Source organism: Neoarius graeffei, chromosome 4 (genome assembly GCF_027579695.1).
Source record: "Neoarius graeffei isolate fNeoGra1 chromosome 4, fNeoGra1.pri, whole genome shotgun sequence".
Classification (NCBI taxonomy): domain Eukaryota; kingdom Metazoa; phylum Chordata; class Actinopteri; order Siluriformes; family Ariidae; genus Neoarius; species Neoarius graeffei.
In genome coordinates, this window is record NC_083572.1 from 3195826 (window position 1) to 3267914 (window position 72089).

Sequence of the window (72089 nt, forward strand, 5' to 3'; positions counted from 1 at the left end):
TCCGGATGTTCGAGCACTGACGTGTTTTCAGCAAGGGGACCCGGGATGGCAGGTTTCACGTTGGAGACATGGAATGTGGGAGATAGTCTGCTGTGAAGGGGGAGTGCTAACCGGTAGGAGACTTCATTGATGCGACATAGGATTTGAAAAGGCCCAATGTAATGTGGCTGGAGTTTTTTGCAAATGTTGGGTTCTCAGAGGTTCTTCATGGCCACCCACACTCTGTTGCCAGGAGAAAAGTTAGGGTTGTCTCCTCGGTGTTTGTCTGCATATTCCTTATATTTGGTATTGACTGTTTCTAGACGTTGGTCAACCTCCTCCTATATGCTTTGGCTGCATGTGAACCAATCCTCCACTGACTGGATGTGGCTAGGAGTGTCATCCCAAGGGAATAAGGGAGGCTGGTAGCCAAGTATGCACTGAAATGGTATTAGCTGTGTAGCAGAATGTCTCAGAGAATTTTGTGCATACTCAGCCCATGGGAGATAACGTGCCCAGTCCCCCTGATTGCACATGCAAAAAATTCTGAGGAAGCAGCTGAATTCTTGGTTAGCCCTTTCAACATGCCCATTGGACTGGGGGTGGTAGCCAGAGGTAACGCTAACTGATACCCCGAGTCTATCCATGAAACTTGTCCAGAAACGAGATATGAATTGGGAGCCCCAATCACTGACAATGTCTTCTGGGATATGGTAGTATCTAAACACATGCTGGAAGAGGATCTCAGCTGTTTGAGATGCACTGGGGATGGCTGGTAGAGGGGATAAGCTTGAGACCTTTCGAGAAAGAGTCTATGATGGCTGTGTTGCCTTCAGACAAGGGAAGGTCGGTGATGAAGTCGATGGCAATATGTGCCCAAAGTCTTTGAGGTGTTGACAGAGGACATAACTTGCCAGCGGGAGGCATTCTGGGAACTTTGGCCTGAGCACATGTGGAACAAGAGGCAATGTACCGGTTAATGTTGTAGGTGCAACACAGTCCCTTTAAGAAACTACAAATCCCATCAACCCACTTCCGCATTGACCTACGTCATGCCTGGGCGGGATCATCTACGTCACTTCCTCCACGACTCCATAAGGGACCCGGAAATCTGCCATACTTCCTCTTTGGCTTCTGTAACCACGCGGGAACAGACATAAAAAGAGGCACTCTCTCATCGGACCGTCCGAAACCACAACTTCTTTCTTGCAAGAAGAAAGATTCAGCGCGGTTTTTGTTTACCTTTGGCCATGGTAGACACTAGAATCGCACAATTTTAAACTCAGATTGAGTTACAACTGGTTTTTTATTCGTATTATAGTAATGTTACGAACTGCCGCCCAAGCAGTTTAATTTAAAAAGTTAGAAGCGACCAGATCCTTCTAATTAAAGCGCTGTGCACATTATTTGATCAGAGACTTTCTTTTCATCACAAACTACGAAGCATTCGGACCAAGAAATCCTCTGCTTTCCACAGAAGCTTCAAGGAGGCCTTCACAATGGTGAAACTCCAAAAGTTTTGGAACATCTCTATAATCTTGCACTGGGAGCAAGATACTGAAGTAAGAGACTGGCATTCAGGCAGAAAAACTAGTCTTAGGAATTAGCTTTATGAAGAAGTGTGAATTTAAACTCAGGAACAGTTTAAATGTGTACACTGTAGACCCTCAGGGTATTGAATTAATGATTGTTCTATTTTTGTCCTCTCAGTTGTTTAATAGATAGGCTGTTGCATGCTTTCCTCTTTTCCTTTCTAACACTTTAATTTCATTATTACACATATTTTGACCTCATCAAGATTTCAGTGTTTTTAGTAGTGTTATAAGCTAGCTTAGGAATTAGCTTTATGAAGAAGTGTGAATTTAAACTCAGGAACGGTTTAAATGTGTACACTGTAGACCCTCAGGGTATTGAATTAATGATTGTTCTATTTTTGTCCTCTCAGTTGTTTAATAGATAGGCTGTTGCATGCTTTCCTCTTTTTCAACACAACACTAGTCTTTGCCTAGGCCACAAGGCCTCCAACACGTGGACTCACACTCACTCACAAACACACCTTAGCTAGCATTCCTTTGTCTTAGCTAGCAACACAAGGCTAATCTTTGTCTCCACATGTGGCCAACACATCTTAGCTAGAAACCAAAGCTAACTCCTTTGTTCTCCTCAAATCCCACGTGGTGACCCCTATACCATGTGGACACACACAAACGTACCTAGCTAGCATCCCATGGTAGCCATTTGCTTAGGCCATAAGGCCTCTCACACACACACACAAACACACACACATGCCATATCATATAATGATTCCAACTGCTATTATTCATTTTTATCTTTGTTATAATAAATTCAATTATTATTGAAACTGTGTGTTTATTTGTTGTGCCTATATACTTGAAGTCGCTCAATCTCAAAAGAATTCCAAGGTGCATATGAGTTATGTAATATGGTAAGTGATCATAATAATTTGGAATATACCATAATTTAGCTGTTTGATAATGTATTATTAAGCACCAAAATTAAAGGTATTATTTAATGAGACTGATTTAATAAATTAATGAGATTAATTAATGAGACTGATTTAATATTTAATGAGACTGATTTAATGAGATTGATCACTTAATTACCAATTGCAGCTACAGTACAATGTCGATCAGCATATTTTCCCACCAATACTTGTATCTAAGCATTAGGTGTGTATGCTGGCTGCCTGGATGACCTGTGGTGGTAGATGAATGAGCCCAAGTAATGAGACGACCTCGAAACGGTTTTGGCACATAGAGCAGGCTGGGTGGTAGATTGTCAGGTAATGTAGATGGTTGGGAATGTCTTATCTCTCTGTCAAGGTCCGATGTGATGAACTGTATGAAGCATTGAGATGGAAGAATGGGGTGACTGATGGACTTTTGGTGTGCTGAACTGAAACTTCAAGAAAGTGCATCTGCCTTAGTGTTCTTGGAATCAGGGTGAAATGAAATGGTGAAGTTAAATCTGGTGAAGAAAAAGGCCCACCTGGCTTGGCAAGGGTTCAGCCTCTTGGCTGACTTGAGATACTCAAGATTCTTGTGATCGGTGAGGATAATGAAGGCATGCATAGCTCCCTCAAGCCAGTGTCTTCATTCTTCTAGGGCCAATTTTATGACCAGCAGTTCTCTGTTGCCAATGTCATAATTTTTCTCAGCAGAGGAGAGCTTCTTGGTAAAGGTGGCTATGGGATGGAGCTTTTGTTTTTCACCGAAGTGTTGGGATAGGACTGCCCCTACTCCCATGTCTGATGCATCCACTTCTACAGTGAAGGTTTGGTAGGGTCTGGATGCTGTAGGACTGGAGCAGTGGTGAAGGACTTTTTGAGATGCTGGAACGCTTCTTCGGCCCAGGGATTCCACTGGAGGCATCTGGGTCCTTTCTTAAGTAGCATGGTTAGGGGGTTAGCGATGGTACCAAAACCCCTAATGAACTGGCGGTAGAAATTGGTGAAACCAAGGAAGTGCTGAAGTTCTCTGATGGAGGTAGGAGTCGGCCAAGAGGTCACTGCGGATACTTTAGAGGAATCCATGCTGACTCCTTCAGCACTAATGATGTACCCCAGGAAGATGTGTTTCTGATGAAACTCACATTTCTAGGCCTTGACGTAGAGGTGATTTTTGAGAAGACATTGTAATACATGTCAGCATGCTCTTGGTGACTGCTCTCATCAGGAGAGTAGATTAAGACATCATCGATATATGAGATGGCATACTTACCCAGAATGTCCCGTAGAACGTCATTGATAAGACACTGGAACACATTGACCGCTGAAGAAAGACCATATGGCATTACCTGGTATTCAAAATGGCTGGTGGTAGTGCTAAAGGCGGTCTTCCACCCATCACCCTCTTTGATCCGGATCAAATTATAAGCACTTCTCACATCAAGTTTTGAGAAGACTTTGGCCAATCTTAACTGCTCTAGGGATGCAGGAACCAGAGGAAGAGGATATTGATACTTAACAGAGACTTGGTTAAGTCCACGATAATCTATACAGGGCCAAAGTCCACCTCCTCTCTTCTCAACAAAGAAGAAGCCTGCAGAAGCTGGAGACTTGGACGGTCAGATGTAACCCTGCTTAAACGCCTCCTGAATGTATTCCTCCATGGCCACTTGCTCCTTCTAGGACAAAGGATATAGGCGTCCATGAGGTGGTGACATGCCCAGCAGTAGATCTATGGTGTAGTCATAAGGTCGATGTGGTGGTAATCAACATGCCTTTCCCTTGCTGAAGACCTCCAGTAAGTCCTTGTAACATTCTGGAACCTTGTCCAGGGAGTCTGGTTGAGGGCTTTCCACAGAGGTGGAGGCGAGGTTGATTCATGGGTGTGAAATGCAATTCTGGAAGCAGGTGGAAGATCATTGGAGGATTTCCTTATTTTGCCAGGATATCAGTGGGTCATGAAGTTGAAGCCAACGGTAGCCAAGGATGAGATTGTGATTGTCAGTGGTGGTGACATAAAGGGAGATGTGCTCTGAATGAAGAGCTCCCACCTGAATGTGAATAGGTGTGGTCCTAGTGGTGACTAGGCCATCTCCTATAGGTCCTCCATCTATGGTCCGGATGTTGAGCACGCTTTGCAAAAGGGTTGTTGGCAAGTTGAACTTCTGCACCACTGATTCTGCTCCTGAATCAATGAAAGCACAGCATGTGTGCGTGGCATCCGTGAGCTTTAATAGTACCAGAACTTTAATGGATTTAGAGTTAAATCTTCTTACCAGGCTTGCTGTGCATGTAGGCTCTTCTACTGGTGCCTTACAGGGATGACGAATGGGACAGTTATTCAGTTGATGTCCTGAGTTTCCACAGTAAAAACATAGTCTCTCCCTTCTTCTCCTCTCACGCTCAGATCGACAGAGCCTGGTATGTGAAACCTCCATGGGAGCACTGTCATCGGAGTTTGTGTTGTGAGGGAAATTTAATGGACGAACATTATTATTCTCTGTGTTTCTGTGTGTTGAGCTTAAGTGGCCTAGTGTACTGAGAAAGATGTTTTTCCAATGTTGTAATTGCCTTTCTGTGACCTCAGTGGTGATAAGCAGGGAGCTTGAGTTCTCCCTGCTTGCATCTGCCTGCACATACCAAAGCATGCCAGGTGCACTCATGAGCAAAGCTTCATAGAAAATCTTGAGCCAATCACGTGAAGACACAAGCAGTAAAGCAAATGCCTTTAGAGTACATAGATAACAGCCACTAAAACACAACTCAGAGCGCATGCATACTCTGACATCACTGGAGGCGATGTTCTGCTTTAATTTTCTTTCTTTCCTATCTTATATTTATTTTATATGATTTACCATAACAAATGACTGAAAAGACAACTGCTAAGCGTTCTGAAGTGTTTATTAGAAATTTCCATTTCAATTTGGCATCCCCTGGGTGGGCAATATGTGTCTGATCCTTGGACAACGGAAGACTCCCAAGGTTACGGTGCGGAGCTGAGAACTCGGACGAGAGACTGGACCGTCAGGGCTCACCGAACGAGTAAGTGATAACTTTGCATTCTTGTGTAAAGAAATTAGTGGAAACAGTATTTAAAGAATGAGACAAGAAATGGACAAGGATTTGTCCGAGTATTTAAAGAATGATATAAGAGACAGACAGAGATTTGTCCTACTCAATGAAGACTAAGAGATGGATAATGAGAAAAGTCCACTAAGAATAAGAAATGGGCAGAGATTGTCCCAGTCAAGGAAGACTGATATAAGAGACGGACAGAAGTTTGTCTGAGCCCAGGAGGACTGCTAAGCTGTGGTACCATCAATATGTTTGCCGAAACAGATAAAACACAATTTTGAGACAATCAACCGCGAGTAGTTTATTGGGATGTGTAAGAGAAAAATCCGCCCAAGTGCCGACTGGGTAATGGCTCACCTACTTGAGCGAGGGAAGTACGGGTGCGTGTCTCAACGGACTCACGTTCAGCGATTCGTAACTGGGAGATAATTGAGTTTTGCTCCCTTTGTTCTGTGTGAACAACTGGCCCGTCGGAGGAATGGGATAGAGAGGCTCGATGACGAACTTGCAAAGACACACCGGTGTGCATGCAAAATATTGATGAATTAACAGAGTACTGTCCTCCTCCAAATTCTGAAACAGAGAAACAGATTTTGTACATGTGCGTGAGTTGTCTTTGAGGTTGTTGTGCTAAATGATACCTACTTTAGTTTAAGGCAAATGTCAGATAAATTGTTTACTAATAAGAACACACCTAAAGGATTATTGTGTCGCATTTTTGGACATAGTCCAACCTGTTCTTCTTGTGATCCTGATAAAGAAACTCAGCCGCTGTTGTCACAGCCTATTAATATAACAGTGTACAATGGGGAACAGAAGCAGCAAGTTAGGGAAAGGAAAGGAAGAAGCAAGTAAGCCTGAGGCTACATCTGATATAATAAGTGGGTGTTCCTATGACAACCCAAACATCCAGCTTATGAAAACCTTGTATGACGAGGATTGTTTGGCACAGTTTGATATATGGATAAAGGACTTAGAATTCCCTGAAAAGGGCAATTTTAGTCCCAGGCAGATAGAACGGTTAGAAGAAAAGTTGAAATGGAAGGAAAAAGAAGAGTCTGCAGATAATGTTAAGTTCTTAGGGGACTGGAGGGTGTTTTCTGCATGGAAAGAAGAAACACTTAAGAGAGAGTACAAAAGAGAGAAATGACAGGCAGGGCTCTCACCCTCTTCTCAGTGTTTGAAATTTCAGATGGACCCTGACCTGGAGTCTGCCCCACCACCCCGACACACACTGCCTCCTCAGCAAGGCGGAGCATCATTCCCACAAGCGCCTCACCCACAGAGAAGGGGAGAAGTCGAGACAAAGAAAAAAACTGAGCCTCTGGAATCTCTCCCAGCCTACCAGCCACCTCCAGCATCAGCACCTCTCGCTTCTCCATCACACACGAGATCCGGTCTTGCATATGGCGATGGAAGAGACACCCTCCTGGACCTGACCACATGAAGTGGGTCCACAAGGCCATAAACTAAAGTCTGAAGTCCTTCATCTTCCAATGGTGGAAGCGGCTGGAGCTGACAGCATGCTTCTAGTCCACAGACCCTGGACAACAGCTGACATGAAGGAAAGCATAGCTTCGCTTCCCAATGTGAGAGAGGTAGGAGGAAAGAGATTTGGTAAAGAGCTGTTGATTTTTTGCAGAGAATTCCGAGCAACCACCCATGAACTTCACCGCCTACTCATGATCAAGATAGGTATAGATTGGAACAAAGTTTCCAAAGAGTGGCCGGAAGCTGACCAGCGAGCGACTACACCAGACTGGAGCGCGGCTGGCAATGGTGAGTATAGAGATACCATCACTGCTCTCTGTGCTGGTCTGGACAGTGCTTTTCCCTTGAACATAGACATGACTAAGATCAATATGTGTAAGCAAGAAGATGGAGAAGGTGTGTCAGCGTTTCTCGCCTGTCTCACCGCCGTGCATGAGAAACACAGTGGGCTGACCAGACCCGTGATCCTGGCTGGAGTGGAAGACACTCCTGAGGTCTGGGAAGTGCACCTACGGAACAGTTTCATGAACGGTATGAATCCAACAGTGGCCAAGTCAGTAAAGCAGCTCTGTCTCCTGTGGGAAACCACCAGCCTCACCAAGGTCAAACAGTACACTGTGCATGCAGAAAAGTTGCTGAAAGAGAAGGAGAAGACAAAGTCGGCACAGAGAGACCAAGACCTACACACCGCCACTCTCACTCTTTTCCAGACTGTTCAGCCTGAACAAAGAGGAAGAAGAAGAGGAGGAAGAAGAAGAGGAAGTGGTCGAGGTAGGGGCCGAGACAGGACGACCTGGAGTGACTCATCCTGGATAAAAGGTGCAACCTGCTACAACTGCAATCAGGAGGGACACATTGCTCGAAATTGTCTCCACAGTAGCAGCCAGAGGCCCTGTGAGGAGTACAGCAAAGCAGACTGATGAGCGGGCTACAGGAACGGGCCCCACACAGAGAACAGGGGAGGTAACACATACACACACCTGATGATACACATACACATAGACAGGAGCATTCACATAATGTTAAATACAACCCCGATTCCAAAAAAGTTGGGACAAAGTACAAATTGTAAATAAAAATGGAATGCAATGATGTGGAAGTTTCAAAATTCCATATTTTATTCAGAATAGAACATAGATGACATATCAAATGTTTAAACTGAGAAAATGTATCATTTAAAGAGAAAAATTAGGTGATTTAAAATTTCATGACAACAACACATCTCAAAAAAGTTGGGACAAGGCCATGTTTCCCACTGTGAGACATCCCCTTTTCTCTTTACAACAGTCTGTAAACGTCTAGGGACTGAGGAGACAAGTTGCTCAAGTTTAGGGATAGGAATGTTAACCCATTCTTGTCTAATGTAGAATTCTAGTTGCTCAACTGTCTTAGGTCTTTTTTGTCATATCTTCCGTTTTATGATGCGCCAAATGTTTTCTATGGGTGAATGATCTGGACTGCAGGCTGGCCAGTTCAGTACCCGGACCCTTCTTCTACACAGCCATGATGCTGTAATTGATGCAGTATGTGGTTTGGCATTGTCATGTTGGAAAATGCAAGGTCTTCACTGAAAGAGACATCGTCTGGATGGGAGCATATGTTGCTCTAGAATCTGGATATACCTTTCAGCATTGATGGTGTCTTTCCAGATGTGTAAGCTGCCCATGCCACACGCACTAATGCAACCCCATACCATCAGAGATGCAGGCTTCTGAACTGAGCGCTGATAACAACTTGGTTCGTCCTTCTCCTCTTTAGTCCGAATGACACGGCGTCCCTGATTTCCATAAAGAACTTCACATTTTGATTCATCTGACCACAGAACAGTTTTCCACTTTGCTACAGTCCATTTTAAATGAGCCTTGGCCCAGAGAAGACGTCTGTGCTTCTGGATCATGTTTAGATACGGCTTCTTCTTTGAACTATAGTTTTAGCTGGCAACGGCGGATGGCATGGTGAATTGTGTTCACAGATAATGTTCTCTGGAAATATTCCTGAGCCCATTTTGTGATTTCCAATACAGAAGCATGCCTGTATGTGATGCAGTGCCGTTTAAGGGCCCGAAGATCACGGGTACCCAGTATGGTTTTCCGGCCTTGACCCGTACGCACAGAGATTCTTCCAGATTCTCTGAATCTTTTGATGATGATATGCACTGTAGATGATGATATGTTCGACCTCTTTGCAATTTTACACTATCGAACTCCTTTCTGATATTGCTCCACTATTTGTCGGTGCAGAATCAGGGGGATTGGTGATCCTCTTCCCATCTTTACTTCTGAGAGCTGCTGCCACTCCAAGATGCTCTTTTTATACCCAGTCATGTTAATGACCTATTGCCAATTGGCTTAATGAGTTGCAATTTGGTCCTCCAGCGGTTCCTTTTTTGTACCTTTAACTTTTCCAGCCTCTTATTGCCCCTGTCCCAACTTTTTTGAGATGTGTTGCTGTCATGAAATTTCAAATGAGCCAATATATGGCATGAAATTTCAAAATGTCTCACTTTTGACATTTGATATATTGTCTATGTTCTATTGTGAATACAATATCAGTTTTTGAGATTTGTAAATTATTGCATTCCGTTTTTATTTACAATTTGTACTTTGTCCCAACTTTTTTGGAATCGGGGTTGTACATTAGTAGCAGCACCTGCATGCAACAGCAAGACTACACAGAAACGCCCGATACACCAGTCCAGATAGATACACCTGAAGTTGCATTAAGTTTGTTAAAATACACAACTACTCCCGTCTCTAAACTCCCTTGTATACCCCTCACTGTGTGTGGGCATGTGTTAACATTTTTAGTAGATTCTGGAGCATTACACTCAGTGATACAACATGGGGTACTTCCAGTAGACCCATCACTCAGCTCAAATTCTATTCAGACAATGGGCATCTCAGGACGACCTGTAACCGAAACTTTCTCAGTCAACCTCCCGTGTAAAAGCGAGGGAGGAATAGTCACGTCCCACTCATTCCTCATCTCACATACATGTCCAGTAAATTTGTTAGCATGTGCAAATTAGGAGTAAATTTCACATCCACTCCAGATGGACTAACTATTGAAGTAAGTGAAATGTGCGGTGTGCAGTATGGGTTTGGAAGCCCCCTGTATGTGTGTCTGGTGGCTCTGCTCAGATCAACTCACACAAACTCCAAAACACCTTGGACAGCTCACACACTTGAACACCTCATCAGTTGACACAGATTATATGAAAGAGGAAGATTAACATTGTACAGCACATGTTCACCAAGGGCAAGATGTAGAGTTTGAAAAGACTTGGTTTGCAGACCCCCATGTACGTGAAAGATTGACCCTCAAAACTACATATTGGTCTAAACATTATTGCGCTGTGCAGGTCCATTTTACTCATTGTCCAAACAACTGCATCAATGTTCATTGCAGTGTTCTCAAACATGTTATACGCGGCCTCATGTCAGAAGATTCTGAGGTCAATTGCTGCCAACATGATTTCTTGACATCGTTAATTCTATACCCCATGTCTCATTAGCAAAGCCACGAGCCACCCATTAGAAAGACGTGGGGAAATGGGTCAAGAAGTGTGTAGTCAATGGCAATGAATGGTCCCAAACAGAGGACCCTAGTGTGTTGTTTTGCCAAAGCTTGGAGTCTACAAACAAAGTCATACTATGTGTGTGTATGTTAAGCGCAGCGTAATATTAGTCACTGATGACCGGGATCCTGGGGACCCCGGCCATAGTGGCCTGTTTGTCTTTGTTTCCACAGCCATAACTCCAGCAGAGGTGCACCCCAAATTGGCGGGAGTTCCAAATTCCGTTTGGGTGAAGGGTAAACATGATGTATGTAGGCCTAATAAAGAATGCTGAACCAGTGGTGATCACCCCCAAATCAGATTTCAGGCCTAGACAGACCCAGTACCCACTCAAACCAGAAGCAATCGCAGGTATAAAACCAGTCTTTGATTCGTTGCTGAAGGCAGATGTAATTGTCCCTTGCCAGGACTCTCCAGTGTGCGCTCCTATTTTCCCAGTTAAGAAGGCAAGAAAACCGTCCCAGCCCGATGAGTGGAGGTTTGTCCAAGATCTGCAAGCAGTCAATGCTGCGGCTTTCCTTCATGCACCTGATGTCCCTAAAGAGCGCTCTGCAGACCACACCCACTCTGGGACTGCCTGACCCCAATAAACCATTTGTTCAAACTGTAGATGAAAAGAAGGGTTTATGACCTGTGTTCTTTTCCAGAAACACAGGGATAGATTCAGACCTGTAGCCTACTTCTCCAGCAGGCTGGATCCAGTGGCGGCTGGACTTCCTGTTTGCTTGTGTGCAGTTGCTGCAGCTGAAAAGGCGGTAACTGCCTCCAGAAATATTGTGGGGTATTCTAACCTCACCCTTTTGGTCCCACATGCTGTCTCCCTGCTTCTGTTGGAGAAAAAGACGTCACATTTGTCAGCACAGAGATGGTTGAAGTATAACACTGTCATACTTGATATGCCTAACATCATTGTGAAACGTTGTACTGTTCTGAATCCTGCCTCTCTTCTCCCTACAGAGGACGATGGAGAACCACATGACTGTGTTGGTCTCACTAACAATTTTTGTTCCCCCAGGGAAGACTTAAAGAGCGACTGTGGCAGCGGGGGTGTGGTCAAGCGCCGGTCTGTGACAGGAGGGCGGAGTCAGGGAAGGTAAGTGGCAGAATCACTACACCTGATGTTAATTAACCTGTGTTTGTGTGTGTCTTCCCAGTGACCGCGCCCTATTTAAAGAGGGAGAGCAGAGAGCAGAGGGGCTCTCCCCCGAACCAGACACCGGTTGTGTGTGTGGCTGTCTGTGTGTTTGATTAAATTGTTCGCTGAAAAGTGTGACGATAAAACCGTTATCAACCTGAGCTCTGTCCTGCCGTCTTCTGTGCTCCGCCCATACAAGAGAACTACCACAGCGACCCTTTAGGAAATCCAGACATGGTCCCCTATGTCTGTTGGAGAAAAAGACATCACATTTGTCAGCACAGAGATGGTTGAAGTATAACACTGTCATACTTGATATGCCTAACATCATTGTGAAATGTTGTACTGTTCTGAATCCTGTCTCTCTTCTCCCTACAGAGCATGATGGAGAACCACATGACTGTGTTGCTCTCACTAACGATTTTTGTTCCCCCAGGGCAGACTTAAAGAGCGACCCTTTAGGAAATCCAGACATGGTCCTCTATGTGGATGGTTCAGCCTCCAGAGACTCAGAGACGGGAAAGAACAAAGTAGGTTTTGCCGTAGTGTCAGATCACGAGGTCCTCAAGGCGTCATTTCTGCCCTCAAACCTGTCGGTGCAGGCCGCAGAGCTCTGTGCCCTTATCGAGGCATGCAAATTGGCTGCAGGGCAATCTGTCAATATTTTTACGGACAGTAGGTATGCATTTGGTGTTGTGCACGATTTTGGCACCATTTGGAAACACAGAAATTTTCTCACTAGCACAGGATCTCCCATTGCACATCATAAACTGGTCTCTGAGTTGTTGAATGCTATTCTACTCCCTAGAGCCATTGCTGTGTGTAAGTGTGCTGCCCATACTAACAATACTGATATTGTGTCTCAAGGGAATGCCAGGGCGGATGCGGCAGCTAAGTGTGCAGCCTCAGCTTCCAGTTCACCCTCTAACCTTGCTTTTCCTCAGGTTTCTACCCCCTGATTACAGCTAGCAGATCTTCAGAGCACTGCCACCCAGGACAAGAGACAAGTCTGGAAACAGGCCGGCTGTATCTTTGCAAACTTGATCTGGGTTTGTCCCTCGGACCGTCCCTGTCTACCAAACGCATGTTCCCTTTCTATGCAAAATTGGCACATGGGCTCACCCATGTGTCAAAAGGGGGGATGGTAGCAGAAGTAACAAAGAGGTGGTTCACAAAGGGGTTTTCAAATTATGCTGCGAAATTTTGCAAGCAATGCTTGATATGCGCACAACATAATGCAGGTCAAGGTATCAAACTAACTCAAGCAGCACACCCAATACCAGACAAACCATTTGGTCTTCTCCAAATGGACTTCATTGAACTGACACCTAGTGAAGGGAAAAGGTATTGCCTGGTAATAGTTGACATGTTTTCAAAATGGGTTGAAGTATTCCCCACAGCTAAACAAGACTCAGCAGCAGTAGTCAAAGCACTCCTGAGAGATATAATTCCTAGGTGGGGTATACCTAGCAAAATCTCAAGTGACAATGGAACACCCTTTGTTAATGCAGCCTTAAAGAATATAGGAGCATTCCTAGGGATAGACCAGAAACAACATTGTGCCTACCATCCTGCCAGTGCGGGAGCAGTAGAGAGGGAAAATGGGTCACTTAAAAATAAACTAAGCAAAGCTTGTGCAGAAACAGGGCTAGGATGGACAAAGGTCCTCGCTGTAGTACTCACACAAATGAGGATGCAAATTAGGCCTAAACATGGGTTAAGCCCATTTGAAATTCTGTTTGGATGAGTACCCAACACGGGGATAGGGCCAGCCCAAGGAACACTGCCGGACACCACACTGTGTGATGATGCAATGTTGAATTACTGTGCAATGTTGTCCTCTGCTTTGAAATCTATCCACAAACAGGTAAAATAAGCACTTCCCAAGCCCACTGAGGGATCTCTGCGCAATCTACAACCAGGGGATTGGATAGTGGTGAAGGACTTCCGACGAACCAAGTGGAACAAGCCACAGTGGAATGATCCATTCCAGGTCCTGCTCGCAACCCCACCGGCAGTGAAGGTCATGGGCAGAGTGATGTGGATCCACGCTAGCCACTGCAGGAGGGTTCCTGAACCGGCTGAGCAGGAGGAAGAGGAAGGCCTAAGTGACCCGGACGCTGACTAAAGCTCGTGAGGAAGAAAGGCATCACTGCATGGAACAGTGCGAGTATCACATCAATCATGCACGCACCCTCAATAGGGAAGAGTATTTCAGTGTCTAGCCGAAAGATAAGTCTTAGGGTTTCGAGTTTCCTCCAAGTCCCGGTGAGGTGGGATGAGGGCTGATAGGGTGTGCCCACCCTCTGAGCACCAATAAACATCAAAAAGGGCAAGGGTTAACTCGGAGACATAGTTAACATAAAATGAAGGGGGTAAATCATTATAAGCTAGGTCCAGTCATGGGCCTGAGCATCCTGATCCTGCTGGGGCTCACGGGAGGATTCATGTGGTGGTCGATACAGGGAACCCAGGCTGACACAGAGTCAAAGACAGTTGGTTTAGTGGATGGAAGACTCTGATTCCATCCACCATACCGGTCCTGGGCTTAGTGATTGTGATGCTATGTTTGCTCCCTGTTTTCTGTCAATGTTGTATGTCTGTGTTTCAGAGGCAGCTGACAAATATCGGTTACCAGATGGTGAAAATAGACCCAGATGACTTGCCTGACTGGCCTCCAAACCCACACGAAGACTACAACCCACTGTTTGATGACGTCAGCACAGCTGATATGAAATTAGCCCTAGCTTAAAACACTTTCATTTATGGTTGTTTCCTGTTCTATTGTTTCCTGATCTATGTATATAGCTTGCTAGAATTAACTTAAGACATCTATGTCTTCCAAAACAGTCTTATCATTATCCCTGTACCCTCAATAACGTGTTAAGTCGAATCTCTCTGGGAACTCGTACCACTGAAATTGTGTACATTTCTTTCTTTAGCAATTATTATCCTGTAGGATAAAAAGGGGGGAAATGTGAGGGAAATTTAATGGATGAACATTAATATTCTCTGTGTTTCTGTGTGTTGAGCTTAAGTGGCCTAGTGTACTGAGAAATATGTTTTTTCCAATGTTGTAATTGCCTTTCTGTGACCTTGGTGGTAATGAGCAGGGTGCTTGAGTTCGTCCTAACTACGCATCTTCTCATGATGTAACCACCTCTCCTGACCTCGGTGGTGATAAGCAGGGAGCTTGAGTTCTCCCTGCTTGCATCTGCCTGCACATACCAAAGCATGCCAGGTGCACTCATTAGCAAAGCTTCATAGAAAATCTTGAGCCAATCATGTGAAGACACAGGCAGTAAAGCGAATGCCTTTAGAGTACATAGATAACAGCTACTAAAACACAACTCAGAGCGCGTGTGTACTCTCACATCACTAGAGGTGATGTTCTGCTTTAATTTTCTTTCTTTCCTATCTTATATTTCTTTTATATGATTTACCATAACAAATGACTGAAAAGACAACTGTTCTGAAGTGTTTATTAGAAATTTCCATAACAGTGTCAGATTTAGCGCTTTCCTGAATGAAGGGTCTGTGAGTCAGCAGATGATCCAGTTGAATCGCTAGATCATTCAGCGAGTCCAAAGTGAGCCATTCATCCTGGCAAGTGAGTTCACTTAGAACTGTGGGGTGTAGACCCTGGCAGAAAACAGCTTTCAATGCGGGTTCATCCCATCCACTAGCCGCCTCTATTGTTCTGAAATCGATAGCATATTCTGCTACACTTTAGGAACCTTGTGAAATGGTTAACAGACTGTCTCTAAGTTCAATTCCCTCTGGTTTGTGGTTAAAAACTCTTTTAAACATGGAGAAGAATTGCTCATAGGAAATCGACTGATCTTGTTCTTTGTCCTAAATTGCACTGGCCCAGCGCAGCGCTTTGCCTGTGAGAAAAGTAATAAACTTATCAATCTTGTGCTTGTCAGAAAGGGTAGGCATGGTAGCGAAATACATTGAACACTGAAGCAAGAAACCCTTGCACTCGGTGGGGTCTCTGGCAAATTTCCCTGGAGGTGGAAGTTGTAGCGCAGAGCTGGAGAGGGACTCAGGGCACTGTAGGAGGGCCTGTGACATCACAGTTGCTCGCTGCGACATGCGGGTGTTGAGGTCCACTAACATCTGTTGATGTTCTCCTAATAGGCATTCCTGAGCTTTTAAAGCCGTCTGCTTCACATCCTCTACTACATCCATAACTGTGAAGTATCTTGTCAGAGTTCAGACACTTGCTAATGTATGCACAGAGGAGAGTGGGGAAGTAGATGGTTGACAAAGCCAAGACAGAAGTAAGGTCAGGAAACAGGCATAGGTCAGGCGATCAGCAAACGACGTAGAATAGGCGAGACAGGAATCGTAGTAGAATAGCACAAGCAAAACATCAGAAAACAGAGCCAAATGGGAAAATGCAAGACTTGGCATGTATTAGGCAAACAGGATGATACTTCGCAATGGGGTGTTGTGTGAGTGTGACTTAAGTAGGGTGAGTGCTGATTAGGCGAATGTGTGACAGCTGTAATTAGTACTCAGGTGACAGACGGCACTGTGGTTCTTGGGGAATGTAGTTCTGAGTGTCCATGTTTGTAGTTTGTGTGTTTTCAGTGGAGTTACTGACAAACAATGCCGTTAATCGTGACTCATTGTTGTACCACTTCCAACTAGCAAAAGGAAGTGAGGTTTATAAAACAACTTTGTTTAAATTCTCCTCACACTGGATTTATCAGAGTTATAACAAGCATGAAAACATATCCATCATTCTAAACATATCACATCGTGCAATCAGGAAGCGTGGCAGAACTCCACTGCACATGGGCCATAGGATCACATGTATGTTCACTGATGTGACATCACATCCACATGTCAGCACTCACTCATGAAACAGGCTTCTGTGCACCCTTACCCTAGGCTGACACTTGCACGACTTTTGGCCATGATTTTGTCGTGGCAAGTCGTGCCATTTTGGGGCACGAACTGGGAGGCTCCCGCACTGTTCACGACTAGTTCACGCATACTTCACGAATGCGTGCCCGTCCACATTCACGAACTGGCACGACGAGTTCACGCATAGTTTGCGCATAGTTTACGCACTTCCCGCATTGGCACGATGAGTTTGCGCAATTCGGACGGTGTCATGCCGACTTGGGCACGCCTGTGTCATGCACAACCTCATCCTCATCAGATACCCACACGCAATTTCAGAAGTGGACCGCGAAGATCCGGACACACATGATCTGATCCCTGGTGGATGGAGGACTGACCGACACCTGCAGGGGCTGCTGCCTCTAACCGGCCATCATACCCAGAAGGATGCAAAGGATCAGCGAGACTACCTGTCACATTACTACATGTCCCCTGCTGGTGCTGTCCCTTGGCAAGAAAGAATGGTAGTAGCTTCATGAGCTGCACCCACAATTGTTCCATTTTTGAAATAAAAGAAACGAAACTCCCCCCCAAAAAAAGTCATGAAGGAATAGAAAATAAAAGACATTAAAGAAAAAAGCAAGAAAAAAATTGCGAATGGCAAGAAGTGTCCGGGAAGCCCTATATATACCCCCGCACCGACGCGAGTGCCACTGTCGCGCAGTAGTCATGAACTGCTCATGAACTGCTCGTGAACTCGTCGTGAACTGCTCGTGCCATGCACAAACTGTTCATGAAGTGCGTAAACTAGTCGTGAATTGCTCGTGCCATCAATGCGTGACCGTGTCAGTGGGAAGGCACGGCCACGCTGCGACGCGCACCAATTCGTGAACATGTCGTGAACTACTCGTGAACTAGACGTGAGCTGTTCGTGAACTATTCGTGGCAGTTCGTGACAGTCGTGGCATGGCGCGCACTTCCACGCACTGGCACGCATCCTCCCGCATCGTCCCGACGAGTTCACGACGAGATCACGAACAGTTTGCGCATAGTTCACAACCCGGTCGCGAAATTTTGTCGTGACCAAAATTTTGAACATTTCAAAATTCTCGTCCCAACATGGCACGCAGTCACGATGGGTTTACGCACACTTCACGCCAGTTTACGACTAGTTTGCGCACTGGCACGACTCGAGTCGTGCCAATGCGTGCCACGGAATCGTGCAAGTGTCAGCCTAGCCTTAGTGCTTGGGCCCACGAATCCCTGCTTGCAGTTATATTTATCATTGCAGTCATGTTCCTGTTGCTGTGGACTTTTAAAGTTTACTCCAGGTCATGTTTCTAGGCAGCGCTGATGGTAATCGTTCTGCTCCTGCTGAAAATACTTCTGCTCTGTGGAACAAAAACAACAGCAGGCTTGGCTCTGATTCTCTCTGGAGCTCTGTGTCATGTTCAGACATCACATCTGGTTGCACAACTGCTTTGTGGGATTTTTTTTCTTTTCTTTTTTCATTCAGGTCTTGTATTTCGGCTCAATCTCGAGGCAGGAAATCTGTGTCACTGGAACTATAAACATCATTTCTGAAGAATACTGTAGGAGGAGTTTAGGATAACGGTACACTGACCAAATGAAAGTGTTGAGAGAGAGAGAGAGAGAGAGAGAGACTGCACTGCTAAAGGACAGGAGGTAAAATAAGCCTTTTTGTCTTTATTAAACTAAATGATTTCTATTGTTTTTAACAGACATGTAACAGGAGCAGATCAGTGTTTTCTTTAAAGAGAGGTAAAGGAGTGAAAAATGTTTTAAAATGGCTTCTTTTTCTGGTTTTGTCTTGCAAACTGGGTGACTGTAGAATTTTACTCCACAGTTTTACCTCAAATGTCAAGTTCAGTGTGAATAAAGTGATTATTTTCAGGATTGGACACAATACTGAGAAATGATACTGAAGTGAAAGTATAAATAATGTGTTAAAAAGTCTTGGTTAAAAATGGATGTAGAAAGTCAGAAGAAAAAAAAAAGTAGTCCAGGGTTATTTTGAAATGCATTTGATTATAAAAAGTTAATATTTCCAACTGATTTGATCTGATGAAATTAATGTAAGGTCACGTCTAATATGTTGAAAAAAATGTTAAAATGTAAAAAAAAAAGTCGTCAAACCTACCTAAGGACTCTTTGCACTCATCAGTCCTGGTTATTTATTTATTAAACGTACTTAAACTGAGAACCTTTTCCAAGGTCTTCCTTCACTGTAATTTATCAGCTTTAAGCTTCCCAGCTCAGAGACATGAATATCAGAAAACCTGTAACCATTTCACCATTTCAACACAAACGAAGGCAGATGTTTTAGCTCAGATTAGCTCATCTACAGAGAGCCACCCAAAACTAAAACACACTTTTACATGGTGATAAAAAAGGATAATGTGTTAAACTTGATAGCATACATGATATCATGGTTCAACAAAAAAAGACATGATGTGATAAATGGTGAAAAAAAATCACAATTTAATATACTGTGTGTCGAGATCACGAACATCATGGGGGGTAACTAGTGGGAAATACACCACTCGTACTTTTCATAGAAACTATGTCCAGGATATTGAGTATCATATGTCTCAATATTCTCACTCATGAGGAAATCGAGGAATTGTTTTGATAAATTTGGGGACTTTTTGCTTGTGAATGTCTCGATATAAAAAAAGAAAATCATACATTGGATTGAAGATATGAAGTTTATCTTCTTGTGTTGAAAAACTTGTATTTTTCAGACAAAATACATCACGGATCTGAGTGAGATATTTAAATAATATTGGCTGGCTTTTTTTCATGGTCTATCAGATATATTCCTTTCAGCTAGCATGATACGAATGAGTCGAAGGCGAGTAGCTGAATGGAATACAGTGGATATAAAAAGTTTACACACTCCGGTAAAATGATGAGTTTTTCTGATGTGCAGAAAATGAGACCATGATAAATAATTTCAAAACTTTTCCCAACTTTAATGTGACCTATAACCTGTACAATTCAATTGAAAAACAAAAAAATCTGTTTGGGGATAAAAAATAAAAAGTAAAAAATGTACAATAAGCTGGTTGCATAAGTGTGCACACCCTTAAACTAATACTTTGTTGAAGCACCTTTTGCTTTAATGACAGCATTCAGTCTTTTTGGGTTCACACCTGCCATCAATTAAAATAACTGATTGTAGAAGTCAGAACAGGTGGGTGGAGCACAGAAGTACGGCAGGACAGAACTGAGTTCAAAAAAACTATTTATTGTGTTCCCTTTTCAGGTTAAGCACACATACTCCCAGACACACACACACACACACAAGTCATCTGGTGCAGGAGAGAGCTCCCTTCCTCTGTTCTCTCTCTCCTTATATAGGGTGTGGTTGCTGGGAAGACACACAAACACAGGTTAATTGATCTCAGGTGAAGTGATTCTGTCACTTACCTTCCCTGACTCCGCCCTCCTGTCACAGACCGGCGCTTGACCACGCCCCCGCTGCCACATACCCCCACCGCCCGACTCAGGCCGGGCGCCCGTCCGGCCTGCAGCCGACTCCCCCCCCGCCTTGACGGGAGAGGAAGTCCGCCACGACCATCTACGCCCCCGGCCTGTGGACCACCTTGAAGTTGAAGGGTTGGAGTGCCAGATACCAACGGGTGATCCGCGCGTTGGCATCCTTCATGCGGTGGAGCCACTGGAGGGGCGCGTGGTCCGAACAGAGGGTGAAAGGGCGCCCCAGCAGGTAGTAACGGAGGGCGAGGACCTCCCACTTGATCGCCAGGCACTCCTTCTCAATCGTGCTGTAGCGCCCCTCACGCACTGACAGCTTCCGACTGATGTACAGGACCGGGCGGTCCTCCCCCTCCACCTGCTGGGACAAAACGGCCCCCAGCCCTCTGTCCGACGCATCCGTCTGTAACGTAAAAGGGAGAGAGAAGTCAGGGGAGTGTAAAAGTGGCCCCCCACACAGTGCAGCCTTTACTTCAGAGAAAGCCCGCTGACACTGCTCCGTCCACTGGACCGGATCTGGCGCCCCCTTTTTAGTGAGGTCAGTCAGCGGGCTGGTGACGTCCGAATATTTAGGTATAAACCTACGATAATAGCCAGCCAGCCCCAGGAACTGTCTCACCCCCTTTTTGGTCTTGGGCCTCGGGCAGGCCGCAATCGCTGCTGTCTTATTAATTTGGGGACGCACCTGCCCGTTGCCCAAGTGGAAGCCCAGATACCGTACTTCCACCCACCCAATTGCACACTTCTTTGGGTTGGCAGTGAGTCCCGCCCGCCTCAGCGACCTAAGGACGGCCCTCAGGTGTTGCAGGTGCCGCTGCCAGTCATTACTATAAATGATAATATCGTCCAAGTACGCGGCCGCATAGGTGGCGTGGGGCCGGAGGACCCTGTCCATCAGCCGCTGAAACGTAGCGGGCGCCCCAAACAGCCCAAACGGAAGTGTGACGAACTGGTGTAAGCCGAACGGTGTGGAAAAGGCCGTTTTCTCCCGGGATAATGGAGTCAAGGGGATCTGCCAATATCCCTTCTTCAAATCCAGTGTCGAGTAAAAGCGAGCCGTGCCTAGTCGATCGAGCAGCTCATCAATATGAGGCATTGGGTACGCGTCAAATTTAGACACCGCGTTGACTTTTCTATAGTCCACACAGAACCGGACCGAGCCGTCGGCCTTGGGAACCAAGACCACCGGGCTGCTCCAGTCGCTGTGGGACTCCTCGACGATGCCCATTTCGAGCATGGCCTGAAGTTCCTCCCGAACCACCTTTTTTTTTGTGTTCGGGTAGCCTGTAAGGGCGGCTACGCACTACCACCCCCGGGGGCGTCTCTATGTGGTGTTCTATGAGGTTAGTGCGACCGGGCAGGGGCGAGAACACATCCGAAAACTCGGCCTGCAACTGGGCGACCTCCGTGAGTTGGGTCGGGGAGAGGTGGTCTCCACAGGGGACCGGAGAGGTACGTGATGCCAATGTCCCTTTTTGAACCTCCGGCCCCAGCTCCGCCTTCTCCGGAACTGCCGACACCAACGCCACGGGGACCTCCTCGTTCCATAGTTTTAGCAGATTGAGGTGGTAGATCTGTAGCGCCCCACCCCTGTCTGTTCGCCTCACCTCATAGTCGACGTCCCCGACTCGCCGTGTGACCTCAAAGGGCCCTTGCCACTTGGCGATCAATTTGGAGCTCGACGTGGGCAACAGTACGAGTACTTTATCTCCCGGTGTGAACTCTCTAAGGCGCGTACCCTTGTTGTACAGGCGGGCTTGCCGTTCCTGGGCCTGACGCAAATTCTCCTGAGTTAGGTGGGTGAGCGTGTGGAGTTTTGCGCGCAGGTCCATAACGTACTGAATTTCGTTCTTACTTTGTGAAGGTCCCTCCTCCCAATTTTCCCGCAGCACGTCCAAGATGCCACGCGGCTTACGCCCATATAATAATTCGAACGGGGAGAACCCCATGGAGGCTTGGGGGACCTCTCGCACTGAGAACAGCAAGGGTTCGAGCCACTTATCCCAATTACGTGCGTCCTCACTTACGAATTTCTTAATAATATTTTTGAGGGTGCGGTTGAACCGTTCCACTAAACCGTCCGTTTGTGGGTGATATACGCTGGTGCGGATCGGCTTTATCCCCAATAACCCATACAGTTCGCGCAGTGTTCGTGACATAAACGTAGTGCCTTGGTCAGTCAGAATCTCTTTCGGGATTCCAACTCGGGAGATGACGCGGAAGAGTGCCTCTGCAATACTGCGTGCTGAGATATTGCGCAGAGGCACTGCTTCCGGGTATCGCGTTGCATAGTCCACCAGAACTAATATAAAGTGGTACCCTCGTGCTGACCAATCTAATGGCCCGACGAGATCCATCCCAATTCTCTCAAACGGGGTCTCGATTAACGGTAGAGGGTGCAAAGGCGCTTTTGGAATGGCCGCTGGGTTTACTAACTGGCATTCGTGGCATGCCGTACACCACCTACGGACATCGCCGCGAATCCCCGGCCAATAGAATCGGGCCATTATTCGGACTAGTGTTTTATCCTGCCCTAAGTGTCCAGCCATGGGATTAAAGTGAGCCGCCTGGAATACCAATTCCCGGCGGCTCCTTGGAATCAAAAGCTGCGTGACTCGCTCTTTAGTTTGAGTGTCCTGCGTCACTCGGTATAATCTATCCTTCAAAATCGCGAAGTAAGGGAAGGACAGGGTGGCGTTCGGCGGGAGCGTTTGACCATCGATTACTCTCACTTGGTCAAACGCATGTCGCAGAGTCTCGTCTCGCGACTGCTCTAATGGGAAATCCGCGAGGGATTCCCCAATAGAGAGAGGAGGAGCCAGCGGCTCCTCACTCTGACGTGGAGATGACGTAGACGGCTCTGTGACAGCTGCTCCCGCCAAAGCGACACCGGGACCTCCCCCTGTCAACTGGCAGGACCCACTCTCTACTAGGCGCATCATTAAACCCCGAAATCCCGGCCAATCCGTCCCCAAAATTAAAGAGTGGGTAAGGCGGGGATTAACCGCCGCCTTCACTATAAATTTTTCCCCTCTGAAAATAATGTGGACCGACACCAAAGGGTAGCGGTGAACATCCCCGTGCACACATAACACCTTCACCCCTTGTGCTCCCCCCAATGCCTCGTTTTGAACCAGGCTTTGGCGAATTGAGGTCTGATTACAACCAGAATCCACCAACGCCTGATATGTAGCCCCTTGGATACTCACCGGTATGCGATACGCTCCGGCCCGATCGAGGGCGGCCTCTGGCGCGTCGGGGATCCGAACCACCGCGCCCACTTCCATTGCTGTGCACTGCTGTTGAAGGTGATCCGGCTCCCCGCAGCGCCAGCAAACTGGCCCGGGCTTTCCCTCTGCACCGGTGATCTGGGGCTCACTCACCTGAGGTGGGGGAGAGACAGACACAGAAGGGAGAAATGGGAGGGCACCGCGGGTGCGCCGGGCCAGCTGGGGAGGAGCCGGCCCCCGCCTCCGCGGTGGGGGAATGGGGCGAGGACGGGACACAGGAGGAGGGGGAGAGAGAGAGAGAGAGAGAGAGAAGAGGAGAGAGGAGATGATGTCATCTGCTGTCCTGCCGCTGGGACAGCCGCCAAATGGTCCTCCGCCAGCTCGACTGCTTGATCCAATGACGCCGGGCGGTGGCACCGGACCCACTCCGCCGTTCCTGCTGGTAAGCGAGCGACGAACTGTTCCAGCGCCACCTGGTCGAGGATTCCTTCGGCGTCGCGGTTGTTGGCCCTCAGCCACCACCAGCAGGCGTCCCGGAGCTGCTGGCCAAACGCGAACGGCCGGCCGACTTCCTCCAGGCGCAGCGCGCGGAAGCGCTGGCGCTGCTGTTCTGGAGTGCGCCCCACGCGCTGGAGGACGGCCCGGCGGAGGTCCGCGTAGGCCAGCCGGCGGTCGGCGGGGAGCTGTAGCACGGCCAGCTGTGCTTCTCCCGTGAGCAGGGGGAGGAGGCGCGCCGCGCGCTGCTCCATCGGCCACCCCGAGGCTTCGGCGACTTGCTCAAAGAGCATGATGAACGCCTCGGGGTCATCCTGCGGGCCCATCTTGGTGACAGTGAGGGGAGACGGGCCCGCGGCAGGAGCGCTGGTGGACCCCGCCGACGCGAGGAGGTGCCGGAACACCTGTCGATCTTCTTGTTGGGCCAACACCAGGGCCTCGAACCGCTCTTCTTGCTCCTTTCGGAGGGTGAGTAGCGCCTGGTGCTGGCTTTGCTGGGCCGTGGCAAGGGCGTGGACCAGTTCAGCAAACGGGGAGGACTCCATGGGGCTGCTGTGCTCCAATCCCGGGTTTCGGCACCACTGTAGAAGTCAGAACAGGTGGGTGGAGCACAGAAGTACGGCAGGACAGAACTGAGTTCAAAAAAACTATTTATTGTGTTCCCTTTTCAGGTTAAGCACACATACTCCCAGACACACACACACACACACAAGTCATCTGGTGCAGGAGAGAGCTCCCTTCCTCTGTTCTGTCTCTCCTTATATAGGGTGTGGTTGCTGGGAAGACACACAAACACAGGTTAATTGATCTCAGGTGAAGTGATTCTGTCACTTACCTTCCCTGACTCCGCCCTCCTGTCACAGACCGGCGCTTGACCACGCCCCCGCTGCCACACTGATTAACACCAAATAAAGTTCAGACATTTACTCAGTTGCATTCTCCAGCAAAAGCAATAAGCTGTATATCTGATATACCATGAAATAAAGCCATTATTATTATTATTATTATTATTATTATTATTATTATTATCCATACACATTCATTTCAGGTGTTCAACGCGTCTTTCTCTTTCAAAATTCTCTCAAAATCTTACGTATTTAATGAAACAAAACTGGCGGCCATGTTTGTTTACAAACTGTCCCAGCCGCTCGCTAGTGCAGAAGTTTTATGTCTCTGACGTGTGATGTCATGTTGTCTTGACAACCATGCAATATTGTAAACCATATTCAATGTTCAATCTCTATTGGGTAGAGTGATGTAATACATGTAGGATAAGCGATATGCTCATTTCTACTCCAGTTTCGTCTCACATTATCCCATCACACTGATAGTGAAAGTGTTTTTTTGTTCACAGATTAATCACACAGAGGTGCTTTATTAAAGATGGCCAGCGCTTCGATCCCGCTCACTAATGTGGGAAGTGGCTACACCATCGTCAGTCAGGTTCTTCCCTCATCAACAGCCCCGACTACAGCCGGACAAAATCCCTGTCAGACAATCAGCCCACTGCAGAAATTCCTGAAAGGAGAACCGAAAGCTCTGGGAGTAAGTTAAACAATTACATCATAAATAAATAAATTGAATAAATTTATTATTATTATTAAATCTAAACATGTTATTTTTTAAAAATGTGTTGCACATTATTTAACAAGAAAATGCAATAATTAACTTCAAAAAACATTAAAATAAAAACTTGTTAAAATTTGGTGGATTTTTTCATATTGTTCATATTAAATTACCAAATAAAATATTTTAACCTCTCAAATGAATACACAAATCTGGAATAATAAAATAAATAGGAAAATAGACAGTACAAAAGTAAATGTGAAAATGTAAGAAATTAAGTGCTTGAAAATAAAACATAAATTAACCCAGTGTAACCAGAAATGAAACAAAACAATAATTATAATTACAATATATTTGAAAATAATAATAATAATAACTCTAATAAAAATACACTGAAGCCTAAATTAAATTAATACATTCATAAAATATCTGATTACATTTTTAATTAATTCTGTAAATATTACTATAAAATAACATGTAAAAATATAAACTTTTGCTAAGGATAATTGATATCTTTCTATTTTATTACATAAAAAAATAATCTAAAAAGAAAACAACCTTTACACCAGCGAGCCAAAACTGCGTGACCTCCTGTCGAATTTGCTGTTGGTCATCTGTGTGCCGCCAAAACAGCTCTGACTCACTGAGACAATGAATCTACAACAAGACCTCTGAAGGCGTGCTGTGCAGTCTGGCAGCAAGACGTTATCAGCAGATCCAGGACACCACCTGGAGCTCTTCATCATGTTCCTCAAACCATTTCCAATGTGCAGTGAAGGGGTGTACCTGGTCCTCAGGAATGTACGAGGTGAATGCAGGACCCCAGGGAGCATCACACCAGCTTTTCTTCTTCACATAGTGCATCCTGGTGCTTCCTGGTGACCTGCTTCCATCGCTTCAAGGTCCAGTTCTGACACTTTCATGCCCATTGTAGATGCTTTCTCAGGGCACAAAGGTCAGCATGGGGTCGGTGACTGGTCCTGCAGATACACAGCTTCATAGTCAGCAGTGTGTTGTGTCTCATTCCTCCTAATCATCATTAATCATCAGTAACCTTTCCAGTAGCCCTCTTGTTGGTTTGGAGCAGATGGGATTGTCTTCATTACCCTCAGCACCGTGTCCCATATCCAACCCATCGACACCAAGAACCGACTGTCACTTACCGTCGGGTCGAGTACATCATACACACTGACACGTGCCGTCATTACAGGACACCTGTGACGGTCATCATGTTTTGGCTCGGTGATGTAAATGAGTGTGGTTGGGCATATCAGGTGAAAATTCAAATTAAATCCAAATTGTGCAACTTGAACCTTGTCTCACTGAATTCAGAATTGAATGCAGAACAACAGACTTTTTACAGAATTAAAATATGTTTATCCGTTCTTGAGATATTACAAATCAAAGCATGAAGAAATGGTTTAATTTTTAGAAAACTGTATGAGGATCACATCCAATCAGAACAAAAGGTTTTTTTTCTTAATCACTTTTCTATTTTTTAAGATATTTACATGGAAATTGGTTGGAACACAGATGGCTGTATAGTCAATGCAACATTTGAAAAACAAATTAGTAAAAACAAATTATGCAAATTAGTATTCAATTAGTATTACTTATACTAATTCAGTAAAAATTTTAAATCGGTCCACTCTCTTCTTCAAAGTTTTACCAAATGGCTTTATTTGTGCAATATAAAGCTGATCTTAATTCTCATTTATACATCACAAAGAAGGAGAAATCAATGTTAATTATAAAATCTATATAAATAAACACTGAACATCTCACATCTACCATTCTCTATCAAAATTAAAAAAGAATAAAAGATTATTTCTAATCTTCTCTTTGTGCTCTGTAGGCCTTTGTATTTCTCAGTAGGGCTGACTAGTGTTTATATGAAAGAATATAAATGATTATTTCACAGCTTTCAAGGCGAACCTCGAAAAAAAAAAAACTGTGAGATCCACATCCAATAAACAATTCACATTAACTGAACTGAAATTGATGCTTACGTTTCTGACTTCCGGTTTTTTAAAATCTCATTCTGACCACTAAGAACTCGATATTTTTCACCTAAAACAACTCCAGTAATTATAAAATAGTTATTTATTTACATGAATTAGTTTGATTTAAAAAAGTAGGTAAAGCTATGAAAACTCACTTCAAAGTCTCAAAACTAGCAGAGGGAAAATGTTGCTGAAACCTTCATCAGAAACAGTGAGAGCGAGAGAACATCCCAATAAAAGTGATCTGATTGATACTGATGAGTAATCCAGTGGGAAACCGATCAGGAGAGAGAGAGAGAGAGCCTGACTGCTTTCCCGTGACTCAAAAAGAAAAACATCATGAGTTTCCTGACGTACCGCGAGCAGAGTTTTTACTCTGTTGTTCCGACTTCAACCTGTCGTTACTCCCAAAGTACTGAACAGATCTTAACCAGATACATTTCTGTGGAAAGCAGAGATTATAAGCTTTTTAATGAGACGATTCACGATAGAAAATATTCAAGAGTTAATCAATGACAGGTTTGGAAACTTATGCCATGTACACACGTAGCCGGGTATTTTTAAAACCGAACATTTCCCCCCCCCCCCCCCCCCCGTTTATAAAAATGTTTTATCCACACCACCTCGTCTTCGAAAAAAATCCCTTCCACACATAACCGAACATCTGCGTTTTCAATCACATTCATAAGCATTCCAAACCTGTAGATGGCTATTTCCCCAAATCCTACCCCCTAATCACATCGCCTGTGCTCTTGGAGCAGTAGTTGGGCTTCTAAAATTAAACCTGTAAATAGCACCTGCACAATAATTAACGCTTTCAAGGCACTACTCCGATCCATTACTCTTTAGCTAGCCGCACACTACGCCGATTTTCAGCGTACCGAGCCAACTGAAGTCGCGAGTCAGGCGTAAAGACTAGTTTCCGATGGTACCGACTCGTCTCACAGCCGATTCGAAAAACTAATCGGGAGCCAGACTGATCGGCGAGAGTCGCTAGCAATAGCCAATCATATCTTTCGCATATAACACGTGACATCATTAAACAATTTCTAGCGCGAGAAATACGTGTTGGTAGCACCTAATGCAGGTATATACTGTAATTCCACAGACTGAAGCTTTATCCATAGACACAGTGGGCTGGAAAGCCACTCTGCTCAAGTTGTGTGGCTGAATTCCAAATCGCTTTAACTCCCCTATATAAGTGCACTATTTAAGGTTGGGAATAATAGCTCATGCAGCCTAGATAGTGCGCTACATATTCCATGTTGTGTCATTTGTAATTCAGCCTGTAGCATCTTCAAGTGTTGGATTTAACAGTAACTATATCCAATAGCCAATCACAAAGCTATTAAGTTGTCACGTGTCGCTTCAATCGCAACTGCACTCGTCAACAGTCGGGGGATATGTGCGTGCCCTGTCGGGAGTCGGCTCTGAAATGGGTCGGTTCGGTACCGCGTGGATCGCCGTGGTGTGCGGCTAGCATGCTTAATCTGGCTTCTGCAGTAAACAAAGGTCGCACGTTTGACGTCAGGGCAGATTTGTTGTCATTTTTTTGGCGCAGATCGTGACGTTCTAAAACGCAAAACTCCGGTTATCTCTGTCTACACGAAAAGGCATACACGGAGTTTTCAAAAATCTTCACTTTGCCCGGAGTTTTTTTAAATATTCGTTTTTGATGTGTTTTCATGTGGATGACAGGCCAAAACGTAGAAAAATATCTTCGATTTAGCAGATACCCGGCTACGTGTAGACGGGGTCTTAGATGATCGTCTGCATGGACAATTTTCACAGCGAGCATCTGAGACGCCTACTGAGTGTGATAATTTATTTGTTCTTCACTACAAATACTTTGCATAAGAAACATGAATATAGTTTGCAAAAATACTGCAAGTTTATTTGTGTGTTTCTGCTTTTTGTTTTTAACCACAGACTGTCCAAATAATGGTCGGTGTGTTGACAATCTTGTTTGGTATCGTGCTCGCGATGTTTCCTGAAAGCATCAGCGTGTTAACTGGAGTCGTGTTCTGGGGCTCGCTGTTCGTAAGGCTTCTTCAGTTTTCTTGACTTTTACACTACCGTTCAAAAGTTTGGGGTCACCCAGACAATTTTGTGTTTTCCATGAAACGTCACACTTTTATTTCCCACCATAAGTTGTAAAATGAATAGAAAATATTGTCAAGACATTTTTCTGGCCATTTTGAGCATTTAATCGACCCCACAAATGTGATGCTCCAGAAACTCAATCTGCTCAAAGGAAGGTCAGTTTTATAGCTTCTCTAAAGAGCTAAACTGTTTTCAGCTGTGCTAACATGATTGTACAAGGGTTTTCTAATCATCCATTAGCCTTCTGAGGCAATGAGCAAACACATTGTACCATTAGAACACTGGAGTGAGAGTTGCTGGAAATGGGCCTCTATACACCTATGGAGATATTGCACCAAAAACCAGACATTTGCAGCTAGAATAGTCATTTACCACATTAGCAATGTATAGAGTGGATTTCTGATTCGTTTAAAGTGATCTTCATTGAAAAGAACAGTGCTTTTCTTTCAAAAATAAGGACATTTCAAAGTGACCCCAAACTTTTGAACGGTAGTGGATATGTATATTATTCAGTGTCAGTTTCAGGGAAAAAAAAGAAAAAAAAACTATTTCTGCTCTTGCAGCACATCAGCGCTGGTTCTCTGGCTGTTGCAGCAAACAACAAACTGAATTGCTGTGTGGTAGGTAAACACCAACAGCATTTTTACGCCAACTGTTTGTGTGTTTTCACCTTCTTTTGCATGGAAACACACACACACACACACACACACACACACACACAAATGGAGGAAAAGCAGTTTGTCTTAAAGGAACAGTCCACCGTACTTCCATAATGAAATATGCTCTTATCTGAATTGAGACGAGCTGCTCCGTACCTCTCCGAGCTTTGCGCGACCTCCCAGTAAGTCAGACGCAGTCAGACGCGCTGTCACTCCTGTTAGCAATGTAGCTAGGCTCAGCATGGACAATGGTATTTTTTGGGGCTGTAGCTAGATGCGACCAAACTCTTCCGCATTTTTCCTGTTTACATAGGTTTATATGACCAGTGATATGAAACAAGTTCAGTTACACAAATTGAAACGTAGCGATTTTCTATGCTATGGAAAGTCCGCACTATAATGACAGGCGTACTAACACCTTCTGCGCGCTTCGGCAGCGCATTGATACGGAGCTCAGATATCAATGCGCTGTCGAAGCGCGCAGAAGGTGTTAGTATGCCTGTCATTATAGTGCAGACTTTCCATAGCATAGAAAATCGTTACGTTTCAATTTGGGTAACTGAACTTGTTTTCATGTCACTGGTCATATAAACCTATGTAAACAGGAAAAACGCGGAAGAGTTTGGTCGCATCTAACTACAGCCCCAAAAAATACCTTTGGCCATGCTGAGCCTAGCTACATTGCTAACAGGAGTGACAGCGCGTCTGACTGCGTCTGACTGACTGGGAGGTCGCGCAAAGCTCGGAGAGGTACAGAGCAGCTCGTCTCAATTCAGATAAGAGCATATTTCATTATGGAAGTACGGTGGACTGTTCCTTTAAACTGATTCTTTCTTGAATTGCTGAATGAATTTCATTAATGCTTTCTATCTTTTCATTTACTTTCCTAATTAATCTCCCGATTAATTCCGTCTGCTCCTGCAGTATTTTGAAACATTACCTGTAGTCACAGTTTCACAAGCCACCCTAAAATGAAGAGTACTGTATACCTGGAGTACATGTATACCTGGAGTACTTTAAAAGACATGGACATCCTTCCTACGTCCGTCCACCGGCACTGGTTCTTCGATATCACAAAACAGGAGTCTCAAAAAAAGCTGAAACTTTGAGACAGTAAATAATGAAATGAAACCACGAGTCCAAGAAAACGGATGATGTCCATGTAGGAAAAAAACAACAACAAATTTTAAGAACCCTAAGAAGGATTTTTTTTAGGGTGTGGAATATTGGATTCGAGAAGAAAAATTCCTGAGTAAGATTTTAATCGGTGAGAGGCGGCGTTATTGTCATTTGCCTGAACGTGGAGATGAACATGAATCCTCTCACTAATTAGAAATCATGTACTGTATCAGAGTTCAGGGAGTGACTGCAGTGTGTTCAATTACCTGAAGTTTCCAGAGAAACAGAACATTTCTGATAAAAGTCCTACATTTGATTTGTGTTTATATTTCATATCAGAATATGAAGAATATGGGTAGAAAGTTGAAAGAGGGGGTGAATGCTTGTGCAAGACACTGTAAATGGAGGTAGTAAAATGAAACAAGACAGGATGCTTCAGATAAAAGTCTTTTCGTTCAATAAATAAATCAATAAATCATAAAAACAATTTTAATTTGAATCAACGAAGGCAGTTTTCATGTTTAATGTAAAGCACATCGCTAAAATCACTGTAGTTATGTTAAAAAAAACAGATAGGCTTACTGTGGATGAGCCGACGACTGATGAACATTTACCGTATGTTAAAAGTTTGCTCTTGTTCCTTCAGTTCAAGTTTCATTTCTAGAATTTTTATGGATTCTGATTGAGAACTACTGTAGCTGGGGTCTGACTTTTGTTTTTTTCCCCTCAGGTGAAGGCCACTATGGTGGTCAATATTCTTAGTACAATAGTTGCAGGAATCGCCATCATCATACTTTCCATAGATTTGGTGATCACCCCAATTTTCGGATACTGCTACAATCTAGATGGGTATGGTTGCAGGAATTGGAATCTTGCAGTGGTATGATTTATTTATTTATTGCTATTTTAGCATGAGGTGCATAAGGGAAGAAAATACCCAAATAAAAGAAATTAAAAACAATACAAATAAAATGAGAAGGGCTCCATATTAGAATATCCAGATGGTTACCCATCTGGGACGTTGATCCATACATGTATAGGTCTACTGAATACACAGCTTTCAGCTGATTATATCAGAATCTGGATCCTGATCTGGATCAAGATCAAAATCACATCTTGAACAAAGGATAATACTAAAGCTGTCCGCCAAATTTCATCCAAATCCATTCACTACTTTTAGAGTGATGTTATATATAGATATATAGCTACCTCCTGGATCCGCATACATACATATCTGGATTTGCATCAAAATTTAATTAATTGTTCCTCAGCCCATGGATCAACTTTCCTCCAAATTTCATTCAAATCTGTTCATGACTTTTCGAGTTACATTGGGAACAAACTAGCAAACAAACAAACTCATGGAAGAAAAAAATATAACCTCCTCTAAGAAAGTTTGCGGAGGGAAAAAAGAAAAAATTAATATGTACGGTAGCATCATAAAGCAAGTGCAAAAAATTTAAAAATATATTAAAAAGTGAAAATATTTTCTGAAAATTTGAATACAAAATTTATAATATAATATAAATTTATGGAATATATAATTTAGCAGCCCTGTGATGACCTGGCGACTTGTCCAGGGTGTACCCCGCCTTTCGCCCGTTGTCAGCTGGGATAGGCTCCAGCTCGCCTGCGACCCTGTAGAACAGGATAAAGCGGCTAGAGATAATGAGATGAGATGAAATGAGATGAGATATAATTTAGCTGCAGTGATATCCATGTTGCAGAGGTATTATTTGTTTATTTATTTATATATATATATATTTTAGCATGAGGTGTGTATGGGTAAAAATTCCAATAAATAGAGAAATAAATAAAGAGTAAAATGAAGCAAAAAGTGAAAATATTTTCTCAATATTTTAATGCAAAAAATTATATATAAAAAGTTGTTTATATAAACTTATATACGCAAGTAGCTGCAGTGATAGCCATGTTGCAGTGGCATTATTTATTTATTTATTTATTTACATATTTACATTTTAGCATGAGGTGTGTATGGGTAAAAAAAATAGGCATAAATTATATACAGTGGTGCTTGAAAGTTTGTGAACCCTTTAGAAGTTTCTATATTTCTGCATAAATATGACCTAAAACATCATCAGATTTTCACACAAGTCCTAAAAGTAGATAAAGAGAACCCAGTTAAACAAATGAGACAAAAATATTATACTTGGTCATTTATTTATTGAGGAAAATGATCCAAAATTACCTATCTGTGAGTGGTAAAAGTATGTGAACCCTTGCTTTCAGTATCTGATGTGACCCCCTTGTGCAGCAATAACTGCAACTAAACGTTTGCGGTAACTGTTGATCAGTCCTGCACACCGGCTTGGAGGAATTTTAGCCCGTTCCTCCGTACAGAACAGCTTCAACTCTGGGATGTTGGTGGGTTTCCTCACATGAACTGCTCGCTTCAGGTCCTTCCACAACATTTCCATTGGATTAAGGTCAGGACTTTGACTTGGCCATTCCAAAACATTAACTTTATTTTTCTTTAACCATTCTTTGGTAGAATGACTTGTGTGCTTAGGGTCATTGTCTTGCTGCATGACCCACCTTCTCCTGAGATTCAGTTCATGGACAGATGTCCTGACATTTTCCTTTAGAATTTGCTGGTATAATTCAGAATTCATTGTTCCATCAATGATGGCAAGCCGTCCTGGCCCAGATGCAGCAAAACAGGCCCAAACCATGATACTACCACCACCATGTTTCACAGATGGGATAAGGTTCTTATGCTGGAATGCAGTGTTTTCCTTTCTCCAAACATACAGCTTCTCATTTAAACCAAAAAGTTCTATTTTGGTCTCATCCATCCACAAAACATTTTTCCAATAGCCTTCTGGCTTGTCCACGTGATCTTTAGCAAACTGTAGATGAGCAGCAATGTTCTTTTTGGAGAGCAGTGGCTTTCTCCTTACAATCCTGCCATGCACACCATTGTTGTTCAGTGTTCTCCTGATGGTGGACTCATGAACATTAACACTAGGCAATGTGAGAGAGGGCTTCAGTTGTTTAGAAGTTACCCTGGGGTCCTTTGTGACCTCGCCGACTACACGCCTTGCTCTTGGAGTGATCTTTGTTGGTCGACCACTCCTGGGGAGGGTAACAATGGTCTTGAATTTCCTCCATTTGTACACAATCTGTCTGACTGTGGATTGGTGGAGTCTAAACTCTTTAGAGATGATTTTCTAACCTTTTCCAGCCTGATGAGTATCAACAATGCTTTTTCTGAGGTCCTCAGAAATCTCCTTTGTTCGTGCCATGATACACTTCCACAAACATGTGTTGTGAAGATCAGACTTTGATAGATCCCTGTTCTTTAAATAAAACAGGGTGCCCACTCACACCTGATTGTCATCCCATTGATTGAAAACACCTGACTCTAATTTCACCTTCAAATTAACTGCTAATCCTAGAGGTTCACATACTTTTGCCACTCACAGATATGTAATATTGGATCATTCTCCTCAATAAATAAATTTAATCTCATATCATCTCTAGCCGGTTTATCCTGTTCTACAGGGTCGCAGGCAAGCTGGAGCCTATCCCAGCTGACTACGGGCGAAAGGCGGGGTACACCCTGGACAAGTCACCAGGTCATCACACTGCTGACACATAGACACAGACAACCATTCACACTCACATGCACACCTACGGTCAATTTAGAGTCACGAGTTAACCTAACCTGCATGTCTTTGGACTGTGGGGGAAACCAGAGCACCCGGAAAAAACCCATGCGGACAACATGCAAACTCCGCACAGAAAGGCCCTCGAACCCAGACCTTCTTGCTTTGAGGCAACAGCACTAACCACTACACCACCGTGCCGCTCAATAAATAAATCTCATCTCATTATCTCTAGCCGCTTTATCCTTCTACAGGGTCGCAGGCGAGCTGGAGCCTATCCCAGCTGACTATGGGCGAAAGGCGGGGTACACCCTGGACAAGTCGCCAGGTCATCACAGGGCTGACACATAGACACAGACAACCATTCACACCTACGATCAATTTAGAGTCACCAGTTAACCTAACCTGCATGTCTTTGGACTGTGGGGGAAACCGGAGCACCCGGAGGAAACCCACGCGGACACGGGGAGAACATGCAAACTCTACACAGAAAGGCTCTCGCCGGCCCCGGGGCTCGAACCCAGGACCTTCTTGCTGTGAGGCGACAGCGCTAACCACTACACCACCGTGCCGCCCCTCAATAAATAAATGACCAAGTATAATATTTTTGTCTCATTTGTTTAACTGGGTTCTCTTTATCTATTTTTAGGACTTGTATGAAAATCTGATGATGTTTTAGGACATATTTATGCAGAAATATAGAAAATTCTAAAGGGTTCACAAACTTTCAAGCACCACTGTATATATATATATATATATATATATGGTATATATATAATCACTCAAAGCATAATTAAAAAAAAAGTGCAAATATTTTCTGCATATTTTAATCCAAAAACATAGAGTTGTGAACAAACAAAGAAACAAAGCGGTGACTTTAAGTGGAAAGACTTTTTGCCGTGTATTTTTTTGTGATGGTGGATCTTCATTTCAGAGCCAGATCAGTGGAATCACCGGCGTTCTGCTGCTTTTCTCTGTGCTCCAGTTCGCTGTCTCTATTGCAGTTTCAGCTTTCACCTGCAAAGCCATCTGCTCCAGTGAACCAACTGTAAGTTATTATTATGATTATTTATTTTTCAGCAAAAGATGCTAGATTGTCATGTGCCACATAGCTTTCATTCTCAGGAGATGGCAAGCTGATAAACAGACACGATTGCTTGATTTGATATCCGAACACATGCTTTGCCCTGCTACTGTCTGTTCCCAATAAACTCATCAGAGCTCAGCTCCAAGCTAACTCAGCTGTCTGGACACTCGGTTACATCTTTCACTGATTAAACCCACCCGGTGAAAAAGCCTTCACTGGAATAGAAGGTCAGCTGTTCAGTGAAGCTCTACGTTCCTTCCATTTTTTTGTTTCCTGTCCATTTTTGTAGACAGCTTTCAGCAAATATTCATTTTATTTCTGGCTTTCGATGGCCAAGTTTGCTGTCCAAAGCCAAAAATAAAATGTCTGTAGCTGTTTTGAAATGGAATCTGGTTCAGCCATGTTCTGAGGTTCATGACAGCAATGAATGTGACCTTTATATTTCACTGGGATTAATATCGAGTATTGGAAGTGTAGTGAACAGTTTAGACTGTTGTGATGTGTATATTTTATTATTGTGTAACTGAAGCTCTGTGATTGTGTCCAACAGCTGAACATCGTCAATGTGGTTCAGAACCCTGAGATGTGTGTTCCTGTGGTCAATTCCTATCCAGCACAACAACCTCAGCCGGTAAGAGAAACCTGCAGGACGCCGTTATGAAGCGCCACAGCACTGAAGAATCCAGAGTCACGTTTACACACCAAACGCATTTTAGTTTTTTGATCGATCTTTTTTGATTGAATAAAATCCCAACACGCCTGTTTGGTTGAAAAGTCCATCTTCAATGAGGAAGAGAAGTTTATAAATCTTTTAGTTGTGGAAGTGAAGCTCACTGAAAGAGCATCTCCTCAGAATGCGCGACATCTTCCAGTAATGCAGCTCGGCCATTTCAGCTAATCCCCACCACGCACACACACATTTTACAGTGTGCTCTGTGGATTTCACTGCAGTAACTCATCAACGTTGATATGATTTGACACTGATCAAGGTTCACATTCGTGAGGCTCCTTTTATGTCAATTTACACAAACTCATGAGTGATATGTAGGAAATGAATATTTGTTTCCAACTTATTGGCTTTCCATCAACACTATTGTTTTGGTGAATGATATGTTCTTTGCGGAAAGTCGTGGCCACTGAGGGGCATCGGTAAGAATGCACAATTGAAGATGTGGAAGATAAGGTTCTTGGGGATTTATTAATAAGAACTCAATAATGACATTAATTAGTTTGTGGGGTGTGTGTGTGTGTGGTTGTTCTGAAAGGGAAATAGAAATGACATAGAGGAAAACAATTACTCCTAAGCATAATGACATAAGAAATTAGCATCCATAGCTTTACAGAGAAATATGAATAGCCTGACCTACAGTGAGCTAAACACAAAATGCTCTACTACAAGTTATAAACACAGTAAGTCAAAACGGTACTGTTCCCCCCATACTCTGCCAAATAATTACTACGAAAGTCCGTTTTACACATATATCAACAGCATAAGCATGAATATACACAATATCAAGACGTTAGATAAAACATTAAAGACTATAACCTCGCGGTTAACTCGCACTAAATTCCGCGGTAGAAATTTACCTCTGCGAATTATATGAAGCCATGTTTAAACAGAATATCTGTCTTATAAACAGCAAATAAGTAAGTGTACTTACATTTCTGAACGCACACAAGAAACCAATGGCATAAATCAAGGCACTAAGTAAACCTAGAAACACTGCTGACTCATCAGTCTAAAATGGCGACCTCACCCCGAACTTTTTCTGGAATATTAAAGTGGCAGGCATCCTTCACATGCCTGCGCGGGAGGAGGCGCTCTCTGATTGGCTAATAATAATAATATTAATAGAATAGGTACTCTGGCACAGGTCAGCCCTTTGTAACAGCCGCCCCCAAATTTGTCCCATCAAATTTGTCACTTGCGGAAGGGCTGACAGGGTCCATGTCCTGAAGGTCAGGGAGGGTGATGAGGCGTGCCACGGGCCTGGTGTAGGTCTTCTCCTTCACCTGGACGACAGCAGTGTGGACTCGTCCGTCTATGCCTGGGATGACGCTGGTGACACGACCCACAGGCCACAGGGCCCTTGGCAGTTGGGGGTCCACCACCATCACAACAGTTCTTGGCTGCAGCGGGTCCCTGTGCCACTTGGACCTGGTCTGCAGTGACGGGAGGTAACGCTGGATGAAGTGGGTCCAGAACTGATCTGCTAACACCTGAGCATGCTTCCAGTGGCGGCGGCTCAGCAGATCAGACTCTGTGTAGACTGCTTGGGGGAGTGAGGGATCCAGCCGCCCCATGAGGAGCAGATTGGGTGTCACGGGGTCCACATCAGCTACGTCTGTGGAAACATAGCCTAGAGGCTTCGAATTCAATACCCCCTCCACTTCTATCAGCACTTTCCTAAGAACCTCTTCAGGGACAGGCTGATGCTGAATAGTGGAGTATACTGCTGCCTTGACGGATCTCACTTCCCGCTCCCAAACACCTCCGAAATGTGGAGCGCTGGGAGGATTGAACTGGAACTGGATCTGGTACTTCCTCAGGTGATCTTGAAGAGTGGCATGCATGGCTCTGAAGGCTTCTTGCAGCTCTCGATCCCCACCACGGAAGTTTGTCCCCTGATCCGATAGGAGTTCTGCAGGCTTGCCTCTCCGTGCAATGAACCTGCAGAGGGCCATTAGGAAGGAGTCTGTGTCGAGGCTGGACAGGATGTCCAGGTGTACTGCCCGGGTTGTGAGGCACTTAAACAGGATACCCCACCTCTTTTCATTATGGCGGCCCATCTTCACTGTAAAGGGGCCAAAGCAGTCCATTCCCGTCAAGAAGAATGGGGGCTTCATCAGTCGCAGCCTTGCTGGTGGGAGGTCCACCATTTTGGGCACAGAGGGCGTAGCTCTCCAGTGCTGGCAATCTGTGCAGGCATGCTGATGATGCTTGACAGCTTCACGGCCTTGTAGGATCCAGTATTTGCGACGCAGCTCTGCAAACAAGCGCTCTGATCCAGGGTGGTGCAGTCTCCTGTCTGTGTCTTGAATGATGAGGCGGGTGACTTCATGCTGGGGGTCGAGGACCACTGGGTGGATGGCATCCAGGTCCAGCTGGTCACTGCGGCAAAGCCTCCCTCCAACCCGAATGAGACACATGGTGTCATCGTACTCTGGGGCTAGAGTACGTAGCCAACTGGTCATAGACACTGGCTTGCCAGCACATAGTAGGTTGGACTCCTCCGGGAAGTTCTCCTGCTGGGCTTGTCTCAGGACTTCTCACTCCGCATCCCTGTAGTCCTCAGCCGAGACATTGGCCTGGTCAGTGGCTGCCTCATGGCGGGATCGCACAACAGTTTCGACCATGTCTTTGAAGGAGGAGAACCGAGCGGCCGGAGGCGATGAGCTCTGAGTAGTTGTGTTGAGGCAGCAGACTGTAGGTTTCCGCAGCTCAGCAGTGTCTTCCAGCTCTGCTGTGGCAGGTGTTGTAGGCCAGAAGTCAGCCGACTGCTGTAGGAAACCTGGGCCTTCGCTCCATCTGTTGTTGCCGCTCAGCTCTAGCAGCGTCTTGCCTCGCGTGATGTCATCAGGGATCTCAGGGATGAAGGAGGGGTTAGGTTTAGGTTGTCTGTAGACAAGGAGGAACAGCACAGGGGAAGGGGGCTTACATTTAAAAGCAAGACATTCAAATGAGGTAAGTGCAGGTAGTGGTTGTAGGGATAACTCCAGATCACTGCGATGGAAGACTGCCAGGCCACCACCGCGACCTGAGCTATGGGCTTTCTGGAGGTAGCTATACCCCAGGGGACAGCTCTCATTTAAAGTGAAAAAATTGTCAGGTTGGTGCCAGGTCTCAGTAATGCACATCAAATCAAGACAATTTTCCAGTATGTGGTCGTAGATGAGGCAAGATTTGTTTGTTATTGATTGGGCATTTAAAAGTTCAATTTTAATGCAAGATGGGACAGCAAGTCTTTGTAGTGGCCGTAGTAGACTGAAATCCACTCCACGTTTTTGATCTGTGTCCCGGAGAGGTGTTGCCATGGCGACGCCTACACTACTTGTCCAGTAGGAGAGAGCGTTCTGATGACGTGTCTGAGGAGCGACAGTTTGCGTGGCTGACCAGAGAGCCGGGACAGCAGAGTTTGTCTGTGAGTAGAGGAACTTTCTACGGGAACTTCTGTGGATATAACGCGGGCGGCGAAGAAGACCAAGTTCTTTTATCACAGATAAGCATGATGGAATAGAAAAACTTCTGAGATTCACCAACTGCTCAAAGGAATAACTCAACATAGTAGCAATGGCGGCGTGGCAGACGGTGCACTGCAAGTTGTTTTTAGCCGCCTAGCTAACCGAAAGGCTACACAGTCCTCCGGCTATGTGGCAGCGATGGCAATGGGTTACAAGTCTTGCCAGATGCACTTCTCACGGGCAGGGACAAGCAAAGGCCTGAAACCCAGGCCAGGACCAGAGAGGAGATATTCCAGCCGCCACGGCGACGCAGATCCCAGGAGTCCCTTCACAATGTTGTGCAAGCAGCAGCAGGTAACTTGACGTTAACGTTGAGCAGCCAGGACTCAATAACAGCAACCTCACTATCCAACAGGTCCGACTGGTCAGTAACACGAACAGTAAAAATGTATTTAACAGACTCAACATTAGTATATTCTGTTAAACTATAAGCGCATGAAGCCGTTTAACTCAGAGATAGGAGAAGCGGCGAACAGACAGCGCCAGCGTCCTCTCCTCCTCCTAACTTGCTATCTAACCTATAACCAGAGTTCAAACTTCATGGCTGACTGGGACTTTTGCATGTTCTCCCTGTGTCTGTGTGGGTTTCCTCTGGGTGCTCTGGTTTCCTCATTGTGAAATAGATCTTTTTAGATTCTAATTTCTCTTTTTAACTTGTAGCCCTTTGAGATCTTTGGATGTAAAGGGCAATATAAATAAAACGTATTATTATTATTATTATTATTATTATCAGCTGGGTTATTGGCCAAGTCCACATACCTCCACACATGGACATCAGTCAGGTCCTGGATCTTGGCTACCCGCGTCCCCACAAACACTTTGTAGCGGCAGGAGTCAGAACGGAGCCAGGTAAGGACTGTGGTGGAATCGGTCCACAGCACAACTTCATTGATGGGCAATGTGAGCTCTCGCTGCAGACGTGAAGCCAACTGAGCTGCTGTCAGTGCAGCACACAACTCAAGCCTGGGCATCGACAGCTGTTTCTTTGGGGCTACTCGCGATCTTGCAGACAAGAAGGACACCTCCACATGGCCATCAGGAGTCTTCGTTCTCAGGTAGGCTACAGAACCGTAGGCCCTTTCGGACGCATCGGCAAAGACATGCAGGTCTCTTTGGCAGCTTGAGATGTCCAGCTCACGGCTCACGTAACAACGGGGTAGGGAGATCTCTGAGAGATGCTGCAGCTCCTCTTCCCATGCCAGCCAGGGTTGCAGCACATCCTCCGGATGTGAGGGATCGTCCCACTCCCTTCGCTTGTCCCACAAGTGCTGCACTAGGACTTTGGCTCGTGTTGTGAAAGGGACAATGAATCCCAAGGGATCATACAAGCGGGCCAGGACTCTGTAGATGTTCCGCATCGTGGGTATGGGATTATCTGGCATCCGGTACTTGTACCTCAAGGTGTCCGAGTTGCAGAGCCAACGGAGCCCTAGAGCTAGCTCCTGCGGGTCGGTACTGGACTCATTGAGCCATAGCTCGCTGCTCTCCAACCTGGCTTCCCTTGGCAAGTGGCTGATCGAGTCAGGGACGTTACTAGCCCATTGACACAGCTCGAATCCTCCAGAAGCCAGCAGTGAGGTGATCTTGTCCACGAACTGTTGAGCTTCGTCCACAGAGGCAATACTCTGGAGGCAGTTATCCACATAGAATGACCTCTCTATGGCCACCCGAACATCATCGTCTTGCTGGCTGTGGTCAAGGACGTGCTTCTGCAGCGCGAAGGTAGCACAGCAGGGGCTACATGTTGTGCCGAAGGGCAAGACTTGCCAGACATAGGTGTTCGGTGGTTTCTCTGTTTCCAGGTTGCACCACAGAAAGCGAAGCAAGGGCTTGTCTTTGGGGAGTAGCCTCACCTGATGAAACATGCCCTTGATATCGCTGCTGACTGCAACGGCATGCTCTCGGAAGCGCAGTAGGATACCAATTAGGCTGGAGCTTAGAGTGGGCCCTGGCAGCAGCAGCTCGTTCAGGTTGTCTCCCTTGTACATGAATGAACAGTTAAAGACAATCCTGTTCTTGCCGTTGTGGGACACCATGTGGTACAGCACGTACCACGATTCTGCTGCACTCTTGAGGTCCTCTTCTGGCACCTTGACTGCGTAGCCGGCTGTCTCCAGCTTGGCGATCTCTGCACAGTATGCCACTGCATGCTCTGTGTCTTTCAGTAGGCGCCTTTCTGTGCTGCGGAGGTTAGCCAGCACGGCCTCTTTGGGTGTATGCAGCTGTGGCATATTCTTCACCCGTAGGAGTGGAGCAGCGTATCGTTGGATACCATCTACATCGATGCGTGTGGTCTTCTCTTCCAACAGGTGGATAGCATCCTGATCCTGCCTGGAGCAGGTGACCAGCTTCTCACTCCTGTAAGGGAGAACATCCAACTGCCACAATCTCTCGACACTATGCAGGAGCTCAGCAGTGGGGGAGAAGGTTGACAGATGCATGCAGCTCTGTTCAGACGGCTGTGGCTTCCTCTGCAGAACTGGCCCTTGTAGTGTCCAGCCTAACCTCGTCTTCACTGCTGCTGGAGTTCCGGGTGGTCCCAGGCGCACTGGTTCCACTGGAGTGACGAGGTGAGGGTGGTCAGACCCAATTAGAAGCAGCGGGTGCACTCCATCTAGAGCCTTGAATGGGATACCACTCAGGTGCTTGTGATTTCGTCGAAGAGCCTTCACCGGGTATGAATGCTCTGCCAGACTCAACTGCTCAGCTGTAAAGGCCCGCTGTATCTTGAAGGACTGCTTTGGCTGGTCCACTGGCGAGATGGAGAACGACACGGTAGTGCCATGTAGGACTCTGAGATCTTGGCGGACTGTCCTCAAGGCCAGGTCCTCAGGCTGGCCTGTGAGCTTAAGGCTGTGGGCAGCTGCTGGGAGTAGAATGGTCCTCTCTGAACCATCATCGAGAATGGCACATGTCTCCAGGGTGTGAGGGCCATTCCGCAGTAACACTCGACTCACTTTCAGGAGTACCTGATTGCAGCCTGACCGCCTGTCCAAGTACAAGACGTCATTGACACTGGGTGTGCTAACAAAGCAGGCTAGGTTCTTTGTCTCGGTTTCAGACTTGGCATTCACATCATGTAAGGCATGCAGATGTTTGTCTTTACACCTTTGGCACAGCATCTTCAGACGACACTGGGCGGCCTGGTGCAGTCTGCCACAACGCCAGCATCTTCTGTTGGTCTTGATCCACGCCGTCTTCTGTTCCACAGTGAGCAGCTTAAAGTTAGCACAGTGATCAAGGAAGTGCTGGTTGTTGTTGCAGTAGGGGCAATATGAGGTTTTCTCCACCTGCTTGGCATTGGAGGGTGGCGTAGCTGCTACTGGGGCACTTTCAGGCTGATCCGTAGTCTGCAAAATGCTAGTGACTTTGGCACTCTTGCTGTCTTGGCGACGGTCAGTCCTAGACTTTGCCTTGCTCTTCTCATCATGGTCCCGAGGGTCACACATAGACTGCTGCATCTTCAACTCATAATTGAGCCAGTCAGAGAAGTGCAGAAGGGTAGGTATGGTGACTCGCTGTGGGTACAGGAACCTCTTGAACTCTGCCCTCATGTCCTGGGGCAACTTAGACAAGAGCCGGGATACGTGTGAGCCACAACAGAGTTCGGTCTGTCCACTCGTCCCAAGCTGATTCAGTAGGCCCACCAGTGATCTTACTTGGAGTGCGAACCTCTTGAAGCCTTTAGTGTCGCCATGTGCAACGCTCTGGGCGTCCATCAGGTCCGCGATGTACCTGAGTGCCAGCTGGTGTGGCTGTCCATAGTGCTCTGTAAGGCTGGCCATTGTATCGGTGTAGGGCTGAGGGGAGTTGGTGTATGAATTGGCGATGAGCAGAGCGTCTTCATACTTTAGGTGATCGACCAGTATCTGGAACTTAAAGCGCTCTGTTGCGTCCCTTGGCAGCAGATTCTCCGGTGCATCCTTCAGCCTCGTGAACTCCCTTGGATCTCCTTTGGTGAATGGAGGGATTTTTGCCTTGGGCCCACAATACACTCTCTCCCTCTGGGGGGCAGATATTGGCTCACCAAACTCTGACGCTGATGGCGTGTATGGTAGACAATACTCTGGTGTTAGTACCCTGGGTACTGGTGGTGGAGGTTGAGGCAGCACTGGGCGCGGCTGAACTGGGTGCAATGCCCTCAGGCGTGCTGTAAGCTCTTCCATTAAGTCCTTTACCGGAGAGGCTGGCTGCTCCGCTTCCTCTGCTATGGGAGGTGGAGGCAGTGGCCAGTCACCGTCATCTCCTGGAGGCAACATGTATGCACTGGGTTGAGCAGATGGTGGCGGTGGCGGTCCAAAGGACTGGGACCACTCCCTTTCCTGCTTAATAGGACGCAGTTGTGGATATGGTGCAGGCATATGAAGAGAAGGAGGTGGGGCAGATGGCGGTTGAGACGGTGAGTGTGGCAGTGCAGCATTAGTGTCGAGTCACCTGTGCAGGTCCAACATCTGTTGTTGCATTCTCTGGTTATCCTCCACTATCCTATGCAGAACAGCCATGACATCAGGCGCAGCTTCAGTGATGGGCTTACTTCGTGGCACAGCAGGTGTGCTCTGGTAAAGGGGGGCGACAGGTTCAGGTAAGTAGACTGAGTGCTGAATTCCTGCTACCTGTGCTGCACCACGCTCTTCCCCCAGAGCTGGAGGTGTGAGAGGCGTCATCCTGGCATATCTCTCTGAAGCTCCCTCCATGCTATGATAGCGCTGTTGTCCGGGTAAGTAAGCTGCATCATGAGGGGGGTAGTTGGACCGCTGCAGGGCTGGAAGAGAGATGGCATAGTCCTCCAGCCAGGCTGGCTGCCGCACTGCACGGCGGGGACGCACATCTGCAGGCGGAGGGCTCCTTCTCTGATCTGGGAACATCTTCAATAAATCCACAATGACCACTCAATCCTCGCTGGGGCCTCCAATTTGTTTTGGTGAATGATATGTTCTTTGCGGAAAGTCATGGCCACTGAGGGGCATCGGTAAGAATGCACAATTGAAGATGTGGAAGATAAGGTTCTTGGGGATTTATTAATAAGAACTCAATAATGACATTAATTAGTTTGTGGGGTGTGTGTGTGTGGTTGTTCTGAAAGGGAAATAGAAATGACATAGAGGAAAACAATTACTCCTAAGCATAATGACATAAGAAATTAGCATCCATAGCTTTACAGAGAAATATGAATAGCCTGACCTACAGTGAGCTAAACACAAAATGCTCTACTACAAGTTATAAACACAGTAAGTCAAAACGGTACTGTTCCCCCCATACTCTGCCAAATAATTACTACGAAAGTCCGTTTTACACATATATCAACAGCATAAGCATGAATATACACAATATCAAGACGTTAGATAAAACATTAAAGACTATAACCTCGCGGTTAACTCGCACTAAATTCCGCGGTAGAAATTTACCTCCGCGAATTATATGAAGCCATGTTTAAACAGAATATCTGTCTTCTCATCTCATTCTCATTATCTCTAGCCGCTTTATCCTTCTACAGGGTCGCAGGCAAGCCGGAGCCTATCCCAGCTGACTATGGGCGAAAGGCGGGGTACACCCTGGACAAGTCGCCAGGTCATCACAGGGCTGACACATAGACACAGACAACCATTCACACTCTCATTCACACCTACGGTCAATTTAGAGTCACCAGTCAACCTAACCTGCATGTCTTTGGACTGTGGGGGAAACCGGAGCACCCGGAGGAAACCCACGCAGACACGGGGAGAACATGCAAACTCCACACAGAAAGGCCCTCGCCGGACCCAGGGTTCGAACCCAGGACCTTCTTGCTGTGAGGCGACAGCGCTAACCACTACACCACCGTGCCGCCGAATATCTGTCTTATAAACAGCAAATAAGTAAGTGTACTTACATTTCTGAACGCACACAAGAAACCAATGGCATAAATCAAGGCACTAAGTAAACCTAGAAACACTGCTGACTCATCAGTCTAAAATGGCGACCTCACCCCGAACTTTTTCTGGAATATTAAAGTGGCAGGCGTCCTTCACATGCCTGCGTGGGAGGAGGCGCTCTCTGATTGGCTAATAATAATATTAATAGAATAGGTACTCTGGCACAGGTCAGCCCTTTGTAACAATTATATTTCTTAAAATGCCTTTATAAACAAATTATGACTAAATTAGTTCATTTTTGTGTTCAGGATGATAAATGAGGTCAGTTGTAATGAGGAACAGATGAGCTTCAGTCTGTAAATGGACTGTACACTGACATGGCAAGGACAGATCACATTATTTAAAGGTGTCTGACTGTCCTCTCTGTGGGGGAAGATGGAGTGAAGAATCTGGATCTGTGGATATTAAAGTATAGAACATAACCCATTTAATCGACTGGACTTTGACTGGAAACCATATGATATATATCTACAAACTGTATCAAGTCAAAGTCCCCGTCACACCAGGTCTTCCCAGGTCGTCTCCTGTCCCAGTACTAACCTCTTTGAGGCGTATGGGTGCAGCGCTGATCTCCGTTTTGAGAGCCCTCAGCCCCTCGCCTATACAGCTAGGGTTCCAGTGGGGGGCGGGTCCTCTGGTAACCCTTCCCCACTCGCATCTGTATTGCAGAGTGCCTTGCCAGACAGCAGTAGGTGCCATTTTTTGATGGTCTTTGGTATGACCCGACCGTGAGTACAACTGACGATCTCCCGGTTGAGAGGCGGATACACTAACCACTAGGCTAACTCAAGGTCTACATAGTGTATGACCAACACCAACAGTTTTTCCTCTTTGTGATCCATCATTTACTCTTTACACCATTACGAAGCATAGCTGAGAATACCTACACCGTGTTCTCCATTTCTTTATTTCCTTCTTTCTTTATTTATTTTACAGGGGGTCAGTACAATGAACGCTGTCGCCATGAGCAGTGCACCCATGGAAAGTCCTCCAGCATACTGCGAGAAAGGCCACCCAGATGACTGAGGATAATTAGAAATAAGAAATGATTCTTAACACTGTGATTTCACACACGATGGAAAACACAACCACGCTCTGTAGTGCTTACACAACACTTCTTCCTGTAACCGCTAAACACACTTTCAACATTCATTTATTTTATATGGATATCGATTTGTTTGTTTGCTTCATGAAGACTTTGCTTCTTTAAGATTTGCTCCAGTCCTTCTGAACACTTATATTTTCTGGGAAACTTAATTGTTTTCATGGAAAAACAAAAACAAAAAAAGAAATGTATACCACATCGCTGTTGAATTCTGGATCCTGATTGGTCAGAATGAAGGTGTTGATTAATTTTCTATAACAGTACCGCTGAGCGTAGTGCAGCTGCAAATTATGGATTTATACACGGAGCTCCCGATGAATGTAAAATGTGTTCATAAATACTATTAAAACTGAATTATGACAACATTCATTATTCTGATTCTTAATGTTTCGACCAGGAAGTTTTCCTTTTCAGCAGAGACAGCTGGCAAACAGCTCTCATCTCATCCTCTCATTCGCGCCATCATTTTAAAGGGTCCCTCAGCGAAAAATAAACAAACATCGGCTAGAAATGTTACACATTTTGCACAAGTGTATTGTGATTCCCCAGTACTGTCACACTGTGTCCCATAAATTAGGGCTTTAAAATTCTTTTGTACTCCCGGTCACTTATGTTCCACTTCTGGGCGTCACCGTATTGCCAGTTTGTGGGTGGTGTTAAAGGTCAGCATGACGTACAATTATTGATAGGTTTCCTGCATCCTGATTGGCTCGCTGTTCCTGGCACCGCGATGTCGTCAGATGAACAAAACATTGTTGAAAACACGGCAGAATGCAAAGCCTGTGATTGCAAAAATAATAAACATGATAATAAGGCAAAGCGTTTTTTCTGTGTTCCATTGTCAACAACCAAGCAACGTAAATGACTTGCTAAACAGCAAACAGTGGCTTCACAACTTGGGAACGGGTCACACTTTAGAAACGCTGGCTTTTAATAGAAATTCTGCTGTTTACGAGGACCAATTTGAGCCCGATTGCTTTGAAAGAAATCTCCAGGTCGAACTCTTGGGCCACACAGGTCGCGTTCAACTCAAACCCAGTACTGTGCCAACAATATTCCAACACCGTCCATGGAAAAGGGATTCAGGCCATGCTAGCTGATTTGCGAGAACAGTACAGATATTCAAATCAAATACAAATTTAGGAATTGTATAAACACAGCTCCTGATGAGTGTGAAATGTGTTCGTAAATAATCCCACCTTATTTTTTTTTAAAACCAAGTTAAAAAAACCCATAAGGCTGAATAAAAAAAAATCTATCTTTTGTAAATAAAGGTGCAAATTTCATTGTCTGGTGGTCAAGTGTTTATGAGATATGTTGCCTTACATTTACGATCGGATTCCCTGTGGTGGTACACGTATGTCGTTTCTCATTTGTACAGACATCGTACGGTCACAAAAGCCATCAAAGATCAGTTCAACCATATTCTTTGACACACAGTATGTAGCTTCACGCACGACAAGATCCACTATTCTTAATTTCCCTGAGGGAACCCTCCCAAAGGGATCAATAAAGTTTTATCTAATCTAATCTATTAATGCACTCATTCTAATAGGTTATCACATTTTTATTCATAAAATCAGAAAATTTCTTCATAATCCACGATCCATTCCAAGTTCCAACCAATTCCAGGTTCATTAATATGACACTAATTAAAGATGATGTCCTGTTGCTTTTGAATCCAACCTAAACACTGCCGCTTGTACCATATTTCTTTACAAACAAAATAAATATGCTAAAATGCTTTCCGGGCGGCATAGTGGTGTAGTGGTTAGCGCTGTCGCCTCACAGCAAGAAGGTTCGGGTTCGAGCCCTGTGGCCAGCAAGGGCCTTTCTGTATGGAGTTTGCATGTTCTCCCTGTGTCCGCGTGGGTTTCCTCTGGGTGCTCCGGTCTCCCCCACAGTCCAAAGACATGCAGGTTAGGTTAACTGGTGACTCTAAATTGACCGTAGGTGTGAATGTGAGTGTGAATGGTTGTCTGTGTCTATGTGTCAGCCCTGTGATGACCTGGCGACTTGTCCAGGGTGTACCCCGCCTTTCGCCCGTAGTCAGCTGGGATAGGCTCCAGCTTGCCTGCGACCCTGTAGAACAGGATAAAGCGGCTAGAGATAATGAGATGAGAATGAGGTGAGATAAAATGCTTTCCTGTGTTAAAGCACTGACCACTTGCTGTGCACAGAGCTGCATTTCTCTCCTGGAAAAACTAATTCATTTTAAAAATGCTTTACAATTTATACATTTACTGCACATGTTTCTCATCACTCGTACATGACTTTCCATTGCTGTTAGCTCATCCGGCTGACAGGACATGAGTTTATGCCATCATGTGTCATCCATCATCCGGCGTCATCCACATTTCATGAAAATCGCTTCTTGTTTCTCAATTCTTCACTGATTTTTATTCTTTTTTGGCAGAAAGGTAGGTCCACCTGGGGCGCATATAACTTCTACCTAAATGTGCATAATTGCAATTAATAATGAATATATGGAGTAATTAATCAATCCCTAATGAGCAGTTTCCACACAAATCACTTCTCCCTCAATTCTTCACCGATGTTGATTCTTTCTAGCAGGAAGGTAGGGATACCTAGGGTGCATATAAGTTCTACACAGATTTGCTTCATTATAATTATTAATGAAGTTACAGATTAATTAAGCCTTAATGAGCAGTTCAACAAAAATCGGTCAATTCCTCTCCATTTTGGAAAATCTTTCAGGCATTTTAAATCAGGCGTCACTCTACTGTGGTCCTTTAAGCTGCACTTGATTATAACACCTGAAAGTGCGTCAGCTTCATTGCAACATCTTCATTGAGTTAGAGGAAGTGAAAACTGCAACATAGGAGACAAAGATGTTTGAGAAAAAGGATGTTTATCAGCACTTTGTGTCCTACTCCGCAATTTTTGCTACATCTACATTCACCGGCCACTTTAATCGGAACTTGTTGTTGATTCAAAGATCCCTGTTCTTGGCTGCAGGAATGGAACCCAGTGTGCTGTTCTGTCTGTTGTTGCATGCTGAGATGCTTTTCTGCTCACCATGGTTGGAAAGAGTGGTTATATGAGTTACTACAGTGGATATAAAAAGTGTACACAGCCCGTTAAAATGATAGGTTTTTCTGATGTAAAAAAATGAGACCACAATAAATAATTTCAAAACTTTCCCCACCTTTTATGTGACCTATAACCTGTACAATTTAATTGAAAAACAAACAAATCTGTTAGGGGGAAAAACATAAAAAATACAAGCATGTACAATAAGGTAACTGCATAAGTGTGCATTGCTGGGGGCTAGCAGAAACACCAGCATGTCCACTGTGCCCGGGACTAGGCTCCCTAGAGCACATCCTAAGCTGCTGCCCTAAAGCCCTGGGAGAGGGGAGGTACACCTGGCACCATGACCATGTGCTGAAGGCAGTAGCTGACGCCATCTCCTCAGAATCCAGCAGAGGAAACATCAGCTCCCATCAAGGCACAACATCACCTTCATCAGGGCAGGGGAGAAACCTCAGGCGACACACAAGGTCTCGACTGGGCTACTAGCCACAGCCCATGACTGGCAGTTGAAAGTGGACCTTGGGAGGCAGCTGAAGTTCCCAGAGTGCATTGCAAGGATGTTACTCAGGCAAGACTTGGTCTTAACATCTGAGCCCACTAATCAAGTAGTGCTGCTGGAGTTTACAGTCCCCTGGGAAGACCGGATGGAGGAGGCCCACGAACGCAAGGAGGCCAAATACCTGGAACTGGTAGAGGCCTGCAGAAAGAGTGGCTGGAGGGCCCGCTGTAACGAACTCGATACGAGCCGTTAACAAATCTTGTAACTTAATGCATGAAACGCGCTTACAACATATTTCCAAAGTGAATATTTTATTGTGTGATGGTGCATAGTGAGAAAGAGTGAGAGAATAGCCTTCAGGGCAGAGTCTTTAGTCCAACCACTGCGCAAGCAGTATAACAAAACCCCGCGCACCGCCCGTGCGCTTTCCAAAAACAAACAATCCTCGCCAGCAAAAACAATAGGAAAAAAAAAGGAGCGATCTCACCTCTTCAGATGTGGGTTTAAGTCCGTATGTACCTTCCTCAAAAAGGGCGAAGAAGGAAAAAAATTAATCCTTAAGCGTGTAGTAGTCAATCTATCTCGGAGCATTGAAGAGTACTGAAGGATGTCAGAATGTCCCTGCGCCGGCTTCCATCTACCTTCATTCATTCCTCTTTCCCCCTCCCCATTCAAAACGAGCACGTGATTTAAAGGGTCTAAGGCCATAGGACAGGGGTGAGGAGGTGTGTGCGTGTGTCAGTGACAGGGTGAGTGACAGAGAAGAACCCTATAGACTTCCTATGCTCACGCTCGCCCCGAATTTCTCTTAAAGTGAGGCTTTCTATGTCTTACTTTACATAGATACTATTTTACGCTACTGATAAGTAAAAATTTTTATGTGGCTGACGCTACATAGTTCCCCCCCCCAGACTGGATATGTCGAGAGAAGGACCAAAGTAGGGTTTAAGATTCACCACGTTCACATTGTCAGTGGAATTGTCAGGGAACTGGACCTTGTAATTTAGGGCTCCCAATTTCTTCTTTACAATGCATGGTCCCGTCCACTTTGGTGCCAGTTTGGCTGAGAATCCTTTTACAGCATCAGATAGTGGATGGGCTTTGACCCACACCATGTCCCCTTCAAAAAGTTCCATGTTTCTCCTTTTTAAGTTGTAATATTTAGTTTGTTTGTCCTGTGCTCTTTTTACATTGGCAGCCACTTGTTTCGACAGTTCCAGCTGTCTTTCCAGTAGAGAGTGTTGCGAGGAGGTTGGAGGCAGAGCCTTTGACAAAAGTTGGTCAAGAGGACCTTTGAGACTACGTCCCAGATGCAGCATGGCTGGCGCAAAGCCAGTGGACTCTTGCCATGAAGAGTTGATGGCGAACCGGAACTCATGTACCCACTGGTCCCAGTTGTTATGTTTTTCCCCCACATAGGAGGCTATCATGGTTTTGAGTGTTCGGTTGACCCGCTCAGTCTGGTTCGTTTGTGGATGATAGCTTGTGGTGAACTTATTTATCACTCCCCATGATTTGCAGGCAGCTTTCAAGAGGTGACTGGTAAACTGGCTCCCCCTGTCGGATAGAAGATATTTTGGTGTACCCCACCTCGTGAATATCTCTTCTGTGAGAATCCTTACTAGCTTTGGGGTCCGGCTATCACGCACAGGGAACAACTCTGTCCATTTGGAGTAATAATCCACAAGGACCACCAAGTAGCAGTTACCCTTGCGGCTGCGAGGAAATGGGCCCATGACGTCAATACCCATCATTTCACCAACCTCTAACACTTGGGTCGATTGCAGCAGACCACTGGGTTTAGAATTGGAAGGCTTATGTTGCTGGCAGACAGTACACTCTCTGATGTGGGCCCAGGTGTCTTTGCGGATATCGGGCCACCAAGCAACCTCTAGGATGTGCCGGAGGGTCTTCAGGCGCCCAAAGTGTCCGCCTAAAGGATTGTCATGGTAATACTGCAAGAAAGTGGACTGCAGCTCCTTTGGGACAACTAGCTGGAATTTGTGTCCATCCCGTGCAATTGGGACTCGCCTGTAAAGCAGCCCTTGCTGGTCAACAAAGGTGATGCGGCTAGGAGAAACAGAGTCAGAGGAAGACATCTGCCCACGGACCCCTGCGATGTAAGTGTCTCTTCCTTGAGCAGCAGAAATTTCATCCAGGGAGTTGGGCAGATCAACAACCACTTTTGTGGAGGCAGCACATATAGCGAGGCGTGGTGTCATCATGGTGGTATTATCAGCGGACATTGGACTGCGTGACAAGGCGTCGGGAACAACATTTAATGTACCCTTTCTGTAACGCACAGTAAAGGTGAAGGGCTGGAGTCTCAGTGCCCAGCGTATGAGGCGTGAAGAAGTTTTGGGGGTGTTAAAGACCCAAGACAGGGCTGCATGGTCTGTCACCACTTCAAATTGGACTCCTTCAAGGAAGTGTTGCCATTTCTCCACAGCCCATACCACAGCCAAACACTCCTTTTCAGATGTAGAGTAGTTTCTCTCGGCCCCATTCAGTAGGCGGGAAGCAAAGGCAATAGCGTGTTCGCCATCATCATCGTCCTGTGTCAATACTGCACCTAGCCCAATGTCACTAGCATCCGTGGCAACCTTAAAGGACTTCGACAGGTCTGGATGAGCAAGCACCGGGGGAGATTGTAGTGCCTCTTTCAGTCTTTCCCAGCTCCTCTCACAGTCCTTCGTCCACTTCCATTCAACATCCTTCTTTTTGAGATTGTGAAGAGGGGCGGCCAGATCTGCAAAGTTTTTAATGAATTTATGATACCAGCCGGCAAGACCCAGAAACCTCTGGAGCTCTTTGATGTTTTGAGGCCTAGGATAGTCACTGATGGCCTTGAGCTTCTCAGAGTCAGCTGCAATACCCTGGCTGGACACTTGATGGCCTAAGAACGTCAAGGAGGTCTTGAAGAAATGACATTTCTTCAGGTTGAGGGTCAGTGAGGCTAGATGGAGCTTCTCAAACACCTTCCTCAGATCAGCCAGGTGGGCAGCTTCAGACTTTGAAAAGACAATAATGTCGTCTATGTAAACAAAACAGCATACCCCCTTCAATTCGGCCAGGACTGTCTCCATAAGCCTCTGAAATGTGGCTCCCGAGTTCTTGAGACCGAAAGGCATTGAAAGGAAATGGAAGAGACCATAAGGCGTGATGAATGCTGTTTTCTCAACACTGTCCTTGTCCATTGGGACTTGCCAGTATCCTGAGCGTAGATCTAGAGAGCTAAATACCGAGGCACCAGAAAAGGACTCAAGGATGTCATGGATCTTCGGCATTGGATAGGCATCAAACAGAGTCTTTTTATTCAGGCGCCTGTAATCGACACAAAATCGCCATTTCCCTTCAGGCTTGGGCACTAGAACAACTGGAGAGGCCCATGGGGAGGAGGAAGGCTCAATAATCCCATCAGCTTCCATCTCCTTCAGTTGCTGCTGGATAATCTCCCTCTTTAGTGGAGACACTCGATAAGATGGACAGCGCAAAGGGATGTCATCGGTCAGCCGGATGGTGTGTTCTACAGCGGTCGTCCTTCCAAGTCTTCCAGAGCAGACGGACGGCCACTTATTCATCAGCTGTAGCAGCTCAGGCCTAGGCTGCTGGGGTAAGTCAGACAAGACGCTAAGATGAACAGATGTGTTAGGTGCTGGCTTTCTATGAGGCAGAGCATAATAGATGTGAACTCTTGCTGGTTCCACTGTACACCATTCATTTCCCCACTCGTTCTGGTCAGGATGCAGATAGTGTGTTATTTTCCCTCCATTTCTTACTCCATAGGTTCCCCGCTTAAAATCCAGGTGCACGCCACTCTTTTGTAGAAAGTCTAGGCCTAAGATAAGAGGGAAAGCCAGGTCTTCATCAGATAAGACATACATGGAGTGTGTCCAGTACGTGTTATGGAGGTCAAGGGTACAGTTAACTATCCCTAAGGCCTTTTTGGCTGTCCCATTGGCCAGGGCAAACTCCTGATCACCACACGGTGACAGGTTTTCCTGTGGCTTCTTAATCTGCTGCCACAGTTTGTCGCGCATCAGAGAGAAAGTACTCCCTGTGTCCAGCAGGGCGGCTCCTTGGAAACCTCTGATAGAGAGATTGACGGCCAGGAGAGACGGTAGATGTTTGGGAAGAGCATGGGAGTGTGTTTCAGATTTCACAACAATTACTTCAGCTTTTTTTGTCTTTGGTTGCTGTTTAGCTGCTTTCTCATTATTGACTCGTGCCCAATAATTTTTCATTGATGCTAGATCATTCTCGATCATGCTGCCTACTTTCACTAATTCAGCCACTGTGTTCACTGTTCCACGTAGGCCTGAAGCGATTTTCGGATTGGCATTACTGAGAATGCGGCGGACCAATGTAGCCTCATCAATGTCGGGCTTCCATTTCAGACAGAGAGCTCTATAATCGTAAGCAAAGTCCCTAATGGGTTCATTTAGACTCTGGATACGAGTACGCAACCGTTCTTCAATTTCCTGAACAAAATCAGTGGACAAGAATGCTGATAGGAATGCAGTTTTAAATTCCTCCCATGTATGGATGTTCTTCCGCTCTGCTATCCACCAGCTTTTGGCTGGACCTTTCAGCACAGAAGACAGTGTGGCTAATATTTCATTGTCTGGTGTGGGTCTTAAATCCAGAAATTCCTTACATAGCTCTATGTAAGTCATGGGGTCTTTTATTTCACTGTCACCACCAAATTCGGGAAAATTCAATTTAATGGGGAGCTTAGATGTTCTTACACCCGTAAAGCTAGGGGGGCTCTGAGTGTCATATTGAAACCTCACAGGTGATTGTCCTTCTGTCTGATTCACAGGAGACAGTTTGGGCGTGCTGGTGAGTTTTAAGTGCCTCAACTGAGCTTCCCACTGATGGTCACGTCTTTGTAAGCAGCGTACAACTGCATCCTCCAGTTTCGCGACAATATTAACAGCAAAAGTTTTCACTGTCCCAATTTTATTGTCAACCATTTGTCTCATTAAACCTTCTCTGTTAATGATACTGGTGTTTGATTCAGACACTTGCGTTTCTAGATCAGTCAAACGAATTTTCATTTCATCAAGTGCTCTTCTGAGTTCGTGTATTTCCACTTGTTGGACAGACGCATGAGACACGGTAACATTTGTTTCATCTTCACCGTCATTGTTAATCTCTTCCTCCTCATTATAATCATCACCCTCCCCACCTTCAACATTAGAGCTTGAAGTTCTGCTCTCGTCCTCACCAAGATACAGGCTACCAAGGGATTCAGCGAGATGATCTACCCGTTCTCTAAAGGTAACGTGAGGGTGCGCTAGATGTGCCATTTCAGCATCAATGGATATTGGTGGCCTGTCTAACCCTCCCTGTTCAGATGACTCACGTAAAGGCTCTAAAGCCCCCTCAGCAAGCTGCTCTGCCATATATGATGAAGGACAGAAAAGGAAAGGCTATTAGTAGGCGAAAGGAGAAAAATTAAAGTTAGAAAGAAAGCGCGTTCAATTTCTCACTGGGGCCTCCACTGTAACGAACTCGATACGAGCCGTTAACAAATCTTGTAACTTAATGCATGAAACGCGCTTACAACATATTTCCAAAGTGAATATTTTATTGTGTGATGGTGCATAGTGAGAAAGAGTGAGAGAATAGCCTTCAGGGCAGAGTCTTTAGTCCAACCACTGCGCAAGCAGTATAACAAAACCCCGCGCACCGCCCGTGCGCTTTCCAAAAACAAACAATCCTCGCCAGCAAAAAAAATAGGAAAAAAAAAGGAGCGATCTCACCTCTTCAGATGTGGGTTTAAGTCCGTATGTACCTTCCTCAAAAAGGGCGAAGAAGGAAAAAAATTAATCCTTAAGCGTGTAGTAGTCAATCTATCTCGGAGCATTGAAGAGTACTGAAGGATGTCAGAATGTCCCTGCGCCGGCTTCCATCTACCTTCATTCATTCCTCTTTCCCCCTCCCCATTCAAAACGAGCACGTGATTTAAAGGGTCTAAGGCCATAGGACAGGGGTGAGGAGGTGTGTGCGTGTGTCAGTGACAGGGTGAGTGACAGAGAAGAACCCTATAGACTTCCTATGCTCACGCTCGCCCCGAATTTCTCTTAAAGTGAGGCTTTCTATGTCTTACTTTACATAGATACTATTTTACGCTACTGATAAGTAAAAATTTTTATGTGGCTGACGCTACACCGCTGTGAGTCAATTGAGGTGGGCTGCAGGGGTTTTCTAGGGCAATCTGTACACCAGGCATTCAGGCTGCTTGGCATCAGAGGGTTGCTAAAAAAAGAGCCACCAGAAACATCAGTGAGGCTGACGAAAAAGCCTCAAGGTGGCTGTGGATCAAGAGAGGAGATACATGGCGTAGCGCGCTGCTTGGACACAAACCGGGGACTGGTCATCCCCTGTTGGGTCACCCAGGTGAGGGTGTCTGATGATGTAAGACCTGAAACACCCAATGACCCTGGGTTCATCACTGACTATGTGTCCAAGCCACACTGTCAAGGTGTTTCATGGAACTATCATTACTGGCCTGCCAGTGACTTCCAGGAAAGGCTGGATGACAACTGTGAATAGTGCGGTGATGACTGGAGAGACAGTGGACAGCACAGAGAGATGGCAACCAGGACAGCGAGGGTTAGCACCCTGAGCTGCAGCTCCCGTGAGGGAGCCCCTACACTAAGCTACAGAAAGTGCCAAGGAAAGATACCCCCAGGGGTGCTCGGGGGGGGGGGTTGAGCATCCCAAACAGACGGATCTCAGGGTACAAGACATGAGCAATGGATTATCGCCACCAAGGGCAATCTGTTTCTGTGGCAAGGTCTGTAAGAACCTGAGAGGCCTGAGGATCCACACAAGGAGGAAGCAAGTCAAACAACACACAGAGCCAGTGTCTAGCATTGACCCTGGTGAGACAGAGGAGGAACAGGACCTGGAGCAACCCAACAGTGTCCAGAACCTCCACGCTCTACATGCTTCCCCTAGCAAGCCATCGGAACATCGCCGGATCTTATGGCCTGCCGCACACAAGGAGACTGAGTGGTGCCAGTTGGATGAAGACATTAATGCTACCTTTGAAGTAGTGTCCGGGGGGGGGGGGGGTCAATCAGTGAGTCCAGCTGATGTCTTCTCTGATCATCAGCATTGGCGCTGAGAGATTTGTCATCAAACAACCAAAGGCCAAGAACACCGCCAGGCCAAACTGGCATGAGACCAAGATCTCCCAGCTCAGGAAAGAACTCATCTCATCTCATTTCATTATCTCTAGCCGCTTTATCCTTCTACAGGGTCGCAGGCAAGCTGGAGCCTATCCCAGCTGACTATGGGCAAAAGGCGGGGTACACCCTGGACAAGTCGCTAGGTCATCACAGGGCTGACACATAGACACAGACAACCATTCACACTCACATTCACACTTACGGTCAATTTAGAGTCACCAGTTAACCTAACCTGCATGTCTTTGGACTGTGGGGGAAACCGGAGTACCCGGAGGAAACCCACACGGACACGGGGAGAACATGCAAACTCCACACAGAAAGGCCCTCGCCGGCCACGGGACTCGAACCCAGGACCTTCTTGCTGTGAGGCGACAGCGCTAACCACTACACCACCGTGCCGCCCTTCAGGAAAGAACTGAAGGCCCTAAAACAGCAATACAGGAAGGCAAGTGAGGAGGAAAGACCAGCCCTTACAGAGCTTCAGAACATCTTAAGACAGAAGCTTCTCTCCCTTCGATGTGCTGAGTGCCACAGGAAAAGCGGCAGAGAGAGGGCTCGCAAACGCACTGCCTTCATAGCAAATCCATTTGGATTTACTAAACAGCTGCTAGGGCAGAAATGAAATGGGACACTGGGCCTGCCCAGAAGAGGACATGAATCAACACCTCTGTGAAACATACAGTGACAGCAGGAGAGAGGAAGATCTGCCCCCCTGCAGAGAGCTCATTACAACCCCCAGAACCCTCCACTCCGTTCAACATCAAAGAGCCCACCCTGGCAGAAGTCAAGGGCACAGTGAGAGCTGCTCGAACCAGTGCAGCCGCAGGGCCGAGTGGAGTGCCATACAAAGTCTATAAACATTGTCCGAGACTCCTTGAGAGGCTGTGGAGACTCATCAAGGTAGTATGGCGAAGGGGAAAGATAGCCAAGCAGTGACGATATGCTGAAGGTGTCTGGATACCTAAGGAGGAGAATGCAAGCAGCATCTCACAGTTTCGCACCATCTCCCTGCTCAGCATGGAAGGCAAGATATTTTTCAAGATTCTTGCTAACCGGCTAACTGAGTACCTCCTGAGGAATTCCTATATTGACACAACAGTGCAGAAGGGAGGAGTTCCAGGCATGCCGGGCTGTTTAGAACACACAGGAGTGGTCACTCAGTTGATAAGGGAGGCAATGGGAAACCGAAGGAACCTGGCAGTTATTTGTCTTGACCTTGCCAATGCCTACAGATCCATTCCACACAAGCTTGTTTCAACAGCTTTAACAACATACCATGTACCAGAAAAGATCAACAAACTCATTTGGGACTATTACAGCAGTTTTAGACTGAGATTCACCTCTGGGACAACAACATCAGCATGGCATCCCCTGTTGGTTCGCCCAGGTGAGGGCCACCCATTCTCATAGGTTATCGTTTCCATGGCAACAGCTCATTCACACAGATTTTTCCATTAGATGTGCCACATTAAAAAACAAACAAACAAACAAACAAACAAACAAAAAACCTTGTGTAATTGTTGATATGGTGAATTTTTCTGGTAAAGGTGATGTTTAATAAACATTCATCGAAGGAGTCTCCAGTGTCAGTGCTTTGTAACAGTCAGAGGTAAAGCTGTAACCACGTCATACTCCATCTTCAGGAAAGATGAGTTTGTGCTTTGTGGTTGTCGAGCCCTGTCGTGTGAGGGTGTGGAGGAAGTCTGGGCAGGAACAAGAATTAAACACCATGATAAAATTACTGGATAACAATTCCAAAGTATAAATCAATGTTAACTGAACCAGTGTTAAGTCAGTCTTATTCTCGTCTTGATATTCAAATAAAATCAGCTGTGTTTCAAATTACCAGATGTTTTTAGTCTTGGCTCATGCAAATACTGACATGGAAAGTGTCAGTCATGGCAACAACCAATAGATGAGCTCTGTCCAGCACCAAACAGGAAGCAGTAAACTGGGTACAGGAACACCTCTCAAAGGGAATCTATAAAGTGTCTGACAGGGCAGATGAAAACAGTGAAGGGCAGATGTTTTGATCGAGTAAAACAGTAGGTTATCATCCTGCAATCCTTATTTCTGCTTTTTTCATCCTGCAGGTAGCAATATTGTAGCATTTAGTTCTCAAGTATTGATTTTTCTTGCCACGATTACACCTGCAGTATTCAGGAAAGAACTCAAGCTGCACCTGCATCTGAGTGCACCTGCTCAGTTTGTGACAACCTTCTTGAAAGAGGAGTTTGAAGAGTTTATGCTTTGTGGGTTCTTGGTAAACCGACAAGCTGCATTTTTCTTTTAAAAGAAAAATGAGAGGATGGGGGGTGGCACGGTGGTGTAGTGGTTAGCACTGTCGCCTCACAGCAAGAAGGTTCTGGTTTCAAGCCCAGTTGCTGGCGAGGGCCTTTCTGTGTGGAGTTTGCATGTTCTCCCCATGTCTGTGTGGGTTTCCTCCGGGTGCTCCATTTTCCCCCACAGTCCAAAGACATGCAGGTTAGGCTAATTGGTGTCTCTTACTTGTAGGTCTGAATGTGAGTGTGAATGGTTGTGTGTCTCTATGTGTCAGTCCTGCGATGATCTGGCAACTTGTCCAGGGTGTAACTCGCCTCTCACCCATAGTCAGCTGGGATAGGCTCCAGCTCCCCTGTGACCCTGTACAGGATAAGTGGCTACAAATAATGGATGCATGGATGGATGGAAGTTCAAGAAGCAGCTTTGTGACCAAAAGTTCACCAGTTTGATTCAGCTGGACAATGTGTGCATGGGGAAAGTAAATGAACACATCCATGGGCAAGACACATAACCCCCCGCTCCTTGGTAACAGATGCCACTGCTAACATCCCCAAATGGGTTAAATACAGAAGAGAGAAACTCGAGAAAGAGTTTCATTGTGCTCAAATGAACATGAGATGAATAAAGTCTTTTAAAAATTTTCCTAAAAGTAACGTTAACTCGGTTCCTGTTTCCCCTTTGGGTTACGTGAGGGTTTTCCAAAATCAGACATTTACCGTTATGAATATTTGAAGTAAAACAAGCATTTTTTTGTGTGTTTATTAAACTAAATACTCCTGAGAACAGGATCAGTGTTATACCTTAATGACTTTTTGAAAATGCTTCTTTTTCAAACTGGCTTTATTTTAACCTTTGCGGTTTTGCTTTCCAAATATTTTTGCCATTTTACAGTTTTACAGTTAGTCTAGTGTACCGTTATGTAGCACTTTGAGATTTGCCTCAAATGTGAAATGCAGTATACACTCCCCGGCCACTTTAATAGGAACGTGCTGTTGATTCTAATATCCCTGATCTTGGCTGCAGGAATGGAACCCAATGTGTTCTTCTTTCTGTTGCATGCTGACATGCTTTTCTGCTCACCACAGTTGTAAAGAGTGATGATATGAGTTACTATTTCCTTCTTGGCAAAAAACCTCGAACCAATCTGTCCATTTCCATCTGACCTCTCTTATCAACAAGACGTTTGTTTCCACCCACAGGACTGCCGTTCACTCACTCACTCACTCACTCAGTGTTTGTTTTTCGCACCATCCTGTGTAAACTCTACAGACTGCTGTGTGTGAAAACCCCAGGAAGGAGATCAGCAGTTTCTGAAAGACTCAAACCAAATATACTCCTCTGGCTCAAACCAGCACCCATACCACAGTGAAAGACAGAAAGTCACACTTCACTGTGAGATCACAATTTTTCCTGTTCTGATATGTGAACATTGTGAACATTAACTGAAGCTCTTGATTTGTACCTGTGTGATTTGATGCATCAAGGGATTGGCTGATTAGGGAACTGCATCAAACAGCAGGTGGATGTAGGGGTGTTCCTAATAAAGTGGCTGGTGAGTATAAATAAACAAATATTATTGGGGTGAATAAAGTACCGAGAAAAGGGAAAGTATAGATAATGTGTCAAAAGTGGAAGCATCAAAAAAAAAAAAAAGGGCTCAGGTGAAAGGAAAGTGGCTAAGTCTAAAATGTACTCAAATATGAAAAGTTTTTAAACTGATGAAAATAATGCAATGTTTTCATGTGAAAAGAAAATATGTTGTTTTTTAGGAAATTACACCATTTTGTCTGCAAATATCTTTCAATCTCTTGCCATATTTATCATTAGCCTCAATCAGATGCAAACTCATGTTAGCTTTTCAAGTTGATGCTTGTCCGCCCTTGACGATTCAAAGTTGATGTAGTTTTGCTAAAATTCCCGCCTTGACTAAAACTGAACATCTGCATGCAGTACTTGGGCATAGAAAAAGGTAGCTCTATTTCTACATGGGAAGCCATGGACAAATGGTTAGAGACGCAGCTTTGGGACCAAAAGGTTGTCAGTTTGATTCCCTGGCCCAGCAGGAATGGCTGAAGTACCCTTCAGCAAGGCACCTAACCCCCAGGCTGCTCTGGGTGTGCTGTACATCGCTCTGCTTAAGAGTGTCTGATAAATGACATTAATGTAATCTACTTTTTTTCTTGTCAACATCCTGAATTGTGGTGTAAATACAGTGATATTATACACAAAACCTGGCAGCCGTGGTATAAAGAATAGTTACAAATTTAACTTTCAGACTTTCTGGATGATAAACAGGCCTCAAGAATGATATGATAATGAAAATCTCCTCAGCTGAGCAGACAGGTTAATCTTTGTGCTGAACTTTGGCTGGAAGCCTTGAGAAGTTGTTTTGGGAAAAAAAAAATGTATGCAGGCAGTCGAGGACTGATCCTTGATGGGACAAAACCTGCATATGTCAAGTCAAGCCAAATCAAGTTTATTTGTATCACGCTTTAGTCAGTCATGCGCACTGTGGCACGTGCACCTGAAGGTGTGCCTCGGGCTGCGCGCACCATGCCGTGCGCCATGAACAATGTGCACCTGAACGCAATTAAAGAATTGTGTATACCTAGAAGAGACATGAAGACAGTTTACAAGATCACAAAGAAACTACAGTGGTGCTTGAAAGTTTGTGAACCCTTTAGAATTTTCTATATTTCTGCATAAATAGGACCTAAACCATCATCAGATTTTCACACAAGTCCTAAAAGTAGATAAAGAGAACCCAGTTAAACAAATGAGACAAAAATATTATACTTGGTCATTTATTTATTGAGGAAAATGATCCAATATTGCATATCTGTGAGTGGCAAAAGTATGTGAACCTCTAGGATTAGCAGTTAATTTGAAGGTGAAATTAGAGTCAGGTGTTTTCAATCAATGGGATGACAATCAGGTGTGAGTGGGCACCCTGTTTTATTTAAAGAACAGGGATCTATCAAAGTCTGATCTTCACAACACATGTTTGTGGAAGTGTATCATGGCACGAACAAAGGAGATTTCTGAGGACCTCAGAAAAAGCGTTGTTGATGCTCATCAGGCTGGAAAAGGTTACAAAACCACCTCTAAAGAGTTTGGACTCCACCAATCCACAGTCAGACAGATTGTGTACAAATGAAGGTAATTCAAGACCACTGTTACCCTCCCCAGGAGTGGTCGACCAACAAAGATCACTCCAAGAGCAAGGCGTGTAATAGTCGGCGAGGTCACAAAGGACCCCAGGGTAACTTCTAAGCAACAGAAGGCCTCTCTCACTTTGGCTAATGTTAATGTTCATGAGTCCACCATCAGGAGAACACTGAACAACAATGGTGTGCATGGCAGGGTTGCAAGGAGAAAGCCACTGCTCTCCAAAAAGAACATTGCTGCTCATCTGCAGCTTCTCATCCATCCACAAAACATTTTTGCATCAGCCTTCTGGCTTGTCCATGTGATCTTTAGATCACATGGACAAGCCAGAAGGCTGATGCAAAAATGTTTTGTGGATGGATGAGACCAAAATAGAACATTTTGGTTTAAATGAGAAGCGTTATGTTTGGAGAAAGGAAAACACTGCATTCCAGCATAAGAACCTTATCCCATCTGTGAAACATGGTGGTGGTAGTATCATGGTTTGGGCCTGTTTTGCTGCATCTGGGCCAGGACAGCTTGCCATCATTGATGGAACAATGAATTCTGAATTATACCAGCGAATTCTAAAGGAAAATGTCAGGACATCTGTCCATGAACTGAATCTCAAGAGAAGGTGGGTCATGCAGCAAGACAACAACCCTGAGCACACAAGTCGTTCTACCAAAGAATGGTTAAAGAAGAATAAAGTGAATGTTTTGGAATGGCCAAGTCAAAGTCCTGACCTTAATCCAATCAAAATATTGTGGAAGGACCTGAAGCGAGCAGTTCATGTGAGGAAACCCACCAACATCCCAGAGTTGAAGCTGTTCTGTACGGAGGAACGGGCTAAAATTCCTCCAAGCCGGTGTGCAGGACTGATCAACAGTTACCGCAAACATTTAGTTGCAGTTATTGCTGCACAAGGGGGTCACAGCAGATACTGAAAGCAAAGCTTCACATACTTTTGCCACTCACAGATATGTAATATTGGATCATTTTCCTCAATAAATAAATGACCAAGTATAATATTTTAGTCTCGTTTGTTTAACTGGGTTCTCTTTATCTACTTTTAGGACTTGTGTGAAAATCTGATGATGTTTTTGGTTATATTTATGCAGAAATATAGAAAATTCTAAAGGGTTCACAAACTTTCAAGCACCACTGTATATAGAAACCAGAGCACCAACCAAGATCAGCCGGTCAAAGCAGCAGACGGCACTACCATCACAGAAGAGAAGGGAAAGCTGGAAAGATGGAGAGAACACTTCAGGGGTATACTAAACAGACCAGAATACCGGTATGCATTACCGAGCCTTTCTACCCATGTTCTTGATTTCCTGGTTTCTTGATTCCTGTGCCTGTTTCTTGTTCTTGTTCTCATTCTTGCTTTGCCTCTGATATCCAGTTTGCGTCTCGGAAACTGACCCTTTTGCCTTTTATCATATTTTTGATCTTGCCTGCCAATTTGGACTGTTTGCCTGTGTGTGTTTTACATGCTTGTGTGTATATGTGTATATATAGTCACTGTTATTATTAAACTGATTTCCTTCTGCACTTACATCTGCCTCCCTCGCGTACCTGACAGAATACTTCACCATACAATGGAGGTAGCAGAAGCGTTTCAGTACGCAATTCTACGCCACTTCCAGGTTTCCCTGTCTCAGCTCCTCGCCTCATAATTCCGGCTGAAGTCTGACTGGAGTCCCCCAGCACCTTACTATGGAATATATCATCCTAGGGGATTCAATCTTCAGTATGAATTCTTCTATGAGGACCTTCAAGAGTTCAAGCCACCAGAACCCATCTGGGTAAGCTTCATCCTAACGTTTATTGTTGGACGAGCATGCAGATGGGTGGATTACCTGATCCAAGTTGAGCATCTGTGCAATCGAAGCTCACAGACTTTCTTCGCCATGCTCAAGTTCATTTTTGAATCTTTGGAAAAGGAGGAATCCCATTAAAATTTTTGGGGAGGGGCAATCATTCCGATGGCTGATGCAGTGGAGAAGGCCGTCGCTCCAGAGCTCCCTACAGTGGCTGATGCAGTGGAGGAGGCCGTCGCTCCAGAGTCTAGAGTCCAGAGTTGTCGCTCTACAGTGACCGATGTAGAGACAGCAGAAGAGGCTGTCTCTCCAGAGCTGGTTTCTCAGCCAGAACCAGCACTTGAATTCATGCCTAAACCAGAGTCTGCATCAGAACCCATGCCTGAACCTGAGCCAGCGCCAGCGCCAGCATCCGTTCCAGTGCCGGCGCCAGCATCTGTTCCAGGGCCAGCGTCTGCTCCAGAGTCAGTGCCAGTGCCTGCACCAATGTCTGCTCCAGAACCAGTGCCAGAGTCGGAGTCTGAGTCAGCTCCAGAATCAGTGCCAGAGTCAGAGTCAGCTCCAGTGTCTGCTCCAGAACCAGGGCCAAAGTCAGAGTCAGTGCCAATATCTGCTCCAGAACGAGTGCCAGAGTCGGAGTCAGAGTCAGCACCAGTGTCTGCTCCAGAACGAGTGCCAGAGTAAGCTCCAGTGTCTACTCCAGAAACAGTGCCAGCACCAATGCCAGAGTCAGCTCCCAGTAGGCCTGCATCAGTGCTTACTCCAGAGCCAGAGCCTGGGTCAGCTAGAGCATGAGAGCCTATGCCAGAGTCGGCACCCGTGCCAGCTTCAGTGCCGATGCCAGAGTTAAGGCCAGTGCCAGAACCTGAGATTGTTCCAGAACCCATGTCAGAGGATGTCAGAGCGACCTCTGCCTCAGCTGGCGATGAAGACGTCATTGTCCTGCCACCACCCGGCTATGAAGACGTCGCCTTTGCCCTGCCATTGCCAGGTCCTAACCAGGATGGAAGTAACATACTGACAGAGCCTCAGCCCATACCTGAGTCCAGTTCTGAGTCTAAGTGAAGTCTGGAGTTTGAGCTAGAACCAAGTACATAGTCCAAGCCAAATCTTGAGTGTGAACTCGAATCAAGTCCACAGTCCAAGTCTAGTCCAGAGCTTGAGTCCTCTACAGAGCCCGAATACAGCCTTGAGCCTGAGTCCAAGCCAGTTCCTGAACTGCTACCTGAGTCTTTGCCAGAGTCCAGTCCAGAGCTCCAGCCATCTCCAGAGCTTAAGTCATCCCCTGAGCCCAAGTCATCTTCAGTGCTTGAGAACATTTGCAGCCCTGTGTCCAAACCAGTTCCAGAACTTCAGCTTGAGTCATCTCCTGAGCTGGAGCCAGAGTCCAGCCCAAAGCTCAACTTGTCTCCAGAGCTTGAATCCAGCCTGGAGCTTGAGTCCACCTTCAGTCTTGGATCTGAGCCAAGTCCAAGACCCAAGTCAAGTCCGGAGTCTGAGCATGATTCTGGCCCAGAGCCCAAGTCAAGTCCTGAACTCAAACCCACTCCTAGTCAAGAATCCAAGTCTTGTCCTGAGCCTGAACCCCCACTGGGGTCAAGTATGATGGATTTTCATTCCCAGTGGGAGCTCTTTGGGATGGGGTTCTGTCAGTCCTGCATGCTGTGGTGTGTGCACCTGAAGGCATGCCTCGGATTGTGCACATGCTGAGTGGGCTCCAGCATGCGCAACATGAACATTGCGCACCTGAACGCAGTTAAGGAACTGTGTGTGTACCTATTTAAGGACTGTGCTGATGCACTATTAGTGCAAAGTATTACGATACGCCAGTATATATTACCGAGCCTTTCTACCCGTGTTCTTGATTTCCTGTTTTCTTGATTCCTTCACCTGTTTCTTCTTCTTGTTCTCGCTTTGCCTCTTATATCCTGTTTGTGCCTCGCCCGACCCTTTTGCCTGTTATCACATTTTCAAGTTCAAGTTTAAAAGTGTTTATTGTCATATGCACAGTCAGGACATGTCCTCTTGCACAATGAAATTCTTTGTTTGCTGTCCACCATGAATGCCAATTACAAATAAATAAATAGGCGGAAGAAGTAATACAAAGTAAAGGCAATATAGTGCAAAAATAAAAGCAAAGAAAAGCAAAAGCAACAAAAACAAAAGAAAATCCAGTATAGTACAAAATAAATGTAAATGTAGTGCAAAATAGGTAGTGTAATACAAAAATAAGGCAATGATCAGATGTAGCAGCAGAAGGGCAGTAATGTGTGAATGTGCAAACAATGTAACCAGATGTAAACAGTCAAAGAACAGCACCAAAAAGGGCAGTAATGTGCAAACAAATGTAAAGAGATGTAAACAGTCGAGGACAGTTTACAGGGAGTTAGTCCATGGCTATAGACTCCTGTCAGCTGTTCAGGAGTCTGATGGCGGTGGGAAAGAAAGAGCTCTTTAGTCTGACAGTCTTACATTTCACACTTCTGTACCTCCGGCCTGAGGGTAGAAGTGTGAACAGTCCATGCTGGGTGGGTGGGGTCTTTGAGGATGGAGGCAGCTCTCCTGTGGACTCTGCAGTGGTAGATGCTCTGCAGAGAGGGCAGTGGAGTTTTGGTGATCCTCTCAGCAGTCTTCACCACCCTCTGCAGGCGTTTGCGGTCCATAGCTGTAGTGCTACTGTACCACACAGTGATGCAGTTGGTCAGGATGCTCTCAATCATGGAGCTGTAAAAGTTGCTGAGGATCTTGGGTGACATACCAAACTTCCTCAGCCTCCTCAGAAAGTGCAGTCACTGTTGAGCCTTCCTAACCAGCTGTGTGGTGTTAGGTGTCCAGGTGAGGTCCTCACTGATGTGAACACCCAGGCATTTGAAGCTGCTCACCCTCTCCACCTCAAGCTCCCGGATGAACAGTGATCAATGAGGTGAAGACACCAGACTGGCCACCTCTCTCCTGTAGGGCATTTCGTCACCAGCAGTGATGTGTCCTATCACTGCAGTGTTGTCCGCAAACTTCAGGATGACGTTGTCCTTGTGGGAGGCGACACAGTCGTGGGTGAATAGAGTGTAGAGGATGGGGCTGAGGACGCATCCCTGTGGGGTGCCAATGTTTGTGATGATGCTGGATGAAGTCCTATTACCAATCCTGACAGTCTGAGGCCTGCCAGTCAGGAAGTCGAGGAGCCAGTCACAGAGGGTGGGGTGCAAACCAAGTGTGGACAGTTTATGGATGAGTTTGTGGGGGATGACCGTGTTGAAGGCAGAGCTGTAGTCAACAAAGAGGATCCTGAATTTTTTTTATCTTGCCTGCTGATTTGGACAGTTTGCCTGTGTGTGTTTTACATGCTTGTGTTTACATGTGCATATGTAGTCACTGCTATTATTAAACTGATTTACTTCTGCACTTACATCTGCCTCCCTTGTGCACCTGACAGCTTTTAACACCAGATATCATCACAAAGCAGCTTTACAGAAAATTAGTCTTTAAACATATGAGATAATTTTATCCCAAAATAAATTTATTTATTCCTGATGATGAAACCTGAGGTGATGGTGGTAAGGAAAAAACTCCCTCAGTCGACACGAGGAAGAAACCTCGAGAGGAACCAGACTCAAAAGAGAACCCATCCTCATCTGGGTGACAACAGATAGCGTGTTTATAAATTATTCACTTCTATAACTGTGTCCTATAGAGTCACAAAGTACAACTGTGTCACCTGGAAATTCATTATAGTTTTAACAGGAAGTCTGTTTTGTTGAAGTTATAAACTGTTCATTGATGGAGACTTGAAGTGAAAAACTGTTCATGACAGCTGCAGTCCGAAAGTTATCAGACATCACAGCAAAACTGTACATGTTCAAAGGCATGTTCCAAGTGAGACTTTCAACTGTCCACATGCTCCACAACACAGGAGCAATGTGATGAGACTCCAACCAAAAGTAGGGCATCAGGATGGATCAAGCAAGTCTGAAGAGCAGAAGAGGTCGGCATCTTACTGGTGTCTCAGGATTGCCATGCAAATCAGAGAGGGATAGACAGAGGTAAGAGATGCAGGCGGGGGAGGATCATGTCCATAAACCATCAATAAAACTATTCCTCTTCTCTACGTTTGTGCCTGCTTGCATTTTTATTCATAAAATCAGAAAATTACTTCATAATCCACAATCCATTCCAAGTTCCAACCAATTCCAGGTTCATTAACATGACACAAATTGAATATGATGTCCTGTTGCTTTTTAATCCAACCTAAACACTGCCACTTGTACCATATTTCTTTACAAAGAAAATAAATATGCTAAAATGCTTTGTGTCCTACTCTGCAATTTTCACTACATCTACACTCACCGGCCACATTAACAGGAACTTGTTACTGAGTCTAAGATCCCTGTTATTGGCTGCAGGAGTGGAACCCAGTGTGTTCTTCTGTCTGTTGTTGCATGCTGAGATGCTTTTCTGCTCAGCATGGTTGGAAAGAGTGATTATATGAGTTACTATAGTGGATATTAAAAAAAAAGTATAGACACCCCATTAAAATGATATTTTTTACATCAGAAAAATCTGAGACCACAATGAATAAATTCAAAACTTTTCTCACCTTTAACATGACCTATAACCTGTACAATTAAATTGAAAATCAATTAAATCTGTTGGGGGGGAAAAAAATAAAAACACGTACAATAAGCTGGTTGCATAAGTGTGCACACCCTTAAACTAATTTGTTGCTTTGTTGAAGCACCTTTTGATTTAATTACAGCATTCAGTCTTTTTGGGTCGGAGTCTATCAGCCTGCCACATCTAGACTTGGCAATATTTGCACACACTTCCTTGCAAAAGCGCTCCAAATCTGTCAGATTGCGAGGGCGTCTCTTGTGCACAGCCCTCTTCAGGTCACCCCACAGATTTTCAATTGGATTTAGGTCTGGTCTCTGGCTGGGCCGTTCCAAAACTTTTTTGGGGTCATTGTCATGCTGAAAGATGAAATTCCTCTTCAGCTTCCTTGCAGATGCCTGAAGGTTTTGGGCCAAAATTGACTGGTATTTAGAAATGTTCATAATTCTCTCCAGTGTGACTAAAGCCCCTGTTCCAGCTGAAGAAAAACAACCCCAAAACATGATGCTGCCACCACCATGCTTCACTGTAGGTATGGTGTTCTTTTGGTGATGTGCAGTGTTGTTTTTAAACCAAACATACCTTTTGGAATTGTGCCCAAAAAGTTCAATCTTGGTTTTATCAGACTGTAGCACGAATAGCCTGTGGGTGGAGCACAGAGGACAGCAGGACAGAGATCAAGAGTTTTCAGAAGGCTTTATTGCCAAACTTTTCAGTCTAACAATGTTTTAAACCAAGTAGGCAGAGAGACACACACACACACACACACACTGTCGGCTCTGCCGGGGAAGAAGCTCCCTTCCGCTCTCCCTTTCCCTCCTTAAGTAGGGCGGTTTACTGGGGAGAACACACACAAAACACAGGTTAATGACACTCAGGTGAAGCGATTCTGCCACTTACCTTCCCCAACTCCGCCCTCCTGTCACAGACCGGCGCTTGACCACGCCCCCGCTGCCACATACCCCCACCGCCCGACTCAGGCCGGGCACCCGTCCGGCCCGCAGCCGACTCCCCCCCCCCCCCCTTGACGGGAGAGGAAGTCCGCCACGACCATCTGCACCCCCGGCCTGTGGACCACCTTGAAGTTGAAAGGTTGGAGCGCCAGATACCAACGGGTGATCCGCACGTTGGCATCCTTCATGCGGTGGAGCCACTGGAGGGGCGCGTGGTCCGAACAGAGGGTGAAAGAGCGCCCCAGCAGGTAGTAACGGAGGGCGAGGACCGCCCACTTGATGGCCAGGCACTCTTTCTCGATAGTGCTGTAGCGCCCCTCACGCACTGACAGCTTCCGGCTGATGTACAACACTGGGCGGTCCTCTCCCCCCACCTGCTGGAACAAAACGGCCCCCAGCCCTCTGTCTGACGCATCCGTCTGTAACAAAAAAGAGACGAGAAGTCAGGGGAGTGCAAAAGTGGCCCCCCACACAGTGCAGCCTTTACCTCAGAGAAAGCCCGCTGGCACTGCTCCATCCACTGGACCGGATCTGGTGCCCCCTTTTTAGTGAGTTCAGTCAGCGGGCTGGTGACGTCCGAATAATTAGGTATAAACCTACGATAATAGCCAGCCAGCCCCAGGAACTGCCTCACCCCCTTTTTGGTCTTGGGTCTCGGGCAGGCCGCAATCGCTGCTGTCTTATTAATTTGGGGACGCACCTGCCCGTTACCCAAGTGGAAGCCCAGATACCGTACTTCCACCCGCCCAATCGCACACTTCTTCGGGTTGGCAGTGAGCACCCCCCGGCTCAGCGACCTAAGGACGGCCCTCAGGTGTTGCAGGTGCCGCTGCCAGTCATTACTATAAATAATGATGTCGTCTAGGTAAGCGGCCGCGTAGGTGGCGTGGGGCCGGAGGACCCGGTCCATCAGCCGCTGAAACGTAGCGGGCGCCCCAAACAGCCCAAACGGAAGTGTGACGAACTGGTGTAAGCCGAACGGTGTGGAAAAGGCCGTTTTCTCCCGGGATAATGGAGTCAAGGGGATCTGCCAATATCCCTTCGTCAAATCCAGTGTCGAGTAAAAGCAAGCCGTGCCTAGTCGATCGAGCAGCTCATCAATACGAGGCATCGGGTACGCGTCGAATTTAGACACCGCATTGACTTTTCTATAGTCCACACAGAACCGGACCGAGCCGTAGGCCTTAGGAACTAAAACCACCGGGCTGCTCCAGTCACTGTGGGACTCCTCGACGATGCCCATTTCGAGCATGGCCTGAAGTTC

General features: G+C 45.6%; 1 protein-coding gene across 2 annotated transcripts; it reads left to right on the top strand.

Annotated features, from left to right (window-relative positions):
* Positions 1-18073: 18073 nt before the first annotated feature.
* LOC132884738 (membrane-spanning 4-domains subfamily A member 12-like) lies at positions 18074-47448 on the top strand. Of its 2 annotated transcripts, XM_060918635.1 has the most exons (9): positions 18074-18267; positions 25180-25370; positions 29324-29434; positions 30061-30117; positions 32006-32155; positions 35839-35952; positions 36542-36622; positions 45709-46088; positions 47082-47168. In XM_060918635.1, exons 2-8 carry the CDS (start codon positions 25209-25211, stop codon positions 46075-46077), a joined length of 1044 nt encoding a protein of 347 aa, XP_060774618.1. In that variant the 5' UTR covers positions 18074-18267; positions 25180-25208; the 3' UTR covers positions 46078-46088; positions 47082-47168. The 2 variants fall into 2 exon arrangements, with proteins under 2 accessions (XP_060774618.1, XP_060774619.1); XM_060918636.1 differs by lacking the exon at positions 45709-46088 and having other exon boundaries at positions 18106-18267; positions 47082-47448.
* Positions 47449-72089: the final 24641 nt, after the last annotated feature.

Excerpts from the sequence above, each read along its gene's own strand:
- LOC132884738 (XM_060918635.1), top strand. The coding sequence starts at position 25,209 with ATGGCCAGCGCTTCGATCCCGCTCACTAATGTGGGAAGTGGCTACACC. Across the intron at positions 30,118-32,005 it reads ACAAACTGAATTGCTGTGTG|GTGAAGGCCACTATGGTGGT; the intron begins GTAGGTAAACAC and ends TTTTCCCCTCAG. Across the intron at positions 35,953-36,541 it reads TCTGCTCCAGTGAACCAACT|CTGAACATCGTCAATGTGGT; the intron begins GTAAGTTATTAT and ends TGTGTCCAACAG.